This window comes from Ranitomeya imitator, chromosome 2 (genome assembly GCF_032444005.1).
Source record: "Ranitomeya imitator isolate aRanImi1 chromosome 2, aRanImi1.pri, whole genome shotgun sequence".
Classification (NCBI taxonomy): Eukaryota; Metazoa; Chordata; class Amphibia; order Anura; family Dendrobatidae; genus Ranitomeya; species Ranitomeya imitator.
In genome coordinates this window covers 299,153,646-299,221,657 of record NC_091283.1, presented here as the reverse complement: position 1 = coordinate 299,221,657, position 68,012 = coordinate 299,153,646, and the positions used below count along the sequence as shown (strand labels likewise).

The following is a 68,012-nucleotide window of genomic DNA, read 5'->3' as shown; positions in this document are numbered from 1 at the left end:
TTTAGTGTTGCAATATTGCAATTTGATTACTGTTTATTTATGTATATTATTTGCACAATTTCACTTAGTTCATGTGTAGGTGAATATGCACTGTTGTCATTGTATTCACACGTCGGAAACCCTTTATAAGGAAATGACGTATAGTAATCAGTGAACTGGACCCGTTGAAGCACATACCGTGCGAAACGGCCGTCGTCCACACTCCACCTCCGCACTCTCTCGCTGACCTGATGTCCTAATGGATGTTTTATACATTTTTCTCCAATAAAGAGCACGATTTCACAGCTTCATATAATAAGGGTGAGTGCCGCACTGTTTTCTTTTCTTGTTTCATCGTATTTACTCTGGATTGCCTATCGGTGCTGAGCACCATATACCCAGAACATTCGTGCCACCTGCGTATTTCTCGGATGTTCTTTAAGGAGTGTATGTCCATATTGATTTGTGCTTCTCTAGTGCCGTCCATTGCCCATTCTGTGTGAAGAGTGTAGTATTGCTGCAGGCCGCAGGCTGGGATGCGGGGGTGTTCAGATGTGCAGTGCATCGCTGTGGGTGTTCGGCGGTGCGGGGGGCTCTGCTGACATTTTGTGAAAGCCTGGAGCCCCCGCAATTACATGCTTTCCTATGCAGTGGAGATCCCGAAATCTCCAATAGTTATATTAGTTTGCATGTGTACTGGCCCTACTTATATCATTTAACCTGTAATGATCATACCACAAGTGTCCCTGAAGCCAGAAATTGCCATATGTTATCTCTCAGGAGTACTCTAGATGAGTTTGCGAGCTTGATACAATGTTTGCAAAAGACCTACAGTCATCGGAGATGGATTTGAGATCTATGGATTCTCCCAATTATCCCAATATGCATATTTTGGAGTTTGCTTGGATTTGCATGCTCAATAACCTTTTTATTTAAGCTAATGTGTTTTTCCTGTAGGAGCCTAATCTCCTGCGCTCCAGAACATGTGTAACAAGTGCGCATCTCCAGTTCCACCTCTTGGACAATCTACATTTGAACATACTCCAATTCTAAAAATAAAAATCACTGTTGCTGTGAGGCAATCCAAACGCTTATAGTTGGTTAAAGCTTTTAAGTGTTCGATTTCCTACTAACTCAGGTGGGGAACCTCAGGCCCCAGGGCCATTTACGGCCCTCGACCTTTTATCAGGTCCCGAGCAGATTCTCAAGGACCGCATTCTTGGGCAGGGAGATGTATTTTGATTACAACTAGCTCATTAATTTCTTGCTGTTAGCACATACATGCAGTATTTACTACTGAACATTGAAGAGCATGCAATTATTATTATTATTTATTTATATAGCACCATTGATTCCATGGTGCTGTACATGAGAAGGGGTTACATACAAGTTACAGATATCACTTACAGTAAACAAAATAACAATGACAGACTGATGCAGAGGGACGAGGACCCTGCCCTTGCAGGCTTAAATTCTACAGGATTATCGGGAAGGAGACAGTAGGTTGAGGGTTGCAGGAGCTCCGGTGTTGGTGAGGCGGTAGCTTTGGTAGTGATGAGGAGGCATCGGGGTCAGTGCAGGCTGTAGGCTTTCCTGAAGGAGTAGGAATTAAAATGTAACCTTTAATATGTACAAGGTAAAAATGTAGACAAAAACAAAACAAATAATGTCACCCAAAAAATAGTGCCTATAGTGGTATTAAATGATGTAACCTATAAGAAAAAAACATCACTTATGGGCGATACCACAATAGAGAGTCAGTGGGAATGGCCGCAAACGTGCGGCGCATAATATCCCACAACGGCAAGATACCACTTAATAGCAATAATACAGAAATGCAAAAGAATGCTAATCCAAGTGACCTTGTATGTATAGGTATTAGCAGGTATCCAATACTAAAAAAGGCGGGAGGGGGTAAGGCAAGTGAGATGTCATAAGTAATCAACAATTATAAAAAAAGAACGATCTCACCAACTGCCGAAACCCGGTTAGGTGAAGCCCATAGTGCGCTGAGGTGGAAGGATCCAAAGATCAGCAGTATCAGGAGACAATACCCTGTCAAAACCCTGAAGGGCTATCCATAAACCTATATTCCCGAGCTCCCGCCCTTACAAGGGCAGTCCACAGCTACCCCTGAACAACATCATGCCCTGCACTCTCCCTATTGATGTCCCGACGCGTTTCTTCGCAGGCCGTATCATCAGGGGACTGGCCTGCTTGGGAGCTAAAGTGCACGAGTGCTGAGAACAAAAGAACCTGCCACCCTCCAAATAACACTGAGGAGAGTGCACAGGATAACTGGGTCCACTTAAATAGTGTGCTAACGGGCATAATTAGCCTATCACAAACTAGATACTTAGTCATGTGATCAATAAATGAAAGATAATATTTACAATGCGATATGTAGCTAAATCAGTGCGCAAAAACAACCGTGGTCACCACAGGAACTCCAGCATACCATACCCAGAAATACCTGGAAATAATGATCCGGAGTACAAACGCCATGATCTCGGCGCAGAGACACGAGAGATACACTTCCGGTGACGGCGGAAGTACAAGTTGCTAGGAAACTACTGACGCCGCTGCGCGCCACCAGGCGCCGGACCCAGAAGTCATGGAGAACCGGAAGTGATGACTACCGGGATCCGAGTCGCAACACACGTCAAGGCATAAAGGTTCCTAGATACACCGGAAGTATAGTGGCCACCATGACGCTATCCTTACCATGGTGTGGTTGCTAGGAAACCACTAACGCTACTGCGCACCGCTAAGCGCCGATACACAGCAGCTACAAAACTAAAAATAATGGTTACCAAAATACCGAGTCACACTCGCAGGAATGCATCGGGATATGAAAGTTCCCGGATGCACAAAAATATGGCAGTTACTATGACGCTATAGCGTTACTATTACAGCGGAGTAGCCCCTATCAGGAATGCCAGAAGGGCTTAGTTCCCTGTAAGCAATGCTGAGAACACCCAACAAAACCCTGGAGCATCACCGCTGTGCTAGTGTCCCCCCAAGACCAGACCCACAAATCACATGAAACGCACTAATCACGTGACATACCATGGCACAATTTTTGGTTCTGAGGTCGGAACGCTGGCACATAACGTATGGTAGAACGCCACAACTGAGAAGTGACTCAAACGCTAGGCGACCTAATGTAAAACTAGGTGAACTAGGCAACCTTATGTAAAATATAGTGGAGCATAAAGTACAAAAATGCATTCCTATACCATATTACAAAAGCGGCAGGTGATCAAAAGAAGGCGCACCATTGATAACAAATTTACTCGCATAAATAACCCCTAATAAAATTAGATTAACCAAGGGGTAGTTATGATAACAACTAATACTTATACAATTAGTTGAAACAAAGGGCGTAATATGGTATAGGAATGCATTTTTGTACTTTATGCTCCACTATATTTTACATAAGGTTGCCTAGTTCACCTAGTTTTACATTAGGTCGCCTAGCGTTTGAGTCACTTCTCAGTTGTGGCGTTCTACCATACGTTATTATGTGCCAGCGCTCCGACCTCAGAACCAAAAATTGCACCATGGTATGTCACGTGATTAGTGCGTTTCATGTGATTTGTGGGTCTGGTCTTGGGGGCACACTAGCACAGCGGCGACGCTCCAGGGTTTTGTTGGGTGTTCTCAGCATTGCTTACAGGGAACTAAGCCCTTCTGGCATTCCTGATAGGGGCTACTCCGCTGTAATAGTAACGCTATAGTGTCGTAGTAACTGCCATATTTTTGTGCATCCGGGAACTTTCATATCCTGGTGCATTCCTGCGAGTGTGACTCGGTATTTTGGTAACCATTATTTTTAGTTTTGTAGCTGCTGTGTATCGGCGCTTAGCGGTGCGCAGTAGCGTTAGTGGTTTCCTAGCAACCACACCATGGTAAGGATAGCGTCATGTGTTGTGATAGGCAATTCAGTAACACAGTGTACATAGCGATCAGAGCACATACAGTGATCTGACAATAACCCAAAATAATAGAACGAGCTCTGAGACGTGGGAACTCTGCAGACCGCAATTCCTGATCCTCTCCAAACACAACTAGAGGCAGCTGTGGATTGCGCCTAACTCTGCCTATGCAACTCGGCACAGCCTGAGAAACTAACTAGCCTGAAGATAGAAAAATAAGCCTACCTTGCCTCAGAGAAATACCCCAAAGGAAAAGGCAGCCCCCCACATATAATGACTGTGAGTAAGATGAAAAGACAAACGTAGGGATGAAATAGATTCAGCAAAGTGAGGCCCGATATTCTAGACAGAACGAGGATAGGAAAGATAACTTTGCGGTCTACACAAAACCCTAAAGAATACCACGCAAAGGGGGCAAAAAAGACCTTCCGTACCGAACTAACGGCACGGAGGTACACCCTTTGCGTCCCAGAGCTTCCAGCAAAACAAATAGACAAGCTGGACAGAAAAAATAGCAACAAATAGCAAAGAAGCACTTAGCTATGCAGAGCAGCAGGCCACAGGAATGATCCAGAGATACACAAGTCCAACACTGGAACATTGACAGGAAGCATGGATCAAAGCATTAGGTGGAGTTAAGTAGAGAAGCAGCTAACGAGCTCACCAGATCACCTGAGGGAGGAAACTCAGAAGCTGCAGTACCACTTTCCTCCACAAACGGAAGCTCCCAGAGAGAATCAGCCGAAGTACCACTTTTGACCACAGGAGTGAACTCTGCCACAGAATTCACAACAGTCATGGTGGCCACCATACTTCCGGTGTATCTAGGAACCTTTATGCCTTGGCGTGTGTTGCGACTCGGTATCCCGGTAGTCATCACTTCCGGTTCTCCATGGTTTCTGGGTCCGGCGCCTGGTGGCGCGCAGCGGCGTCAGTAGTTTCCTAGCAACTTGTACTTCCGCCGTCACCGGAAGTGTATCTCTCGTGTCTCTGCGCCGAGATCATGGCGTTTGTACTCCGGATCATTATTTCCAGGTATTTCTGGGTATGGTATGCTGGAGTTCCTGTGGAGACCACGGTTGTTTTTGCGCATTGATTTAGCTACATATCGCATTATAAATATTATCTTTCATTTATTGATCACATGACTAAGTATCTAGTTTGTGATAGGCTAATTATGCCCGTTAGCACACTATTTAAGTGGACCCAGTTATCCTGTGCACTCTCCTCAGTGTTATTTGGAGGGTGGCAGGTTCTTTTGTTCTCAGCACTCGTGCACTTTAGCTCCCAAGCAGGCCAGTCCCCTGATGATACGGCCTGCGAAGAAACGCGTCTGGACATCAATAGGGAGAGTGCAGGGCATGATGTTGTTCAGGGGTAGCTGTGGACTGCCCTTGTAAGGGCGGGAGCTCGGGAATATAGGTTTATAGATAGCCCTTCAGGGTTTTGACAGGGTATTGTCTCCTGATGCTGCTGATCTTTGGGTCCTTCCACCTCAGCGCGCTATGGGCTTCACCTATCCGGGTTTCGGCAGTTGGTGAGATCGTTCTTTTTTTATAATTGTTGATTATTTATGACATCTCACTTGCCTTACCCCCTAACGCCGTTTTTAGTATTGGATACCTGCTAATACCTATACATACAAGGTCACTTGGATTAGCATTCTTTTGCATTTCTGTATTATTGCTATTAAGTGGTATCTTGCCGTTGTGGGATATTATGCGCCGCACGTTTGCAGCCATTCCCACTGACTCTCTATTGTGGTATCGCCCATAAGTGATGTTTTTTTCTTATAGGTTACATCATTTAACACCACTATAGGCACTATTTTTTGGGTGACATTATTTGTTTTGTTTTTGTCTACATTTTTACCTTGTACATATTAAAGGATACGTTTTAATTCCTACTATAGCTATGTTCCTCTAAATTTGGTGGGATCCTGTTTGATTTTTCCAAATAGATTATTTTGGATTGGCTTTTTTCACAGGCTTTCCTGAAGAGATGGGTTTTCAGGTTCCGTCTGAAGGATCCGAATGTGGTTGATAGTCGGACGTGTTGGGGCAAAGAATTCCAGAGGATGAAGGATATTCGGGAGAAATCTTCGAGGCGGTTGGTTGAGGAGCGAATAAGTGTGGAGGAGAGAAGGTGGTCTTGCGAGGAACGGAGATTACGTGAGGGAAGATATCGTGAGATTAGTTCAGAGATATATGGAGGAGACAGGTTATGGATGGCTTTGTAGCTCAGTATTAGTAATTTGAACTGGATACACTGAGGGAATGGGAGCCAGTGAAGAGATTTGCAGAGGGAGGAAGCAGAGGAGTAGCGAGGAGAGAGATGAATTAGTCGGGCAGCAGAGTTAAAAATGGACTGGAGATGTGCAAGGGTGTTAGCAGGGAGACCACAGAAAAGGATGTTGCAGTAGTCAAGGCGGGAGATGATGAGGGCATGCACAAGCATTTTAGTAGATTGACGGTTGAGGAAAGGACGGATTCTGGAGATATTTTTGAGCTGGAGGCGACAGGAGGTGGAGAGACCTTGGATGTGCGGTTTGAAGGACAGGGCAGAGTCAAAGGTTACTCCGAGGCAGCGGACTTCCGGTATGGGGGAAAGCATGATGTCATTGATTGCGATAGATAGATAGGTAAGGAAGATCTATGGGATGGAGGAAAGATGATGAGTTCAGATTTGTCCACATTGAGTTTGAGGAAGCAAGAGGAGAAGGAGGAGGATATGGCTGATAGGCACTCTGGGATTCTGGACAGCAGAGCGGTGACGTCTGGGCCAGAGAGGTAGATCTGAGTATCATCAGCATAGAGGTGGTACTGGAATCCATGGGACTTTATGAGTTGTCCCAAGCCAAGTGTATAGATTGAGAAGAGTAGGGGTCCTAGAACAGAGCCTTGGGGGACTCCAACAGAGAGAGGGTGGGATAAGGAGGTAGTGTGGGAGTGGGAGACGCTGAATGTGCGGTTGGAAAGGTACGAGGAGATCCAGGATAGGGCGAGGTCTTTGATGCCAAAGGAGGAGAGGATCTGTAATAGGAGGCAGTGGTCAACTGTGTCGAAAGCAGAGGACAGGTCTAGAAGGAGGAGTACAGAGTATTGTCCATTAGCTTTGGCGGTAAGTAGGTCGTTAGTGATTTTGGTCAGGGCGGTCTCAGTTGAGTGATGGGGCAGAAACCAGATTGTAGATTGTCAAAGCGCAAGTTAGATGAGAGGTGGGAGGAAACTTCAGAGGGGACGTGCTGCTCCAGAAGTTTGGAAGCGAATGGGAGCAGTGATATTGGGCGATAGCTGGACATAGCAGTTGGATCAAGGGTTGGCTTTTTAAGGATAGTCATGATTGTGGTATGTTTGAAAGCAAAAGGGAAGGTGCCAGAAGATAGTGATAGGTTGAAGAGGTGGGTTAGGGATGGGATAAGTGTGGGGGTGAGGTTGGGGAGGAGGTGGGATAGGATGGGGTCGAGCGCAGAGGTGGTGAGGTGCGATTTGGAGAGGAGACAATTAAGCCCCATTCAGTGATGTTGGATAGGGAGGTTATGGGGTTTGGGCATTGGTCAGGTATACAAAGGGGTTGTGGTGGTTGAACAATGAAGACTTGCCTTGTCTGGTCGATCTTGCCAGATGCAGGAGGAGTGAGGGCCCTGCTCGCTAGATACAAGAGGAGTGAGTGCCCTGCTCGCCAGATACAAGAGGAGTGAGGACCCTGCTCGCAAGATACAAGGGGAGTGAGGGCCCTGCTCACAAGATACAAGGGGAATGAGGGCCCTGCTCGCCAAATACAAGAGGAGTGAGGGCCCTGCTCGCCAGATACAAGAGGAGTGAGGGCCCTGCTCGCCAAATACCAAGAGGAGTGAGGACCCTGCTCACCAGATACAAGGAGTGAGGACCCTGCTCACAAGATACAAGGGGAGTGAGGGCCCTGCTCACCAGATACAAGGGGATCGCAAGCTTACAAACTAAGAAGAAAAAGGGAGACACGAGAGGTGGAGGGTAACAATTGCTTTCGTTGTTTGGACCAGCCATAGTTATCGGTTAGTCCATCACTTAATTTGTGAACTAAGGTTTTCTTTAGGTGTTTGTTGTAAATATTTTTTCTAATAAATGTATATATTAAGGCTTGTATGTTCACACCAGCAGTCCCTTATCATTTATACCCTCCTAGCACACAACTATCCCACTCACACAGAAAGCAGCAGTAGTCTGTCCAGCCTGGAGACCGAGTAAGACGGCAACCACCGTGATGGCATGTGAGAACAAGCAGACGGAGGAGTTCCGGCCGAGCGTCCAGCTATTTATCCAGGACCTGAAGGTCATCCTGAAAATCGCCATACATCTACTGGAAAAGGCTATTTTCACACTAGCGTAGTGTGACGGACGTCGCAATGCGTCGTTTTGGAGAAAAAACGCATCCTGCAAAGTTGCCCGCAAGATGCGTTTTTTCTCCATAGACTTGCATTAGCGACGTATTGCCACACGTCGCATCTGTCCTGCGACGGATGCGTCGTGTTTTTGGCGGCCGCGATGCACAAAAAACGTTCACACATGCGTGGCCGAAACTCCGCCCTCTCCTCCTCGGGACTCACAATGGGCAGCAGATGCGTTGTAAAACTGCTTCCGCTGCCCACGTTGTGCTAATCAATCACACTGTCCGTCGGTACGTTGGGCCGATGATTTGCGAAGGCCCGTTCCGACGAACTAGTGTGAAAGTAGCCTAACTTACTACACTCTGACTGACGGAAAACATTCTCTATAAACCCTCTTCTAACCCCTCCCACTCCCAAACAATGGGCTAATCTCAACAGTATTAACTATATAATACCCAGTGTAGTGCAAACTGTGTCCCCATCTATTGTATGGTGTATGGGTCCCCTAGTGGACGGACCTCCCGTATTCCCAGGGACGGCCATAGGCATAGCCTGTAGGAGAACCGAACATAAAATGCCGGCCATAGGGATAAAATTTAACATCACTTTATCACACATATACAGAAAACTCAACAGCATTGTCACAGCCCCCGTTACCACAACAACTTCTACATCCCAGGCTCCCCCTTCAATTGAGTCCTCACCCAGCATGTTTCACAGCTGCTAGACAGCCAGTAACCATGTCGGGACTGCCTGCCATACACAGTAATGCCGTAGGCACTACGCACAAACGCACGGCTCTGCTCCGTACACCTCGTCCACACACGGCTCTACTCCATACACCTCGTACACGCACGGATCTGCTCCATATACCACGTACACGCACGGCTCCGCTCTATACACCTCATACACACGTGGGTCCACTCTGTACACCTCGTACACACACGGCTCTGCTCCGTACACCTCGTACATGCGGCTCTGCTCTGTACACCTTGTAGACACGCGGCTCTGCTCCGTACACCTCGTACAGATGCAGCTCTGCTCCGTACAGACACACAACTCCGCTCCATACACATTGCTCACTCTGCTCCGCTCCGTACACCTCGTACACACACGGCTCCGCTTCGTACACCTCGTACACACACGGCTCCGCTCCGTACACCTCGTACACACACGGCTCCGCTTCGTACACCTCGTACACACACGGCTCCGCTCCGTACACTTCCTACAAACGTGGCTCTGCTCCGTACACCTCATACTGTGTGGCTCTGCTCCGTACACCTCGTACACACACGGCTCTGCTCCGTACACCTCATACACACGTGGGTCTGCTCCGTACACCTCGTACACACACGGCCCTGCTCCGTACACCTCGTACACACACACAGCTCCGCTACATCCACACTGAAACCCCTCCTGACCCCACACATAAACTTCCCCTCATCCAGCACCATGACAACCAGCACAGCAGAGTCCTGCATACACTGAGGCCCCTGATCATGTGACCCCTGACTCCTCCCCTCCTGTGACCTCATCACAGGTCCTGTGCGCACAGAGCAGCTGTAGAAATCTCAGGCCACGGTGGTCTCCCCCAACTTCTGCTCTTTCTCCTTCTTTTCTTGCAGGGGCCGCAGTGGATTTCATCCTGGATCCATAGATCCGAATAGAGGAGCGATGTTCCTTCAGTCTGAGGGTAATTGATGGTGATATTTGTCCAAAGTCCACTTTACCCAGTAAATCCCACCAGGACTGTAGCAGGTAAAGACCCCAATATCCACAGGTGTCCCTTCTAATGGGGGGGAAAGTACCAAAGAAAACCATAATATCCTGAGAAAAAGAAACTACATGGAGACGTTGGTATCTAATATCTCCTGTCTTGGTTCTTACAAAAAAAAAATCTATATATATAATTGTCTAAGGGTCACTTTTGTCTGTCTGTCCTTATGTCACGGTTATTCGTTCGCTGATTGGTCTCGGCAGCTGCCTGTCATGGCTGCCGAGATCAATCAGCGACGGCCACAGTCAGGAAAAAATGGCCGCTCATTACTCCCCGTACTGACTGCCCGGCGCCCGCATACACCCCTCCGCTCACCGCTCACACAGGGTTAATGCCGGTGGTAACGGACCGCGTTATGCCACGGGTAACGCACTCTGTTACCGCTGCTATTAACCCTGTGTGACGAAGTATTTTACTATTAACGCGTCCTATGCAGCGCCAATAGTAAAAACATCTCATGTTAAAAATAATTTTAAAAAAATAAAAAACGATTATATACTCGCCTACGCCGCCTTTCCCGCTCCTCGCGATGCAACTGCCACGTTCCGTTGGCACAGATGGTCTGGCAGAAGGACCTGCCGTGACGTCACGGTCATGTGACCGCGACGTCGACGTCATCACAGGCCCTGCGCGCCTGCGCGAGCAGGCTGGGACCGGAAGCTGCCGCCTGTACCTCGCACAGGCCACAGAACTACAAGTATGGTGAGTATGTTAGAACTACAAGGGGCCCTCGGATCGGAAGGTGACTATGTTTATTTTTTATTTTTTAACCTGTGACATACGTGGCTAGGCAATATACTACGTGGCTCTGTGCTGTATGCTACGAAACTGGGCAACATACTACGTCACTGGCCAATATACTACGTCGCTGGGCAATATACTACGTGTCTGACCAATATACTTCGTGGTCTGTGCAATATACTACGTGGTCTGTGCAATATACTACGTGGACCTGCATATTCTAGAATACCCGATGCGTTAGAATCGGGCCACCATCTAGTCTACTATATAATTGTCTAAGGGTCACTTCCGTCTTTCTGTCTGTCTTTCTGTTATGGATATACATTGGTCGCGGCCTCTGTCTGTCATGGAAATCCAAGTCGCTGATTGGTCGCTGCAAAACAGCCACGACCAATCAGCGATGGGCACAGTTCAGAAAAAAATGGCCGCTCCTTACTCCCCGCAGTCAGTGCCCGGCGCCCGCATGCTCCCTTCCAGTCTCCACTCACACAAGGTTAATGCCGGCTTTAACGGACTGCGTTATGCCGTGGATAACGCACTCCGTAACCGCTGCTATTAACCCTGTGTGTCCCCAACTTTTTACTATTGATGCTGCCTATGCGGCATCAATAGTAAAAAGATCTAATGTTAAAAAAATTAAAAAACCTGCTATTCTTCTCACCCTCCTTCGTCCGACGATGCGCTCGCGCCTGCCTTTCCCGTTCCTCGCGACGCCCCGGTGACCGCTCCATGCATTGCGATCTCGCGAGATGATGACGCTACGTCATCATCTCGCGAGAGTGAGACAAGGAAAAACAAGAGGGCGGCGGGAAAGTGGCGCGAATCCCCACAGGAGCCGAGGCTGTGAGCCTGGGAAGGGGGAAGGTAACGTGGGAGGAGGAGGAGGAGCAGAGCGGCCAAGGTGAGGCGCCTCAGTCCCCATGGCGAGCATGGTGCCCAGTGCTGCCGGCGCTGTACGGCCTGACTGCTGCTGCTGACAGGTGCCGGTCTGTGCGAGACCCCAGCCTGGGAGCCGGCGGGACATGTACATGTAGGAGGGGACGGCGGCTGTTGTGGATTCTGTTTTTGGGCTCCCTCTGGTGGTTACAGATGGTACTGGGTGACTTGTGTTCTCTGCGGTCTCTAGTGTCCACCTGTTCTATCAGGATATGGGAGTTTCCTATTTAACCTGGCTTTCTTGTCATTTCCTCGCCGGCGATCAATGTAATCAGTGTGTCTTGCTACCTCTGCTTTCCGCTTCTGTAATCATCAGGACAAGCTAAGTTTTTGATTTTCCTGTTCCACGTTTTGCTTTATTTTTGTTTTAGTCCAGCTTGCAGTTATGTGATTCCTTGTTGCTGGTTGCTCTAGTGGGCTGATATTACTCCTCATGTTCCATGAGTTGGCACATGAGTTCAGGTAATTTCAGGATGGTTTTTTGTAGGGTTTTTCGCTGACCGCGCAGTTCACTTTTGTATCCTCTGCTATCTAGTTTTAGCGGGCCTCATTTTGCTGAATCTGTTTTCATTACTACGTATGTGCTTTCCTCTCATTTCACCGTCATTACATGTGGGGGGCTGCTATTTCTGTGGGGTGTTTCTCTGGAGGCAAGAGAGGTTTTTGTTTCTTCTAATAGGGGAAGCTAGTCCTTCGGCTGGCGCGAGACGTCTAGAATCATCGTAGGCACGTTCCCCGGCTATTGCTAGTGTTGTGAATTAGGTTCAGGATCGCGGTCAGCTCAGTTTTCATCACCCTAGAGCTTGTTCTGTTTTTTGTGTGCTTGTCCTTTTGTGATCCCCTGCCATTGGGATCATGACAGGCGGCACCATGGTGGAAGAACTCTTCTGTAAAGTTGTCTCCATTATTACACTACGTGGCCTGTGTTATACACTACATGGCCTGTGTTATACACTACGTGGCCTGTGTTATATACTGCGTGCGTAGGCTGTTATATACTACGTGGCTGTGTTATATGCTATGTGGGCTGTTATGCACTCCGTGGGCTGTGCTATATACTACGTGGCTGTGCTATATACTCCGTGGGCTGTGCTATATACTCCGTGGGCTGTGCTATATACTCAGTGGGCTGTGTTATATATTACGTGGCTGTGTTATATACTGCGTGGGCTTTGCTATATACTACGTGGCTTTGCTATATACTCTGTGGACTGTGTTATATACTACGTGGCTGGGCAATATACTACGTGGCTGGACAATATACTACGTGGCTGGGCAATATACTACGTGGCTGGGCAATATACTACGTGGTTCTGCTATATACTACGTGGCTGGGCAATATACTACGTGGCTGTTATATACTACGTGGGCTGTGCTATAAACTGCGTGGCTGTGCTATATACTACGTGGGCTGTGTTATATACTACGTGGGCTGTGTTATACGCTACTTGGCTGTGCATTTTTTTCTGCTGTATCTGTGCATCATGTATCGTGGTATGTATTAAAGAGGAGCGCCCACTGAGACTCTTTCTCCCGGGGCCCTCAAAAACCTGGAGCCGGCCCTGGCTTCACTGATTGTTCGCGGCTGGGTGTGAACAATCAGCGACAGGCGCAATCCTCCCGCAAATTGGTGCTGAGTTTGAACCACGCTTCGCTAATTGGTCGTGGCCGGCCAAATCCTTTGTATCAATTGCATTATTCTGAAAACTTCATAAATAAACTACATACATATTCTAGAATACCCGATGCCTTAGAATCGGGCCACCATATAGTCTCTTATAAAAGTCTCAAACTTCTGTGTGTGAATCAGACCTGAGATCTTACGTGATAGAAGATTACAGTGCGGGGAAGACGGGAAACCTTCATATAGGCGGCCGGTGGGGATGGAGTCAGTGACTAACTCTGGCCAAATCTGTTTCTAGAGCTGTAGTAGATGAAGATGTCGTCCTCATCATGAAGTAGTTATTTCTCCTGTCACGTGTAATGAATATCTCCTGCAGTATTGCTAATGACGATTCCAGTGTCGGTAAATGAGATGAGAATTAGCGTTATGGAAGATGAGTCTATGAGGAACGTATTCAGCTGCCGACTCTGAGGAAGAAACTACTTGTTGTCTGTGACCTAAAATATATAGGTTTTATTAGTAGATGTAAAGAGGAAAACTAAATACTGTAAAATAATAAATCTCCTCATATGTTTCCCTTATTATCTCTTTATGATGTTACATCGGCTCATCTTCTCATTCAGGTTTCTACAATATCGGATCCTCTCAGTGAAGATCTATATGAGAGAATTTTCCTGATTTACCCATCAAAGATGGATATGGACAGAGACAAGATGATAGAGAGGATATTACACCTCACCCTAGAGATCCTCTTCCGTCTTACTGGAGAGGTGAGAGATTCTGATGACGTCACATTACATCATTCTTATCTATGGGAATAACAGATGGACAGAAATAGAGAGGTGAGGACTCTGGAAATATCTGTAGTGAGATTTATTAACGTGTCTCTCCATAACCAGGATTACAAAGTAGTGAAGAAGACCTCTAGTGAGCGCTGTCAGGCCCCTGTGTCTGAGGAATGGAGAAGACCCCCTCAGCCCAGTCATGGGACCTCCACCTCACCCCCTGATACATGAGGACATCAATGACCAGAAGATTCTAGAACTCATCTACAAGATGATTGAGCTGCTGACTGGAGAGGTGACACTGCTGGGAATGCTGGGACATTATACAGTAACGCTATGAAGGGATCGGGGGGATGACGGTATCATTGTATGTGTCAGGTTCCTGTAAGGTGTCAGGATGTCGCTGTCTATTTCTCCATGGAGGAGTGGGAGTATTTAGAAGGACACAAAGATCTGTACAAGGACGTCATTATGGAGGTTCCCCAGCACCTCACATCACCAGGTAATAGACAGGACTAAATATACATGGCCTATAATTATCTGTATGTGAAGAATGAATTCAGTCCCTGTATGTGTTTCCTCCAGATCTATCCAGTAAGAGGACAACACCAGAGCGATGTCCCCATCCTCTTCTTCCACAGGACTGTAAGCAAGAAGATCCCAGTGCTCCTCAGGATCATCAGGTAAATGGAGAGAAGGTGTCTGGAGATCTCTCCTATGATGTGTAGATGGCGGTGAAGGTCTGGTTCTGGATTGTTCCAAGTCAAATGAACCAATGAATATTACCACTAGATTTTTAATTCTTTTGAGAATTTGTTCTTTGGTAATACTGTGTTAGGGGATGGAAAATGTGAGGAAGAAAAAATCTATAAATTGTAGTTTTTTTTAATTAATTTTTAAAGTTGTGGAAAAAATGTGAATTTCTGGGAAAAACACCCTTCAACTTAGAACAGTAGAGGATTCCAACAGATATGTCACGAGCATCTTTGTTAATATTTTACGCTTGCGGAATCAAACGCAAACTTTCAGAACGCAGTTTCAAAAAATCAATATGAAATAAAATGAGCAGAAAACCCACATGTGCCTCCTATGCTCCTGGCCACATCTGGACCAAAATTCAAGTTGGGCTCTCAATGGGACCATACTTAAATTTAAAAAAAACAAAGAATACCTTTATATCAACAGCGTCCATTCAAAAATCTTGAATTCAGATCTGTTTGGCCCGGGATCTAATAGTGTAGGGTCTAGGTTTTCCAAATAAAACTCATGTTTTTTAGACATTAGAAGGGATAGTTCTACTGATCCTTCACACAACGAACAGCTGACTGCACCGTGAGATGAGCTTTATAAGCACGCAAATCTTCCCGCTCAAACTGCTCTCCACCAATCCAGTCACATCTCTCCAATCCCCAGTAACGGGAAGGCTTGCGAGCCACATCCAGCACTCGCAACACTCACAGTAGTGACACCCAGAGCCCCCATTGCTTGCCCACACAAATCACACTGGGGCAGTATAACAAGATGCCGGGGTTCCTACCTTTCCCCCGCTCCGATCTGCACTACTATGAGGGGCTACTCACAAAAGTCTCCATGTGGAGACCCACTCTTCATAGCTGATTGCGAGACCTGGTGCTAATGCACCAAGCTGGGAGACCATTGCGGGCCACACATCATTTTATTTTTTTTTTTTCAAAATTGCGCATCAAAATGTTGAATTTGGCTAATCTTATGATATATCAAATTAAACCCTGCACCGTTCTAAACAAAATGTCCTCTCCAATATCTTTATCTTATTTGTAATACAAGATATGATGAAAAATGTAACATTATACAAGCAACACCAGTATACAGGCAAAGATGCTTACCTGTTCAAGGCCTCCAACAATTGCACTAACCAGGGTGCAGCGGACCCAAGTTAAGATAGCAAATACACAGGTGCAATAATACTGATAATGCAGTCACCCTACAATCAGGAATTGGCCGCTTGGTGCATCTGTATGTGGCGTGTTCACACAGGAATGCAAAGTATATGGCTCGAAGCCTATTAATGACGCCATATAGCGGGCTTACCATAATGCATCCTGTGTGAACAGAGGCTACAGTGTACAGAGCCATCTAGGGCCCAGCCGCACCCTGGAAAAAATATACAGTGCACCAAAAACATACCAATGTATGTAAGGTATTGGTCGATATTATGGCCACAATATTTAAGCTGCCAACCCACGTCAAGGGTCCTTACATATTGGCAGTCCTAATCTAAAAAAAACACCATAAGAGGAAAAACCTCCACTATTCTTTGCCTGTATACTGGTGTTTTTTTGTCTAGATGTTCATGTAACATTATACAAGCCCAAAATTCAGACTTTCTTAAAACTTTAGAAATCTATAAAATTTAATGGACATAAAAATGTAAAACTTTTTTTTCGTAATTCACTAAAATGGCGCTTAAAAAATAAATAAAATAAAAATCTAAAGACAAGAGGTAAAAAAAATATTCAGATTGGTGTCACTTGACATGGAATTACCCTGCTCAGTCTTGTTTTATCCCCCAGTATTATATGTTTTATACTTGTGTAATACTCAAGTTTTGTGACTTTTACAATATTTGTTTCAGGGTGAAGATCTGACCCATATTAATACTACAGAGACAAATGTTAGGGGTGATGAGTGGTGTAAAGAGGAGATTCCTACATGTGACTACCCAGGTGAGTAGAAACCACTAAATGCAGAGAAGTCACAGATTCTTCTCAGTCACCGGCTGTGGCTGTGAGTCGCACGCCAGGGCCTGGAGTACTCGGTACCAGGTACAGTCGCACTTAAATGGTATGTCACAGTGGCTGCGACCCGGTCCGTGGCCCTTGGCACTCAATTAAAGGGGAAAGGTCTTTAAGGGGTATTTTGGAATTAAGTCTATTTGTGACGCCAGCTGTTGTTCTCGGTCAGAGGGGACTGACGTTGCTTAAAGGGGTCCTCTGGGGTGATGTTGCAGAAAGATGGTGGAGCTTCCCACAGGTGAAGCGGGGTCCCCAGGGCTCCCAAGGTGTATGGCAAGGATGGTGGGTTGCCGGTAAATAACTGAGGACACAGGATTGCCGTCTTTACCTGGTTTACTGAAGTAGTATTCAGCCTCAGTCCAGGTTACTGGCAACAGGTGCAGGAGGAGTCCAGGCAGCCTGAAAACAAGTAGAAATCCCCTTGGCACTTCAGGTTGGGAGCTTCCACTATGCTTTGGTTTGCTGGTCTTTTGCTACCTGTAGCTTGCTGGCAAGATACCCCTTCCTCTCTCCTGTCCTGGGACAGTACCTGCACAGTAGGCAACTTGAGCTATTTCCTTGGGGTCTCTGACACGGTAACTCCAGGCTCTAACTGCAGCTGTACCTCAGGTTTAGTATGGGCAATTTACGTATAGTCCTATGCCCTCCAGGTCTACTATGGACCTTGCAGTTATCCACACTCTTAGGCTCCCGCTTCCCGGTTTCTGCGCTCTGGCTCACAGAAGGCCCAATCGCCTTGAGCTCCTAATCACTTCTCTGAGCTCCTTTCTTGTCTTACACAGACTGACTAACTCCTTCAGACCAGGATGGAATTCAGGGAAGTTCCCCTCAAACAGGATTTTGAGCTCCCCCATCTGGCCTGGAGTTAGAATGTGTTGTGTGTAAGATTTACCTGCCAAAGGGATCCCACTTGTCTCCAAGCATGTCACTACCCTCCCCGAGAGGAAGGCAGCACCACTGTGGTACCTGAACTCCTGGGGTGCCACAGCTGCTTTATCGATCTTGTAGTCCGGCCGTATTGCAATCGTGTGATCACCATTTTACCTGTAGACCACAACATTCTCCTCCACCCAAAACTGTTCAAATGGCTTTGGACATTGAAAGCCCTTTTCTATAGAACTTACAACCTGGAGGATCCACCTACCCCCTGGGATTAGATGACACTAACCCTTTCCTGCCGAGATCTGTAAACTACAAAGCCAAATGACAGTGTACGTAGAATGAACTGACAAGTTAGAAAATCACTAAAAGAAAAATATGATGGTCCTCTAAGAGAAAGCGGAGGGTAATGATGCTGTTGGCTTCATAGAACCCTGATATCTTATTGGATGAATCTACCTTCTCCCTCTTCTGTGCTGCTGAATGTGTTCATATGGTCCCTACAAGACCAGGACCAGTCTTTCTGGCCAAACTTCACTTTTATGATTGACAGCATTGAATGTGCAGTGAGGGCCAAGTGTGAATTTCTGAATAATAACATCAGAGATTCCCTTTATCCTGACTTTTCAATTTCTTTTAAAACTGTCTACGCACTTTTTTCCTCCAAAAATGGAGTTTTAAAAAAAAATGAACATTTAACTTTTCTTCACAAAAAATTTACTTCAGCTCCAATTAGTTTTATTTCATCAAGGTTAACAGGAGAAATTGGACCTCAAAAGTTGCTGTACAATTTGTTCTGAGTACGCCGATACCCCATATGTGGGGGTAAACCACTGTTTGGGCGCATGCCAGAGCTCGGAATGGAAGGAGCGCCATTTCACTTTTTCAATGCAAAATTGACTGGAATTGAGATGGGACGCCATGTTGCGTTTGGAAAGCCCTTGATGTGCCTAAACATTGAAACCCCCCACAAGTGACACCATTTTGGAAACTAGACCCCCTAAGGAACTTATCTAGATGTGTGGTGAGCACTTTGACCCACCAAGTGCTTCACAGAAGTTTATAATGTAGAGCCGTAAAAATAAAAAAATCATATTTTTTCACAAAAATGATTTTTCGCCCCCAATTTTTTATTTTCCCAAGGGTAAGAGAAGAAATTGGACCCCAAAAGTTGTTGTGCAATTTGTCCTGAGTACGCTGATACCCCATATGTGGGGGTAAACCACTTTTTGGGCGCATGGCAGAGCTCGGAAGGGAAGGAGCGCCGTTTTCAATGCAAAATTGACTGATATTGAGATGGGACACCATGTTGCGCTTGGAGAGCCCCTGATGTGCCTAAACAGTGGAAACCCCCAATTCTAACTGAAACCCTATACCTTAACCACACTCCTAACCCTGACACACCCCTAACCCTAATCCCAACCGTAAATGTAATCCAAACCCTAGCCCTAACCATAGCTTCAACTCTAACCCTAACCCTAGCCCTAACCCTAATGGGAAAATGGAAATAAATAAAAAAAAATTGAATTTCTCCCTAACTAATGGGGTGATGAAGCGGGTTTTCTAGTGGATTTTTTTGATTGGCAGCCGTCACACACTAAAAGACGCTTTATATTGCAAAAAATATTTTTTGCGTTACCACATTTTGAGACCTATAATTTTTTCCATATTTTGGTCCACAGAGTCACATGAGGTCTTGTTGTTTGCGGGACGAGTTTTTATTGGTAACATTTTCGGGCTCGTGACATTTTTTGATCGCTTTTTATTCCACTTTTTGTTCGGCGCTGATCTGACACTTTGCTGTGCACTGTGTCAGATCAGCGATCTGACGTGCACTCCTGGAGGCCTCCCGGCACCTGCTCTGAGCAGGCGCTGGTAAGCCACCTCCCTGCAGGGATCGGATGCAGCCCCGTGGCCATTTTGGATCCGGGGCCTGCAGGGAGAAGAAGGTAGGAGACCCTCGGAGCAACGCGATCACATCGCGTTGCTCCGAGGGTCTCTGGGAAGCCCGCAGGGAGCCCCCTCCCAGCGGGATGCTTCCCTATACCGCCGGAACGCTGCGATCATGTTTGTTCGCTGTGTGCCGGGGGTTAATGTGCCGGGGGCGGTCCGTGACCGTTCCTGGCACATAGTGCCGGATGTCAGCTGCGATAGTCAGCTGACACCTGGCCGCGATCGGCCGCACTCCCCCCGTGGGTGCGGCCGATCGCTGTGACGTACTATCCTGTCGGTGGGCATACGGGCCCACCCCACCTCGACGGGATAGTACTTCTAATGTCAGAAAGGGGTTAAAAAAGGTCTCCATTGCATCTTCCAAATGCCAAGATCTAATTTTACAGCACCTCAGCTCTCTACTATAAGGCTATGTGCGCACGTTGCGGATTTGCTTGCAGAAATTTATGCAAGGTTTCTGCATCTCTTGGCAGAAAAACGCTGTGTAAAATCCACGCGTTTTCTATGTGGATTTATATGCATTTTGAAAGCTATATAAAGATATATTATTTAAAAAAAAGTGTCATTTCCTTGCTCAACCTCTTATTTTTCATTCTCCATTGAAAACCATAATATCATTAGATACCATGTTCAAATTTATAATATTCATAGACACAAAACAAATATAAGTGAATACTATATTTTCTCTTACCCCTATGACGGCACCACGGAGAGAGAGGGATCCGCCCTCAGGGACAGGAAACCCACAGGTTAAAAAGGCGGGACCTCTCTTCCACCTCAGTTCGGTTTCCTGTCCCTGACGGGGAACCTACAGGTGAACTTACCTGCATCGCGGGATTCCGGGGACCATCTGGTCGGATTCAAGCAGCAGGGGGCCCTGCCGCGGTCTAAGTGGATTTTTGTCCCCGAGGGCACAATCCGGGGTCGGTGGGCCCTGAGTAGGTGCTGGGAAGAGGCAGTGAAGAGGAATCTGGTCTGCCTCTTCCCTCTTATCATGTGACCGGTAATAGGTAGCGGCGGCTACCTGGTAAATTACCGCCGGTCTGGGGCCCTGGGGGATGGTGGCGGCGGCCACCAACAGGAATAGCCGATATGAAGGCAGCGGCGGCACTTCCGATACCCCCAGGCACCGGCGGCCAGCATGGCGTGCAGCAGAAGCTCCAGTGGCGCACGAGACTGGCCACAGGTTAGTGCGCAGGCGCGGCGGGAGTACTTCCGGGTCAGCGCAGAGGCGCCTGGAAACCAGAAGTTAGGCGCTGCGGGCGGGGAATTTAAACAGCTGAGCAGCCTGGAATCACTGCTCAGCTATTTTCACCATGAGTGGATCAGAGCAACCCGCAGAAGAAATTCTGCTACCCCTACCGGAAAAACGGCCGCAACAGAACCCGCAACCATAGCCTACTCAGCGCCACAGCTCTGGATCTCAACGCAGCAGTGGCTTCAGTGGATCCAGAAGGATGGCAACGGTTCAAATTGAGGACGCATCTCCAAGACCTGAACCGGTACCCCCCTCATATCAGGAGGGTAAGTGGACTCCGTGAAAGTACATATTCTAAATAGGGTTTTATTGTGTCCCTGGGAAAAGAAATGTACGGGGAAAACTAAGCGCAAAGTGTGTGCAATCTGCTCTTCAGATTTACCTACCACATGGGTCAAAAAAACTTTGTGCGATTTGCATAGAGAGAACTTTAAGTGAAGAATCCCCAAGATTTGCATCCGGCTTTAAAGAACTAATTAAATCTCAGGTGGAAGATGCATTGAAAAACGCAAAAAGCCTTAAAAGAAAACGCAAATCAAGACGTAAATCCCCGGATCCCAGTTCTAGTGAGGAACACAGTATCCAATATAGTTCTGATAGTTCCCTGTCCTCTTCATCATCCTCGACATCATCAGAGAGTGGTCGTAACTGTTTCCCTATAGAAGAAACAGATGCGCTAATAAAAGCGGTTAGAACAACTATGGGGCTAGCAGACACTCGGTCTAAAAAAACTGCAGAAGACCTTATGTTCAGCGGCTTAGAGCAGAAAAAACGTCGGGTATTTCCATTGAACGAAAAAATACAGACCTTAATAAAAAAAAAGAGTGGAAGAGGCCAGACAAGAAAGTCCTCCTAGCTCCAAAAAGAAAATATCCGTTCGACGACCCTGCATGTTCTTGGTGAAAAGCACCTAAAATATATGTCGCTATTGCGAAGGCCTCTAAGAAATTTGCGTTACCCTTTGAGGATATGGGGACCCTTAAGGACCCTATGGACAAGAAGGCCGAGGTGTTCTTAAAAGGCTCCTGGGAAGCAGCTAGCGGGGGTTTAAAACCAGGAATAGCCGCTACATGCACGGCAAGAGCATTGATGGTGTGGCTGGACCACCTAGAGTCTCAATTGAGGAGCAAAACCTCACGGGAAACAATATTAAATTCCGTGTTGGTAATGAGGGGTGCTGCTGCATATTTGGCGGACACTTCCATAGACTCTGTGAGACTGACGGCAAGGTCAGCTTCATTTTCGAATGCAGCCAGAAGAGCATTATGGCTCAAATGCTGGCCAGGAGACCTACAAACAAAAGCAAAATTATGCTCCATACCATGTGAGGGAGAATTTTTGTTTGGGCCTACCCTAGATGACATCCTCGAGAAAGCCGTAGACAAAAAGAAAGCCTTCCCAGGGTTTCGTAACCAATCTTACCAACGGCCCTTTCGGGGTAGGAAGTTCATGCGTAAATGCCCCCCAAAAACAAAAAGAAGGCTAGGAAGATAAAAGATTTAAAGGCAGTGGCTTCATGTTTAACAAACCAGACAACAAGAAGCAATCCCAATGAAGGTGCGCCCCAGGTGGGGGGAAGACTAACATACTTCCTTCAAGCCTGGGAAAAAATATCAGGGAGCGAGTGGACACTGAGTTTAATAAAGACAAGTCTAAAATTGAAATTCATACAATGCCACGCAACCATTTCGTGATAACACCACAGAGAAAATCAGAGGTCGAACAACTGGCCCTACAAAAGGAAATATACAGTCTCCTCGCAAAGAATGTCCTACAGGAGGTCCCACAACAGGAGAAAGATATGGGATTTTATTCTCCTCTTTTTCTTCGAACAAAACCAGACGGGACATTCAGAACAATAATAAACCTGAAAAAATTGAACAAATATATCTAGTGACCCAAAGTATCAAGATGGGAACAATAAAACCCTGTGTCAGATCCATTCATCTGTCTTGTTTCATGACTGTAGTCGATCTGAAAGACGCATACTATCATGTGCCTATCCATCCCAGTTACCAGAAATACCTCAGAGTGGCGGTGATGATGCAAGGGGAACTGAAACATTATCAGTTCAGAGCTCTCCCATTCGGCCTTGCTATAGCCCCGAGAGTATTTACGAAATTGATGGCTGAAGTGATGGCATATAAGGGAGCAAGACATACTAATAGTCCCATATCTGGTCGATCTCCTGGTAGTGGGCAGATCCTCACACCATTGCAGTCAACAGCTAGACAAGGTGATGACAGCCTTGTCAAATTTGGGTTGCATGTTGAATCTAGAAAAATCCAGAATTATTCCAGTACAAATACAACAGTACTTAGGAATAATGATAGATTTGACAAAACAAGAATGTCGTCTTCCGGGGACGAAAGTTACCAATATGATAACAACTAATAACTCAAATAAGGCTTTCTCCAGTTATCACTTTACTGAAGGCAATGTCTGTGTTAGGGTCAATGACAGCCTGTATGCCAGCAGTCCAATGGGCCCAGTACCACTCAAGAGATTTCCAGTGGGAGATACTAGAAGCACAACTCCGATTTAAAAGGGGATTTAGAAAAGCGCTTTAAAATCTCCTCACGAACAATATGTTCCCTAGGTTGGTGGATAGACCCGACCAACTTAACCAGGGGGGTTCCATGGGTATGGCCAGTTTCGATAACCCTAACCACGGATGCGAGCCCATGGTGTTGGGGGGCTCATTTAAAAGATCAAATTGCCCAAAGCCCTTGGTCAGAAACAGAAAAACTCAGCAGGGTGGTGGTGGCATACCTCAATCACCAGGGGGAAACAAGGTCCCGTTCGTTGATGGAAGTGACAAAATCTATCCTGACATTGGCAGCAACCAATCTATCTTCTCTGTCAGCTCTTCACATCAAAGGGACAGAGAACCAGGCGGCAGATTTTTTTAAGCAGAACACAGTTAAGGCAAGGGGAATGGGAGTTGAACCAGGAGATATTCAACTGCATTGTAGCTTACTGGGGAATACCGGAAATAGATTTGTTCGCATACTATCTAAACCGGAAAACACAGGCATTTTGCTCAATCGACCCACGAGGGAACCCAGTGACCCTAGATGCTTTTCTGATTCCCTGGAACTTCCAACTGGCTTATGCCTTTCCTCCGATAGCATTAATTCCATTAGTTCTGAAGAAAACCTGGGAGGACAGGGCAAGAGTGATTATGATAGCCCCGTTCTGGCCAAAGAGAGCGTGGTTTCCATGGTTACGCTTGATGTCTGTAACAGAGCCATGGGTTCTCCCGGACATCTCAAATCTTCTACGCCAAGGGCCAATAAACCCTCCACAAGTAGAAAACCTACACATGTCAGCATGGAATTTGAGAGGGAACTTTTAGCAAAGAGGGGGTTTTCCTCAAATTTAATTTCAACACTCTTGTCCAGTAGGAAAGCTGTAACTACCAGAGCATATGGCAATGTCTGGAAGAAGTTCCTCTCTAATCCAAATGTCAGTGTGTCGGGGAAAATCCCAATTAAGGAAGTGCTAGAATTCCTTCAGAAAGGATTAGGCTGGGTTCACATTGCGCTAGGTGTGTCCGTCTAACGGACTCGTTTTTAAGTAGTAAAAACGCAATGTAACGCACATACTAACGCGCCCATAGACTTGCATTGTCTAACGCATCGTGACGCATCCCTAAATTGGTATGCGTTTGTCACATAACGTTTTTTTTCTGACGGACCTTCAACGCGGCTTGCAGCGTTCTCGGGTCCGGCCAAGCTAACGCACTACTAACGGAAGCGTTCATTCTGCCATAGAAGGCTATGGCAAGCGCAGCCAGAAGCAAATCATGAAAAATTTCCTAATAGGACCACACGATTTAATAGCGTTTGAGGGTGGTCACATGTGTCATGTGACAGGAAATGTGATTTCGGCCATTAAAGGAGAAATATACCACCCACACATTTACTGCACGTGACAGAGTGTTGCAATAGCTCTCCTGAAATGTAAGTACATTTCTATATATCTCAGTATACATCATGGGAGTCTGTAATGTCCGTCAGATGTGTGTGTACTAAACATGTATTGCTTTGTTGCACACAGATGTCGGATACAGATGGCAGCAGCAGCAACAGCGTGTCTGCGATTTTTTTTCGTCACAGTCGGTAGGCTTGCACTTTAAAAAACCACTATAATGTTGTGTGAAACTCCATTGTATTGAGCTAGGCATAACAATCCTGTTTATTGTTTTATTGTGAATAGGAGTCTTCTGAGCCCGAGGCTGCTAGACCACCCCCGAAAAAACATGCTAAAAGCACAAAGGTACATGGCACACATGTTGAATTTTTCAGGCATAAATTTATTGATCCAATGAATGTTAACATAGTAACATAGTTAGTAAGGCCGAAAAAAGACATTTGTCCATCCAGTTCAGCCTATATTCCATCATAATAAATACCCAGATCTACGTCCTTCTACAGAACCTAATAATTGTATGATACAATATTGTTCTGCTCCAGGAAGACATCCAGGCCTCTCTTGAACCCCTCGACTGAGTTCGCCATCACCACCTCCTCAGGCAAGCAATTCCAGATTCTCACTGCCCTAACAGTAAAGAATCCTCTTCTATGTTGGTGGAAAAACCTTCTCTCCTCCAGACGCAAAGAATGCCCCCTTGTGCCTGTCACCTTCCTTGGTATAAACAGATCCTCAGCGAGATATTTGTATTGTCCCCTTATATACTTATACATGGTTATTAGATCGCCCCTCAGTCGTCTTTTTTCTAGACTAAATAATCCTAATTTCGCTAATCTATCTGGGTATTGTAGTTCTCCCATCCCCTTTATTAATTTTGTTGCCCTCCTTTGTACTCTCTCTAGTTCCATTATATCCTTCCTGAGCACCGGTGCCCAAAACTGGACACAGTACTCCATGTGCGGTCTAACTAGGGATTTGTACAGAGGCAGTATAATGCTCTCATCATGTGTATCCAGACCTCTTTTAATGCACCCCATGATCCTGTTTGCCTTGGCAGATGCTGCCTGGCACTGGCTGCTCCAGGTAAGTTTATCATTAACTAGGATCCCCAAGTCCTTCTCCCTGTCAGATTTACCCAGTGGTTTCCCGTTCAGTGTGTAATGGTGATATTGATTCCCTCTTCCCATGTGTATAACCTTACATTTATCATTGTTAAACCTCATCTGCCACCTTTCAGCCCAAGTTTCCAACTTATCCAGATCCATCTGTAGCAGAATACTATCTTCTCTTGTATTAACTGCTTTACATAGTTTTGTATCATCTGCAAATATCGATATTTTACTGTGTAAACCTTCTACCAGATCATTAATGAATATGTTGAAGAGAACAGGTCCCAATACTGACCCCTGCGGTACCCCACTGGTCACAGCGACCCAGTTAGAGACTATACCATTTATAACCACCCTCTGCTTTCTATCACTAAGCCAGTTACTAACCCATTTACACACATTTTCCCCCAGACCAAGCATTCTCATTTTGTGTACCAACCTCTTGTGCGGCACGGTATCAAACGCTTTGGAAAAATCGAGATATACCACGTCCAATGACTCACCGTGGTCCAGTCTATAGCTTACCTCTTCATAAAAACTGATTAGATTGGTTTGACAGGAGCGATTTCTCATAAACCCATGCTGATATGGAGTTAAACAGTTATTCTCATTGAGATAATCCAGAATAACATCCCTCAGAAACCCTTCAAATATTTTACCAACAATAGAGGTTAGACTTACTGGCCTATAATTTCCAGGTTCACTTTTAGAGCCCTTTTTGAATATTGGCACCACATTTGCTATGCGCCAGTCCTGCGGAACAGACCCTGTCGCTATAGAGTCACTAAAAATAAGAAATAATGGTTTATCTATTACATTACTTAGTTCTCTTAGTACTCGTGGGTGTATGCCATCCGGACCCGGAGATTTATCTATTTTAATCTTATTTAGCCGGTTTCGCACCTCTTCTTGGGTTAGATTGGTGACCCTTAATATAGGGTTTTCATTGTTTCTTGGGATTTCACCTAGCATTTCATTTTCCACCGTGAATACCGTGGAGAAGAAGGTGTTTAATATGTTAGCTTTTTCCTCGTCATCTACAACCATTCTTTCCTCACTATTTTTTAAGGGGCCTACATTTTCAGTTTTTATTCTTTTACTATTGATATAGTTGAAGAACAGTTTGGGATTAGTTTTACTCTCCTTAGCAATGTGCTTCTCTGTTTCCTTTTTGGCAGCTTTAATTAGTTTTTTAGATAAAGTATTTTTCTCCCTATAGTTTTTTAGAGCTTCAATAGTGCCATCCTGCTTTAGTAGTGCAAATGCTTTCTTTTTACTGTTAATTGCCTGTCTTCTTTGTTTAGCCACATTGGGTTTTTCCTATTTCTAGTCCTTTTATTCCCACAAGGTATAAACCGCTTACACTGCCTATTTAGGATGTTCTTAAACATTTCCCATTTATTATCTGTATTCTCATTTCTGAGGATATTGTCCCAGTCTACCAGATTAAGGGCATCTCTAAGCTGTTCAAACTTTGCCTTCCTAAAGTTGAATGTTTTTGTGACTCCCTGACAAGTCCCCCTAGTGAAAGACAGGTGAAACTGTACAATATTGTGGTCGCTATTTCCTAGATGCCCGACCACCTGCAGATTTGTTATTCTGTCAGGTCTATTAGATAGTATTAGGTCTAAAAGTGCTGCTCCTCTGGTTGGATTCTGCACCAATTGTGAAAGATAATTTTTCTTGGTTGTTAGCAGAAACCTGTTGCCTTTATGGGTTTCACAGGTTTCTGTTTCCCAGTTAATATCCGGGTAGTTAAAGTCCCCCATAACCAGGACCTCATTATGGGTTGCAGCTTCATCTATCTGCTTTAGAAGTAGACTTTCCATGGTTTCTGTTATATTTGGGGGTTTGTAACAGACCCCAATGAGAATTTTGTTACCATTTTTCCCTCCATGAATTTCAACCCATATGGACTCGACATCCTCATTCCCTTCGCTAATATCCTCCCTTAAAGTGGACTTTAGACAAGACTTTACATAGAGACAAACCCCTCCTCCTCTCCGATTTTTACGATCCTTTCTAAACAGACTGTAACCCTGTAAGTTAACTGCCCAGTCATAGCTTTCATCTAACCATGTCTCGGTTATTCCCACTATGTCAAAGTTACCTGTAGATATTTCTGCTTCTAGTTCTTCCATCTTGTTTGTCAGGCTTCTGGCGTTTGCGAGAATTTAATATTTTTTAACATTTATTTAATGTTAAAAATTTTTTTTTTACATTTTACATACACAATAGGTTGTGGCACACGGAGGACACAAAAGAAAGAAGGTCCCTAGCCGTCTGTCGTCGCCACAACTGCCAGTGGTAAATATAAAATTAGAAATATTCTATCCAATATTTATCAACAATCTATCTATTCACTTTCTATCTACTATACCTATAAACTATCTATCAACTATCTATCGCTCCATCTATTTGTCTATCTATATCTATGTATCTATCTATCTATATCTATGTATCTATTTATCTATCTATATCTATGTATCTATTTATCTATCAATATCTATGTATCTATATATCTATCTATATCTATTTATATTTATGTATCTATCAATCTATCTATATCTATCCATCTATATTTATGTATCTATCTATGTATCTATCTATATCTATGTATCTATATATCTATATCTATGTATGTATCTATCTATCTATATCTATGTATCTATATATCTATCTATATCTATCTATCTATATCTATGTATCTATATATCTATCTATATCTATCTATCTATGTATCTATCTATCTATATCTATGTATCTATCTATTGCTATATCTATGTATCTATCTATCTCTGTATATATGAATATGGCCATCCAGTGAAATTGACACTATCAACATAACTTTTTGTGTTTACATAGTCCAAGTCAGCGGCCAAAAAAAAAAGGATTGTCGTTGACGAAGAGCCATTGACTATCCACAACGAGACACTGATCAACCTTGTGGAAGCCAACCCCTCCATATGGGACCAGAGCGACAGCTCCCACCATGACATCGTGAAGAACCGGAAGTTGTGGGATCAAATAATCTGTCACTTTGATCCCCGATACATGGAGAAGTCGACAACCTCAAAGAAAAAAAATTGGTAAATATTGGTGACGTAACATCGGAAAATGTTAACCAAAAAAAAAAAAAAAAAATTCTATCCTATCAACCTATCCACTTGTTGTCTATCTCTCAATTATCAACTATCTGTACACTATATATCTATCTATCTATACACTATTTCTAAACTATTTCTTATCTATCTACTATTTATATGTCAACTATCCTAGCAAACTATGAAAAATGTTTCCTATATCTTAAAACTATCTATCTACTATTTTTATATATATATATATTTTTTTTTTTTTAAATTTAAAGCCGATGCTGTCCATACCCGTTGGAAGTCCATCCGCGATCGCTTTGTCCGTGACTACCGGAACAGTCAGAATGCACCAAGCGGATTCAGTGGTAAACGGGTGACCCCGTATGTGCATTACGACCAACTGCTCTTTCTTCAAAAAACATTGTCTCAGCGCTCGGAAGTACAAATAGGTCTGTGTGCGAGACAAAATTGTTTAAAGGAAACTAATTTACTTTTTTTTTTTTTTTTGGGTTACAGCACGATATGCAGTACCGCTGCTCCTAGACCGACAGAGGAACTGGAGCCTTCTCCAGTGGAACCAACGCAACCTGAAGATGTGTCTGGCATCAGCGAGCCACGATCTGCGGATAGAAGCACTGTTGCTGCAGGTGTGAGTGCCCGGTTGCAATCACAGCGTGGACACAAGCGAGCATCACAAAAAAATGAAGCTGATGCAATTATCGTGGATGGACTCCAATGGGTAGAGGACATGTGTCGCAGTGAGCTCAAAGACCTGAGGCGAGAAATTACCGAGCTGCAAGCACGCGAGTCTGTATACTCTGCTAATGAGTGGAAGCTACTTTTCTTATCCTATGTGCCTGTAGCACAAAATATCCCGGCACATAGAAACCTTATGTTTAGACAAAGACTGAACGAGCTTCTAGAGGAATTTGTGGGCCCCCAGGAACCCGCTCCATCAGGAACAAGAAGAATGGACATGCCGGCCGACAACCCTCAATATAGAGGCCGGGGTGAAACGAGCGTGGAACCTCATAGACAATGTAGCAGTCCATCATATAGTTGGGCAGACAATACTCCCGTGCAGTACCAAAGTCTTTAGTACCGTTCACTGTCCCCAGCCAGGTGCAATTACCGCGTTGCAAGTTTTCTTTTTTTTTTTTTTGTTATGTTTTTTGTTGTGAATTTCTATTTTCCTTTTTTTTCATCCCTATGGGATATCATATGTTAAACCTGTGTACCAACAGTTTGTTGGAAAAATCCATAAACATTTAGTAAACTGTTTCAAATTTAAGATTCTTGTATGACTTTAACTTTTAACACAACATAACTTTTTACACAACATAAGGTAACTTTTTACACGACATCAGGTTAAACAACTTTTTACACGACATAAGGTAACTTTTTACACTACGTAACTTTTTACACGACATCAGGTTAAACAACATAACTTTTTACACGACATCAGGAAGACTTTACAATATTTTCATACGTATCTGTCTTGCCATGGAACATGGCCTTCATGTGTGAAATAATGTGCAAATTGATCACGAATCCTCATTATTTGTGCTGTTGACCGAACTGCATTCGATTCAATGCTACTGAGGTTCGACTCGCAATCATCGGGGTCTACCACCTGGGGTTCATGTCTCGCCACAAAATTATGCAGACAGATGCACGCCTTCACAACACGGTCCACATTTTCTGGTTGCAGTTGCATGCAGGTTAGTAAAATCCGCCATTTTAATGTCAAAATCCCAAAGGCACACTCCACATAACGTCTAGCCCGGCTCAAGCGATAATTAAAAATGCGCCTGCTGGAGTCTAGACTACGGCTTGAGTAGGGCTTGAGGAGATTTTGTCCTAGTTGGAAGGCCTCGTCACCAACTAAAACATAGGGCAAACTTGGGCCTTCGGTCCCCGGAAGAGGTCGTGATGAGGGTATGTTTAAACGTTGGCTGTACAAACATCGGCCCATGTTGGAGTCTCTGAATACTCTGGAATCGTTAGTCCGGCCATAAGCACCAATATCCACAGCAACAAAACGGTACCTGGCATCCGCAATCGCCATCAATACTATAGAAAAGTATTTCTTATAGTTATAGTAGAGGGAACCACTATGCGCAGGTTTCTGAATCCGAATGTGCTTTCCGTCCACGGCACCAATACAATTGGGGAAATTAGCCACATCCTCAAACTGTTGGGAAATCGCTAGCCACATTTCTGATGTTGGTGTTGGTAGCACAAGTGGTTGCAAGTTGTTCCAAATGGCATCACAAGTTTCCCGAACCAGTTGACAAATTGTTGACTTCCCAAGTCTAAACTGATAATGCAGTGACGCAAAAGTTTCTCCGGTAGCCAGATATCTGTCGACATTCAAAAACAAAAAGCAAAAAAATTAGGATTTTAATGATCATCTAATGGCTAGTTACAATAGAATATACAATTGCTAAATGAACATTAGGCCACACGATACCGAGATCTAGTCTTTGTCAGTAGAATGATAAAAAAAATGTATAATTACCTCACAGTCACTACTAAACGTTGCTCCGCACTGATGCTTTCACGAAAAGTGCTGCGATGATGATGTATCTCATCCTTCACATGCGAGAGCAGAACATCAAAGGTCTTAATGGACATCTTACATAGTTACATAGTTACATAGTTATTAAGGTTGAAGGAAGACTATATGTCCATCTAGTTCAACCCATAGCCTAACCTAACATGCCCTATGTAATCTGTAGATAGCGTTGGAATTTGAAGGGATGATCCCGAAGCTGCACATACAGGGTGTGAAAGGCACCATATGTACTCCGCAAGAAATTCACTTCGTGGATCCAATATCTCCTTTGCGAACTACGCTTTCTCTGCCGAAGTCGCAACCGCATCAAGCGAAATCTGACGAGCTCAGACACAAACATCTTGCTAGCAGAAGTTCACTCAATGCTTTCAAAATGGAGAATGAGTCTGTGCCCACACCCGACAATGACAAAAGGGGAAAAAAAAAAAAAAAAACAACTTTATTGACAGTGACAAACGCAGACAAACGGATACTTCGTAAACGGACATCAAAATGAAAAAACGCGATCACATGCGTTAACGCTAGCGTTACCGTGACGACGAATTTCACATATTTTTGCTCCTTTTCTGTACATGCGTTTAACGCATCCGTTTAACGCCATGTACTTGACGCAATGCGAACCTAGCCTTAGAAAAAGGGTTAGCAACAAGTACCCTTAAGCCCTTTACCCCCAAGGGTGGTTTGCACGTTAATGACCGGGCCAATTTTTACAATTCTGACCACTGTCCCTTTATCAGGTTATAACTCTGGAACGCTTCAACGGATTGTACTTCATGGTAGTGGTAAAATTTCTTTGATATTACCTGCGTTTATTTGTGAAAAAAACAGAAATTTGGCGAAAATTTTGAAAATTTCACAATTTTCCAACTTTGAATTTTTATGCAATTAAATCACAGAGATGTCACACATAATACTTAATAAGTAACATTTCCTACATGTCTACTTTACATCAGCACAATTTTGGAACCAAAATTTTTTTTTTTGTTAGAATGTTACAAGGGTTAAAAGTTGACCAGCAATTTCTCATTTTTACAACACCATTTTTTTTTAGGGACCACATCTCATTTGAAGTCATTTTGAGGGGTCTATATGATAGAAAATACCCAAGTGTGACACCATTCTAAAAACTGCACCCCTCAAGGTGCTCAAAACCACATTCAAGAAGTTTATTAACCCTTCTGGTGCTTCACAGGAATTTTTGGAATGTTTAAATAAAAATGAACATTTAACTTTTTTTTCACAAAAAATTTACTTCAGACCCAATTTGTTTTATTTTACCAAGGGTAACAGGAGAAAATGGACCCCAAAAGTTGTTGTACAATTTGTCCTGAGTACACCGATACCCCATATGTGGGGGTAAACCACTGTATGGGTGCATGACAGAGCTCGGAAGCGAAGGAGCGCCATTTGACTTTTCAATGCAAAATTGACTGGAATTGAGATGGGACACCATGTTGCGTTTGGAGAGGCCCTGATGTGCCTAAACATTGAAACCCCCCACAAGTGGCACCATTTTGGAAAGTAGACCCCCTAAGGAACTACTTATCTAGAGGTGTGGTGAGAACTTTGATCCACCAAGTGCTTCACAGAAGTTTATAATGCAGAACCGTAAAAATAAAAAATCATATTTTTTCACAAAAATTATCTTTTCGCCCCCAATTTTTTATTTTCCCAAGAGTAAGAAGAAATTGGACCCCAAAAGTTGTACAATTTGTCCTGAGTACGCTGATACCCCATATGTCGGGGTAAACCACTGTTTGGGTGGATGGGAGAGCTCGGAAGGGAAGGAGCGCCGTTTGACTTTTCAATGGAAAATTGGCAGGAATTGAGATGGGACGCCATGTTGCGTTTGGAGAGCCACTGATGTGCCTAAACAGTAGAAACCCCCCACAAGTGACACAATTTTGGAAAGTAGACCCCCTAAGGAACTTATCTAGATGTGTGGTGAGCGCTTTGACCCACCAAGGGCTTCACAGAAGTTTATAATGCAGATTTTTTCCCACAAAAATTATTTTTTAGCCCAGTTTTGTATTTTCCCGAGGGGAACAGGAGAAATTGGACCTCAAAATTTGTTGTTCAATTTGTCCTGAGTGCGCTGATACCCCATATGTGGGGGGGAACCACTGTTTGGGCGCATAGAAGGGCTCGGAAGGGAAGGAGCGCCATTTGGAATGCAGACTTAGATGGAATGGTCTGCAGGCATCACATTGCGTTTGCAGAGCCCCTAATGTACCTAAACAGTAGAAACCTTCCACAAGTGACCCCATATTGGAAACTAGACCCTCCAAGGAACTTATCTAGATGTGTTGTGAGAACTTTGAGCCCCCAAGTGTTTCACTACAGTTTATAACGCAGAGCCTTGAAAATAAAAAATCTTTTTTTCCCACAAAAATTATTTTTTAGCCCCCAGTTTTGTATTTTCCCAAGGGTAACAGGAGAAATTGGACCCCAAAAGTTGTTGTCCAATTTGTCCTGAGTACGCTGATACCCCATATGTTGGGGTAAACCCCTGTTTGGGCACACGGGAGAGCTCGGAAGGGAAGGAGCACTGTTTTACTTTTTCAACGCAGAATTGGCTGGAATTGAAATCGGACGCCATGTCGCATTTGGAGAGCCCCAGATGTGCCTAAACAGTGGAAACCCCCCAAATTATAACTGAAACCCTAATCCAAACACACCCCTAACCCTAATCCCAACAGTAACCCTAACCACACCTCTAACCCTGACACACCCCTAATCCCAACCCTATTCCCAACCGTAAATGTAATCTAAACCCTAACCGTAACTTTAGCCCCAACCCTAACTGTAGCCCTAGCCCTAGCCCTAACCCTAGCCCTAACCCTAGCTCTAGCCCTAACCCTAGCACTAACCCTAGCCCTAACCCTAACCGGAAAATGGAAATAAATAAATTTTTTTAATTTTTCCCTAACTAAGGGGGTAATGAAGGGGGGTTTGATTTACTTTTATAGCGGGTTTTATAGCGGATTTTTATGATTGGCAGCCGTCACACACTGAAAGACGCTTTTTATTGCAAAAAATATTTTTTGCGTTACCACATTTTGAGACCTATAATTTTTCCATATTTTGGTCCACAGAGTCATGTGAGGTCTTGTTTTTTGCGGGACGAGTTGACGTTTTTATTGGTAACATTTTCGGGCACGTGACATTTTTTGATCGCTTTTTATTCCGATTTTTGTGAGGCAGAATGACCAAAAACCAGCTATTCATGAATTTCTTTTGGGGGAGGCGTTTATACCGTTCCGCGTTTGGTAAAATTGATGAAGCAGTTTTATTCTTCGGGTCAGTACGATTACAGCGATACCTCATTTATATCATTTTTTTATGTTTTGGCGCTTTTATACGATAAAAACTATTTTATAGAAAAAATAATAATTTTTGCATCGCTTTATTCTCAGGACTATAACTTTTTTTTATTTTTTTGCTGATGATGCTGTATGGTGGCTCGTTTCTTGCGGGACAAGATGACGTTTTCAGCGGTACCATGGTTATTTATATCCGTCTTTTTGATCGCGTGTTATTCCACTTTTTGTTTGGTGGTATGATAATAAAGCGTTTTTAGCCTCGTTTTTTTTTTTTTCTTACGGTGTTTACTGAAGGGGTTAACTAGTGGGACAGTTTTATAGGTCGGGCCGTTACGGACGCGGCGATACTAAATATGTGTACTTTTATTGTTTTTTTTTTTTTATTATTTAGATAAAGAAATGGATTTATTTGAATAATATTTGTTTTTTTTTTCATTATTTGGGAATATTTTTTTTTTTTTACACATGTGGAAATTTTTTTTTTTTACTTCTTTACTTTGTCCCAGGGGGGGACATCAGAGATCGGTGATCTGACAGTTTGCACAGCACTCTGTCAGATCACCGATCTGAGAGCAGTGCAGGCTGCTTCACAGTGCCTGCTCTGAGCAGGCTCTGTGAAGCCACCTCCCTCCCTGCAGGACCCGGATGCCGCGGCCATCTTGGATCCGGGCCTGCAAGGAGAAGGAGGAGGTAAGAGACCCTCGCAGCAACGCGATCACATCGCGTTGCTGCGGGGGGCTCAGGGAAGCCCGCAGGGAGCCTCCTCCCTGCGGGAAGCTTCCCTATACCGCCGGCACATCGCGATCATGTTTGATCGCGGTGTGCCGGGGGTTAATGTGCCGGGAGCGGTCCGTGACCGCTCCTGGCACATAGTGCCGGATGTCAGCTGCAATAGGCAGCTGACACCCGGCCGCGATCGGCCGCGCTCCCCCCGTGAGCGCGGCCGATCGCGCTGGACGTACTATCCCGTCGGTGGTCATAGGGGCCCACCCCACCTTGACGGGATAGTACGTCCAATGTCAGAAAGGGGTTAAGGTTCAAATTGCAGCATTAGGTGCCTTATACAACTGTGACCTAGCATGGAATCACTTCATAAAAAGGTTTGTAAAAGCCTCAATTAGGTCTAAACCAGTCATGCACCACACTTCGCCTCCCTGGGACCTAAACCTGGTACTTTCTGCACTCACGAAAGCGCCTTTTGAACCCTTATCTCAAGCTTCCTTAAAGATAATCTCCCTGAAAACCTCTCTCCTGGTAGCATTAACCTCAGGCTGCAGAATTAGTGACTTGCAGGCTCTCTCAGCTTACCCGCCTCTAACCCAGATACTAGAGGATAGAGAAGTCCTTAGGACTGACCCGTCTTACCGGCCCAAGGTAGCATCACGTTTTCATAGAGCTCAGCAAATATCCTTACCATCGTTTTGCCCAAATCCCAAAAACGAAAAACACATCCTACACACACTAGATCTTAAGAGATGCTTGACACAATACATAACAGCCGCAAGGGAGTGTAGGAAAGGCAGGTCTCTGTTTGTTTTCAGGGTCCAAATAAAGGGCACAAAGCGTCAAAAGCAACATTGGTGAGATGGGTAAGGGAGGCCATCACTCTAGCATGCGCCTCGTCCAATGAAGTCGCTCCAGAAGGGATTAAAGCTCATTCAACCAGATCGGTGTCAACCTCTTGGGCAGAACGGGCAGGAGCATCGATTGACCAGATATGTAGAGCAGGCACTTGGTCTTCTCCCTCTACATTTTTCAAACACTACCAACTGGACCTATCCTGCTCTTCAGACCTAACCTTTGGTAGGAGGGTTCTGGAGGCAGTAATCCCACCCTGATATACATTCTATGAAATTCTCTCCGTGGTGCCGTCATGGGGGTAAGAGAATATCGTAGTTACTCACCGATAAAGGTATTTCTCTGATCCCATGACGGCACCAGTATATTCCCTCCCTTTCACGTGTGGGTGTGCACACTACTAATGTTTAGTCATGAGGTGTCGCAAAAAAAAAAAGGAAAAAATGTAATTATTTTGTTGTTTAATAACCATTTAAGTTACAGCTAAAGTCCTGTCAAGGCTCTATAAACCAAACTGAGGTGGAAGAGAGGTCCCGTCTTTTTAACCTGTGGGTTTCCTGTCCCTGAGGGTGGATCACTCTCTCTCCGTGGTGCCGTCATGGGATCAGAGAAATACCGTTATCGGTGAGTAGCTACGGTATTTCGGATTATAAGACACACCATATACCCTACTGGCCCGGTGGAGCAGGATCGCTGCTGGAGGAGGCAAGAGTGGAGCGTTGCTGCAGGCTGGGGTGAGGGAGATTTCCTATGTGCGCCTCTGTGGGTAAAAATGACTGTGGTGCAAGCCCCCCCCCCCCCCCAGTACATCCATTAATGCGATGTGGTTGCCTGTGGGGGAAAATGGCCGCCGGGGGCAGAGCATGTACAGATTGAGCACTACCGCTGTGTGAGAACTTTCCCATGCAGCGGTGCCGTAAGATAGAGCACCGGAGTTGATCAGCTGATGAACTCCAGGGAACTCTCACGGGGGCTCAGTGATACACAGCGGGAGCGATTATCTCCTGTTAGTATACCGCTGGAGGCCGGATAGAGTGGTCACATCTCCCGATGTGACTGTTCTACACGTGAGATCGCCGTGGGACACTCTGTTAAATGGACTACGGCGGACAGGGAGTATTTGTTGGTTTATTATTTTTGATAGCAGGAGATGCGGGTGTCGGGATTAGGGGTTCGGTGTATGTATTTTGGATGTGAATATGTAAATGTTTTGATCTACAATTTGATCTACAGGCGTCGGATGATGAGACTATTCTTCCATCATCGGCTCATGCTGCCTCTGTTATATGTGACAAAAGATGTAGCCGGATGAGAGTAGTAGTCCCATCAGATGACGCCTGAGTTCACACGTCACATGGGTACACACACACACAGACACACACATATTCTCCACCCACACACACAGACACGCACACAAGCTCCGTCCACACACTCTTTCTCCTTCTGACATAGTAACATAGTTAGCAAGGCCGAAAAAAGACATTTGTCCACGTAGTTCAGCCTATATTCCGTCAGAATAAATCCCCAGATCTACGTTCTTCTAAAGAACCTAATAACTGTAAGATACAATATTGTTACCCTCCAGGAAGACATCCAGGCCTCTCTTAAACCCCTCAACTGAGTTTGCCATCACCACCTCCTCAGGCAAGGAATTCCAGATTCTCACTGCCCTAACAGTAAAGAATCCTCTTCTATGTTGGTGGAAAAACCTCTCCTCCAGACGCAGAGACTGCCCCCTTGTGACCGTCACCTTCCTTGGCATAAACTGATCCTCGGAGAGATATTTGTATTGTCCCCTTACAGTGGGTATGAAAAGTATTCAGACCACTTAACATTTTTCACTCTTTGTGTCATAGAAGCCATTTGGTAAATTCCAAAAAGTTATTTTTTTTCTCATTAATGTACACACTGCACCCCATCTTGACTGAAAAAAAACAGAAATGTGGAAATTTTTGCATATTAATTAAAAAAGAAAATCTGAAATATCACATGGTCATAAACATTCAGACCCTTTGCTCAGACACTCATATTTAAGTCAGATGCTGTCCATTTCTTGTGATCCTCCTGGAGATGGTTCTACTCCTTCATTGGAGTCCAGCTGTGTTTAATTAAACTGATAGGACTTGATTTCGAAAGGCACACACCTGTCGATACAAGTCCTCATAGCTCACAGTGCATGTCAGACCAAATGAGAATCATGAGGTCAAAGGAACTGGCCAAGGAGCTCAAAGAAAGAATTGTGGCAAGGCACAGATCTGGCCAACGTTAAAAAAGAATTTCTGCAGTACTCAAGGTTCCTAAGAGCACAGTGGCTTTCATAGTCCTTAAATGGAAGAAGTTTGGGACCATCAGATGTCTTCCCCGACCTAGCCGTCCAGCCAAACTGAGCAATCGTGGGAGAAGAGCCTTTCTGAGAGAGATAAAGAGGAACCACAAGATCACTGTGGCTTAGCTCCAGAGATGCAGTAGGGAGATGGGAGAAAGTTACACAAAGTCAACTATCACTGCAGCCCTCCACCAATCGGGCCTTTATGGCAGAGTGGCCCGACGGAAGCCTCTCCTCAGTTCAAGACATATGAAAGCTTGCATAGAGTTTGCTAAAAAACACATGAAGGACTCCCTGACTATGAGAAATAAGATTCTTTGGTCTGATGAGATGAAGATAGACCTTTCTGGAGAAAACCAGGCACTGCTTATCATCTGCCCAATGTGCAATCCCAACAGTGGAGCATCATGCTATGGGGATGTTTTTCAGTTGCAAGGACAGGATGACTGCCATTGAAGGAAACATAAATGCGGTAAAGTATAGAGATATCTTGGATGAAAACCTTTTCCCTTGTTCTCTGGACCTCAGACGTGGCTGAAGGTCCACCTTCCAACAAGACAATGGCCCTAAGCACACAGCTAAAATAACAAAGGAGTGGCTTCAGAACAACTCTGTGACCATTCTTGACTGGCCCAGCCAGAGCCATGACGTAAACCCCAATTGAGCATCTCTGGAGGGACCTGAAAATAGCTGTCCACCAATGTTCACCATCCAACCTGACGGAACTGGAAGGATCTGCAAGGAAGAATGGCAGAGGATCCCCAAATTCAGGTGTGAAAAACTTGCATCATTCCCAAGATGACTCATGGCTGCACTAGCTCAAAAAGGTGCTTCTACTCAATACTGAGCAAAGGTTCTGAATACTTATGACCATGTGATATTTCAGTTTTTGTTTTTTAATACATTTTCAAAAATTTCTACATGTTTTTTTTTTCAGCTAACATGGGGTGCAGAGTGTACATTAATGAGAAAAAAAATAACTTTTTTAATTTACCAGATGGCTGCAATGAAACAAAGAGTGGAAAATTTAAAGGAGTCCGAATACTTTCCGTACCCACTGTATATCCTTATACATGGCTGTTAGATCGCCAATCAGTCTTCTTTTTTCTAGACTAAATAATCCTAATTTTGATAATCTCTCTGGGTATTGTAGTTCCCCCATCATTAATTTTGTTGCCCTCCTTTGTACTCGCTCTAGTTCCATTATATCCTTCCTGAGCACCGGCGCCCAAAACTGTACGCAGTACTCATGTGCAGTCTAACCAGGGATTTGTACAGTGGCAGTATAATGCCCTCATCATGTGTATCAGACGTCTTTTAAAGGGAACCTGTCACTGCCCTCAGGCATTTGAAACTAAAAGAGCCACCTTGTGCAGCACAAATGCTGCATTCTGACAAGGTGGCTCTTTTAGTTTTGATGCCTGCACACGCTGAAATAATCACTTATAAAATGTGCCCCCTCTTACCCTGAAATGTTCCTGGAGACAGACGCAGCACAGCCGTCACTCGGGCCTGTGCGCGCCGGGCACCGCCTCCTCAGCACTGTTTTCAAATGAGCCGGCGCCTGCGCTCTTTTCTCATGCCTTGGGCATGCGCAGTGAGCGCTGTCCGTCCTCTGTCCTCATTTGCAGTCTGGCTGACTGCACCTGTGCGGCCGCCCTGCCAGACATCCCGCCCCGTAGTGTCTTCTGATTTATTCACACTGCGATGTGTCTTCTGATTTATTTGCTGCCAATTTGACTGACTCAATGGAAGTCAATGGGTGCAGAAAAGCTGCAGATCCGCAAAAAGAATTGACATGCTGCAGAAAATAAAAGGGTGCAAATAAGCATGGAAATTTCTGGATCATGTGCACAACACTTCAGGAATGTAATTGATTAACATTGCTTACGTAATCCATTTCGTTTTTGGAGCATTTCAGCGCGGAAAAAAAACGCAGAAACTCTACAAATCCGCATCGTGTGTACATAGCCTAATAAATAGTTATCATGTGATATAAAATATTGTCCCTTACGATAGTTTACAGTAGATTGCCAAGAGCCACAGAGCCTCAGACTCAAATTACCTCAGAGAGGTTTCACCATTAGTTACTCAATTTTTTTTATACCTAAGAAGGCTATTCATCTTGGTTAGATGTGTTATTGTCTATAGTAAAAGTTTTGCCCATCACTCTTTAACTTCTTTAACCCCTCTACATCTGGACTTGCACAGAGACCTCTAGGTTGGACCATGGTGTTACTTGCTTTTCTGTAGTGTAAGATAGTAAGAAGAATAGTATGGTAGTCAGGTCACGACCATGAAGTCAGAGAAAATACAAAATCAAAAGACACAAGAATAGTCAGTAAACGGGCCGGGGTCATAGCAGGAAACAAATACACCGTGTACCAAATTATTACGCAAATTATATTTTTCTCTGATTTTCCTAAATGGTCGGTGCAAAGACAGTCCGTCTAAGAAAAGTCATCACTCTTTAGATTATACAACAAATTTTATTGAAGAAACCTCCCAATGATAACAGTAAAATCTCCAAAATGAATAAAAACTAAAAATGCACTGTTCCAAATTATTAGGCACAGTAGAATTTCTATACATTTTATATGTTTTAAAGAACTGAAAATTCTCATTTGTGGAATTTGCAGCATTAGGAGGTCACATTCACTGAACAAAAAAGCTATTTAACTCCATAACATCCTAACAGGTCAAGTTACATGTTAACATAGGACCCCTTCTTTGACATCACCTTCACAATTCTTGCATCCATTGAACTTGTGAGTTTTTGGAGAGTTTCTACTTGTACGTCTTTGCATGAAGTTAGAATAGTCTCCCAGAGCTGCTGTTTTGATTTGAACTGCCTCCCAACTTCATAGATCTTTTGCTTGATGATACTCCAAAGGTTCTCTATGGGGATGAGATCAGGGGAAGATGTTGGCCGCACCATAAGTTTATCTCCTTTTATGCCCATAGCAGCCAATGACTCAGAGGTATCCTTTGCAGCATGAGATGGTGCATTGTCCTACATGAAGATGATTTTGCTCCTGAAGGCACGTTTCTGCTTCTTATACCATGGAAGAAAGTTGTCAGTCAAAAACTCTATATACTTTGCAGAGGTCATTTTCACACCTTCAGGAACCTTAAAGGGCCCTACCAGCTGTTTCCCCATGATTCCGGCCAAAAACATGACTCCTCCACTTCCTTGCTGATGTCACAGCCTTTTTGGGACATGGTAGCCATCCACCAGCCATCCACTACTACATCTATCTGGACCATCCAGGATTGCTTGACACTCATCAGTAAACAAGACTGTTTGAAAATTAGTCTTCATGTATGTCTGGGCCCACTGCAGCCGTTTCTGCTTGTGAACACTCTTTAGGGGTGGCCGAATCGTAGTTTTATGCACCACAGCAAGCCTTTGAAGGATCCTACACCTTGAGGTTTGAGGGACTCCAGAGGCACCAGCAGATTCAAATATCTGTTTGCTGCTTAGTAATGGTATTTTGGCAGCTGCTCTCTTAATTCAATGAATTTGTCTGCAGAAACCTTCCTCATTATACCTTTATCTGCATGAAATCTGTGCTCTTTCGGTCTCAAATCTCTTCACAGTATGATGATCACTCTTAAGTTTTTGTGAAATATCTAATGTTTTCATACCTTGTCCAAGGCATTGCACTATTTGATGCTTTTCGGCAGCAGAGAGATCCTTTTTCCTTCCCATATTAAGGTACCTTCACACTGAACGATATCGCTAGCGATCCGTGATGTTGCAGCGTCCTGGCTAGCAATTTCGTTCAGTTTGACAGGCAGCAGCGATCAGGATCCTGCTGTGCTGTCGTTGGTCGGAGCTAGAATGCCAGAACTTTCTTTCGTCGCTGGATCTCCCGTAGACATCGCTGAATCGGCGTGTGTGACGCCGATTCAGCGATGTCTTCGCTGGTAACCAGGGTAAACATCGGGTTACTAAGCGCAGGGCCGCGCTTAGTAACCCGATGTTTACCCTGGTTACCAGCGTAAAAGTAAAAAAAACAAACAGTACATACTTACCTTCCACTGTCTGTCCCTGGCGCTGTGCTTTCCTGCACTGGCTGTGAGCGCCAGCCAGCTGGAAAGCACAGCGGTGACGTCACCGCTGTGCTTTTCGGCTGGCCGGCGCTCACAGCCAGTGCAGGAAAGCACCGCGCCGGGGACAGACAGCGGAAGGTAAGTATGTACTGTTTGTTTTTTTTACTTTTACGCTGGTAACCAGGGTAAACATCGGGTTACTAAGTGCGGCCCTGTGCTTAGTAACCCGATGTTTACCCTGGTTACCAGCATCGTTGGTCGCTGGAGAGCTGTCTGTGTGACAGCTCTCCAGCGACCAAACAGCGACGCTGCAGCAATCCGGATCGTTGTCCTGATCGCTGCAGCGTCGTTTAGTGTGAAGGTACCTTTACTTGAAAACTGTGGCCTGCTTAATAATGTCATCATTTTTAAGTAGTTTTCCTTTAATTAGAGTCACCTGGAAAACTAATTATCACATGTGTTTAAGATTGATTTCAGTGATCCATTGAGCCCTGAGACACAATACCATCCTTGAGTTTATTTGAAAAACAAAACAATTAAATCTTTATGACACTTAATGCCAATTTGCATAATAATTTGGAACACGGTGTAAACAAGTCAGGAGCTGAACACAGAGGACTGAACCAGAGAACAAGGCTGTATCTGGCAGTTTCTGGCAATATGTTTCGGGCTTTAGTAGTTAGTTTGGTACTTTCCAATTGGGTGAAGCAGGGAAGAGATTACTTCAGCTGAATAACACACACTCATAGTGCCAGACTGGATGGTACTACGTGTCCCAGGTACCCTAACCTTAGTGGCTGGACAGAATCGGTGCTACTCATAGCTTCTGGTTCTGATATCTCCTCCATTACCAGCGCCGCCTGCAGAATGAATAAGGCAGCGCCTGTTGACAGAAACAGACATCTTAATAGCAGGTTCCAGAGGAGATAGGACACACCATTTGCTCTAAAATGACAATGTCAGAAAGCCAGAGCAGTAAAAATCCTCCAAAAGTGACTAAATTTTGGACAGTGTAACCCTAAATGAATTGGTCTATAGGAGTAGTAACCATTTTGAGTCCACAGGCACTTCCAGGTGATTAGCACTCGATGGATGTTAGAGAGTAAAAATTGCAAATACAGTTAGGTCCATATATATTTGGACAGAGACAATATTTTTCTAATTTTGGTTATAGACATTACCACGATGAAGTTTAAACAAAACAATTCAGATGCAGTTGAAGTTCAGATTTTCAGCTTTCATTTGAGGGTATTAACATTAAAATTGGATGAAGGGTTTAGGAGTTTCAGGTCCTTAACATGTGCCACCCTGTTTTTAACCCCTCTGTGACCTTAGACGTACTATCCCGTCGAGGTGCCCTGGGCTTATCTGACCCTGGACGGGATAGTACGTCATAGCCGATCGGCTGCGCTCACGGGGGGAGCGCGGCCGATCGCGGCCGGGTGTCAGCTGCTTATCGCAGCTGACATCCGGCACTATGTGCCAGGAGCGGTCACGGACCGCCCCCGGCACATTAACCCCTGGCACACCGCGATCAAAGATGATCGCGATGTGCCGGCGGTGCAGGGAAGCACCGCGCAGGGAGGGGGCTCCCTGCGGGCTTCCCTGAGACCCCCGGAGCAACGCGATGTGATCGCGTTGCTGCGAGGGTCTCACCTCCCTCCCTGCTCCCTCCAGCCCCGGATCCAAGATGGCCGCGGATCCGGGTCCTGCAGGGAGGGAGGTGGCTTCACAGAGCCTGCTCAGAGCAGGCACTGTGAAGCCTGCAGCGCTGCATATCAGATCAGTGATCCGACAGAGTGCTGTGCAAACTGTCAGATCACTGATCTGTGATGTCCCCCCCTGGGACAAAGTAAAAAAGTAAAAAAAAAAATTTTCCAAATGTGTGAAAAAAATAAAAAAAAATATTCCAAAATAATGAAAAAAAAATATATATATTATTCCCATAAATACATTTCTTCATCTAAATAAAAAAAAAAACCAATAAAAGTACACATATTTAGTATCGCCGCGTCCGTAACGACCCGACCTATAAAACTGTCCCACTAGTTAACCCCTTCAGTAAACACCGTAAGAAAAAAAAAAAAAACGAGGCAAAAAACGCTTTATCATACCGCCGAACAAAAAGTGGAATAACACGCGATCAAAAGGACAGATATAAATAACCATGGTACCGATGAAAGCGTCATATTGTCCCGCAAAAAACGAGCCGCCATACAGCATCATCAGCAAAAAAATAAAAAAGTTATAGTCCTGAGAATAAAGCGATGCAAAAATAATTATTTTTTCTGTAAAATAGTTTTTATCGTATAAAAGCGCCAAACCATAAAAAAATCATATAAATGAGGTATCGCTGTAATCGTACTGACCCGAAGAATAAAACTGATTTATCAATTTTACCAAACGCGGAACGGTATAAACGCCTCCCCCAATAGAAATTCATGAATAGCTGGCTTTTGGTCATTCTTCCTCACAAAAATCGGAATAAAAAGCGATCAAAAAATGTCACGTGCCCAAAAATGTTTTCAATAAAAACGTCAACTCGTCCCGCAAAAAACAAGATCTCACATGACTCTGTGGACTCAAATATGGAAAAATTATAGCTCTCAAAATGTGGTAACGCAAAAAATATTTTTTGCAATAAAAAGGGTCTTTCAGTGTGTGACGGCTGCCAATCATAAAAATCCGCTAAAAAACTCGCTATAAAAGTAAATCAAACCCCCCTTCATCACCCGCTTAGTTAGGGAAAAATAAAAAAAAATGTATTTATTTCCATTTTCCCATTAGGGTTAGGGCTAGGGCTAGGGCTAGGGTTAGGGCTAGAGTTAGGGTTAGGGCTAGGGTTAGGGTTGGGGCTACAGTTAGGGTTGGGGCTAAAGTTAGGGTTAGGGTTTGGATTACATTTACAGTTGGGAATAGGGTTGGGATTAGGGTTAGGGGTGTGTCAGGGTTAGAGGTGTGGTTAGGGTTACCGTTGGAATTAGGGTTAGGGGTGTGTTTAGATTAGGGTTTCAGTTATAATTGGGGGGTTTCCACTGTTTCGGCACATCAGGGGCTCTCCAAACACGACATGGCGTCCGATCTCAATTCCAGCCAATTCTGCGTTGAAAAAGTAAAACAGTGCTCCTTCCCTTCCGAGCTCTCCTGTGTGCCCAAACAGGGGTTTACCCTCACATATGGGGTATCAGCATACTCAGGACAAATTGGACAACAACTTTTGTGGACCAATTTCTCCTGTTACCCTTGGGAAAATACAAAACTGGGGGCTAAAAAATAATTTTTGTGGGAAAACAAAAAGATTTTTTATTTTCACGGCTCTGCGTTATAAACTGTAGTGAAACACTTGGGGGTTCAAAGTTCTCACAACACATCTAGATAAGTTCATTGAGGGGTCTAGTTTCCAATATGGGGTCACTTGTGGGGGGTTTCTACTGTTTAGGTACATTAGGGGCTCTGCAAACGCAATGTGACGCCTGCAGACCAATCCATCTAAGTCTGCATTCCAAATGATGCTCCTTCCCTTCCGAGCCCTCCCATGCGCCCAAACGGTGGTTCCCCCCCACATATTGGGTATCAGCGTACTCAGGACAAATTGGACAACAACATTTAGGGTCCAATTTCTCCTGCTAACCTTGGAAAAATACAAAACTGGGGGCTAAAATATAATTTTTGTGGAAAAAAAATATTTTTTATTTGCATGGCTCTGCATTATAAACTGTAGTGAAATACTTGGGGGTTCAAAGCTCTCACAACACATCAAGATGAGTTCCTCAGGGGGTCTACTTTCCAAAATGGTGTCACTTGTGGGGGGTTTCTACTGTTTAGGTACATTAGGGGCTCTGCAAACGCAATGTGACGCCTGCAGACCATTCCATCTAAGTCTGCATTCCAAATGGCGCTCCTTCCCTTCCGAGCCCTCCCATGCGCCCAAACGGTGGTTCCCCCCCACATATGGGGTATCAACGTACTCAGGACAAATTGGACAACAACTTTTGGGGTCCAATTTCTCCTGTTACCCTAGGGAAAATACAAAACTGGGGGCTAAAAAATAATTTTTGTGGGAAAAAAATTTTGTTTTATTTTTATGGCTCTGCATTATAAACTTCTGTGAAGCCCTTGGTGGGTCAAAGTGCTCACCACACATCCAGATAAGTTCCTTAGGGGGTCTACTTTCCAAAATGGTGTCACTTGTGGGGGGTTTCAATGTTTAGGCACATCAGTGGCTCTCCAAACGCAACATGGCGTCCCATCTCAATTCCTGTCAATTTTGCATTGAAAAGTCAAACGGCGCTCCTTCCCTTCCGAGCTCTCCCATGCGCCCAAACAGTGGTTTACTGCCACATATGGGGTATCAGCGTACTCAGGACAAATTGGACAACAACTTTTGGGGTCCATTTTCTCCTGTTACCCTTGGTAAAATAAAACAAATTGGAGCTGAAGTAAATTTTTTGTGTAAAAAAGTTAAATGTTCATTTTTATTTAAACATTCCAAAAATTCCTATTAAACACCTGAAGGGTTAATAAACTTCTTGAATGTGGTTTTGAGCACCTTGAGGGGTGCAGTTTTTAGAATGGTGTCACACTTGGGCATTTTCTATCATATAGACCCCTCAAAATGACTTCAAATGAGACGTGGTCCCTAAAAAAAAATGGTGTTGTAAAAATGAGAAATTGCTGGTCAACTTTTAACCCTTATAACTCCCTAACAAAAAAAAAATTGGTTCCAAAATTATGCTGATGTAAAGGAGACATGTGGGAAATGTTACTTATTAAGTATTTTGTGTGACATATCTCTGTGATTTAATTGCATAAAAATTCAAAGTTTGAAAATTGCGAAATTTTCAAAATTTTCGCCAAATTTCCGTTTTTTTCACAAATAAACGCAGGTACTATCAAAGAAATTTTACCACTATCATGAAGTACAATATGTCACGAGAAAACAATGTCAGAATCACCGGGATCCGTTGAAGCGTTTCGGAGTTATAACCTCATAAAGGGACAGTGGTCAGAATTGTAAAAATTGGCCTGGTCATTGACGTGCAAACCACCCTTGGGGGTAAAGGGGTTAAAGGGACCAAAAGTAATTGGACAATTGACTCCAAGGCTATTTCATGGACAGGGGTGGGCAATCCCTTTGTTATGTCATTCTCAATAAAGCAGATAAAAGGCCTGGAGTTGATTTCAGGAGTGGTGCTTGCATTTGGAAGGGTTTGCTCTGAAGTAAACATGCGGTCAAAGGAGCTCTCCATGCAGGTGAAACAAGCCATCTTTAAGCTGCGAAAACAGAAAAAACCCATCCGAGAAATTGCTACAGTATTAGGAGTGGCAAAATCTACAGTTTGGTACATCCTGAGAAAGAAAGAAAGCACTGGTGAACTCATCAATGCAAAAAGACCTGGGCGCCCATGGAAGACAACAGTGGTGGATGATCGCAGAATAATCTCCATGGTGAAGAGAAACCCTTTCACAACAGCCAACCAAGTAAACAACCCTCTCCAGGAGGTCGGCGTATCAATATCCAAATCTACCATAAAGAGAAGACTGCATGAAAGTAAATACAGAGGGTTCACTGCACGGTGCAAGCCACTCATAAGCATCAAGAATAAAAAGGCTAGACTGGACTTTGCTAAAAAACATCTAAAAAAGCCAGCACAGTTCTGGAAGAACATTCTTTGGACAGATGAAACCAAGATCAACCTCTACCAGAATGATGGAAAGAGAAAAGTATGGCGAAGGCATGGTACAGCTCATGATCCAAAGGAAACCACATCATCTGTAAAACACAGCGGAGGCAGTATGATGGCTTGGACATGCATGGCTGCCAGTGGCACTGGGTCACTAGTGTTTATTGATGGCGTGACACAGGACAGAAGCAGCTGAATGAATTCTGAGGTATTCAGAGACATACTGTGTGCTCAGATCCAGCCAAATGCAGCAAAACTGATTGGTCATCGTTTCATACTACAGATGGACAATGACCCAAGACATAAAGCCAAAGCAACCCAGAAGTTTATTAAAGCAAAGAAGTGGAATACTCTTGAATGGCCAAGTCAGTCACCTGATCTCAACCCAATTGAGCATGCATTTCACTTGTTAAAGACTAAACTTCAGACTGAAAGGCCCACAAACAAACAGCAACTGAAAACCTCCGCAGTGAAGGCCTGTCAGAGCATCAAAAAGGAGGAAACACAGCATCTGGTGATGTCCATGAGTTCAAGACTTCAGGCAGTCATTGTCAACAAAGGGTTTTCAATCAACTACTAAAAATGAACATTTTATATAAAATTATTGAATCTGTCCAATTACTTTGGGTCCCTTTAAAAACAGGGTGGCACATGTTAAGGAGCTGAAACTCCTAAACCCTTCATCCAATTTTAATGTGGATACCCTCAAATGAAAGCTGAAAGTCTGAACTTCAACTGCATCTGAATTGTTTTGTTTAAAATTAATTGTGGTAATGTCTATAACCAAAATTAGAAAAATGTTGTCTCTGTCCAAATATATATGGACCTAACTGTATGCAATTTTATTACTCGGCACGTAGTGCCCAGATTGTGCTTCAGGACACACACCGTAAATTAAGTGGGTTCTTGTCACTGCAGCAATGCCAAATACATAGATGCTAAATATGGTTTGTGTCCACTACAAGGCTCAAAAGTGAGGAGGAAATCTGACTTTGGGAGAGCGTATATTGCTGGATTGGTTTATGGAAGCAATGTTTCTTTTCAAGAGCCTTTGAGCCACTAAATAATGTGGAAACCTCTTTTTTTTCCATTGACAAGTGATGGACCTGAGTGGGGACTTTTATTTTGTAAGATGAGTGGAATTTTGGTACTTTTTTCACCTTCATAACATTTTTGTGGCTTTTTATTCCATATTTGTCAACAGCAGGAAAGTATTTGGCACCACTGCGTCGCCTTTACCTCAAAGAGATGAAATGAGGTTACCTACACTAAATCATGAACGCCAGATAACCTCCAAAAACACTGCTGTAGGTGCTCAATCCATATGGGGGAAAAAACATGCAGGGAATCCACAATAAACAAAGAAAATAATGGATGGCACTCACCAATGTGGTTATTTTTTGCTTTATTAGATGCTGGGCGGCTGAGGCATGGGAGACATGTGCAAGGTACGGACTACAGCTGTTTCGCGCTCTAGTCCGTACCTTGCACATGTCTCCTGTGCCTGAGCCACACAGCGTCTAATAAAGCAAGAAATAACCGTATTGGTGCGTGCCATCCATTATTTTCTTCGTTTATTGTGTATTGCATATTTGTGAGTCAGAATGAACAAACAGTTGAACACCATGCTTCTTTTGTTCATGCTGTTTTCTATTAGACTGTGAACTGTCATTGTCTTGGTGAATAATTCACATTTTTTACAGAACTTGCCATTTTTCCTGACAGTTTAAGTAGAAATGTTAAAAAAATATAAAATTTGAGGATATCTTCTAAAATAATAATTGTTTTTTTTTTTTTGTTGGTAGATGACTGTACCAAGAAATCAGAGGGACAGCTGACATCTTCAATTTTTAAATCAGATGATCTTGAGATCCAACAGGATACAATTAGAGTGAATGCCATTCTTCCAGATATACCATCATCCCTTCACTGCAAAGATCTGTCATTTGATCCTTTGAAACAGGTCTTGTCTTCTGATTCATTACCAACTACTAAAGCAAATCATAGTCGCAAAATAAACATTAAAAAGCAAACTACTTATAAATCAAAGAATCCATTATCATGTTCAGAATACGGAAATGGTTTTCCCTTCGAAAAGACTTTTCTTAAACATAAAAAAATTCACACAGCAGAGAATAGATTTTCTTGTTCCAAGTGTGGGAAATGTTTTAACTGGATATCAGTTTTTGTTAAGCACCAGAGAACTCACACAGGGGAGAAGCCTTTTTCCTGTTCAGAATGTGGGAAATATTTTAACCAGAAATCAGATTTGGTTAAGCACCAGAGAAGTCACACAGGAGAGAAGCCTTTTTCCTGTTCAGAATGTGGGAAATGTTTTACCCGAAAAGCGCATCTTGATCACCACCAGAGAACTCACCCAGAGAAGGCTTTTTCAGGTCCTTAATCTGGGAAATGTTTTAAACGGAATTCAACTCTTAAAAAACATCAGAGAAGTCGAGCAGGGGAGAAGCCTTTTTCATGTTCAGAATGTTGGAAATGTTTTAACTGAAGATTGTATTTTCTTAAAGGGGTTGTGCACTACTATGGCAATCCTTTGTCATTCATCATGTATGGCTTTGTTAAAATAAAAAAAATTCATACTTGCCTTCCGTGCCTATGCTGTTCCAGTGGTGTCGGCACTCGTGTTCCCAGGGCTCATATGAGGTTGTTGCATTACACAAGCCCTGCGCCCAATCAGCTCCGGCTTTACTTTCTCCGCCTTCGGACGTGTTGGAACATCAACAGGAAGCCTGGGCTGCGACTCCCCTTTGATTAAGTCTTGTTGTTCAATTTGTCCAAAGGTGAGAACAGTGACGCCTGTGCTAATTGGACGCAGAGTTCATATGACATAACTACCGTATTTTTCAGATTATAAGACAAACTTTTTCCCCCAAAATTTCTGGGGAAAATGGGGGTGTGTTTTATAATGCAGACGTACCTTACCGGCCGCGGTGGAGCAGGGTCCCTGGGTCGCTGCTGGAGGAGGCAAGAGTGTAGTATTGCTGCAGGCCGCAGGCTGGGATGAGGGGGTGTTAAGATGTGCGGTGCATCGCTGCAGGGGGCTCTGCTGACATTTTGTGAAAGCCTGGAGCCCCTGCAATTACATGCTTTCCTATGCGGTGGAGATCCCGAGATCTCCAATAGTTATATTAGTTTGCATGTGTACTGGCCCTACTTATATCATTTAACCTGTAATGATCATACCACAAGTTTCCTGAAGCCAGAAATTGCCATATGTTCTCTCTCAGGAATACTGTAGATGAGTTTGCGAGCTTGATACAATGTTTGCAAAACAAGGAAAGAGAAAAAAGACGCTGCTACAAAATGCACACCACCCAGTATATGAACATACAAAACAAACACTTTATTGGCATAAACAATAAAAACAATTAAAATCACTACGCCACTGCGGACCACCTGGATACATAACATACATATATATAAACAAGCAATTTATACAGCCTGTCAATATGTCCGTGGAAAATATGAAGACGTATATAGTAATAACATCCTACCTAGCGGCTCATGGGGAATCTAAGGGCAAACATATATACGATGACCCACAGAACCCGGAAAAAGGAATAGGCCAAATAACCGAAAAACCACCCATATATAATAAGACATAAGCCTGAATCATAAGAGCATAATACCCACAGTAAAAACACAGACCAATTTATAAATTGACAAGCTGAAGTATCCAGGGGGCCGGGTGGACCATAGCCCCATGCGTATCGCCTCCCAAATGAGGCTTCGTCAGGGGAAGTGCATGGACTACCAATGTGCAAGTGTATATATGCACACATAATCACTGTTTTAAGCACCTACCGGTGTGTGGTCGAGTCCTATCATGAAAACGGGGCTGATGCGTCACCCCGGACCGGAAGTGACATGCCCCAGAAAACTAAAGAGTAAGGCACATAGAGCGCCTGCGCCCGTGCAGTAAAACAAACTAGCACAGGGGGCGCGTGTGCGCAGTGACGTCCAGAGGAGCGCAGTCAGGGATAAGAATAAAGAATAAGGCACGTAAAGCGCTTGCACCCGTGCAGGAAAATAAACCTGAACAGGGAGCGCGCGTGCGCAGTAATATCCGGGAAAGCATAGGCAAAGATAAAGCAGCGCCCGCATGAATACCAGCGCCCATAAGAATTTATAAGCTGCCGTATTAATAATTGCACATGTATGGGGCAATACAGCAGAGCACAGCCAGAATGGAGTCATGCCACTGGAATAAATAAACTGATCCAAATGGCCACAATAAAGTAAAAAGAAAAAAACAATATAAATTGGTTAGCGCGCGTCCGCGACTATACCATGAAGATGTCATTAACCCATATAAGCCCGTATCTGGGTCAAATAGGTCACCCCACTGCGCGTGCTCGGGAATAATTCCCGAGCAGGCGCAGATAGGGGGCCAGACTAGAAGGGCCCTTGAACAAGGCTCCAAGATGGTGCCAAAGGACCAATATGAGTATATAAAATCATGCAAAAATGAAATAATAAGGCCCATATAAATGAAAAATTAATAATAATAAGTCAAGTTGTAAGGCCAAAAGGATGGATGTATTAATGCATTAATACCAGGGACCATGGACGTGTGTGGAACAACCAGACCTAGAGGGCATAAATATACCCACACCATAATCCATACCTACATACAATGGACACACATACCCCCAGAAAAAAACACATGCATAAAATCCACGTACGGTCACAACCACACACATACAACGAGACCCACATGCAATGCACGTATGAAACATATACCCCCAATACCTCATATACGGCATGTATGCAGGGCAAGAACTCTCATATCCCCCCAAAAAAGGAGAGATCAATCACTCATCATCCACGAGTCGCCAACTCATATATAGTTAAGTAAATAAGGCAGCACACTTTTTATGCCCTCCCTAAAGTTCATAAGGGCCTCTCTCCCCTGAAGGGATGCCCTATAGTTTCAGGTGTTGGCTCACTGAGTCAGAATGTTGGCATTTACATAGATTACATCTTACGTCCGTTTGTAACATCATTGCCCTCATATGTGCGGGACACATCAAACCTACTCCAAAAGATAGACGGCGTTGTTGTAGAACAGGGGACCATGTTAGGTTCAATCGATGTTGAGGCTTTATACAGCAGCATTCCCCACACCATGGGCCTTAAGGCATTAGAATACTATCTAAGGACGAGAGCCGTCTTCTTTGAGAAATACAGTAAATTTGTGGTGGAGTTGATGGTTTGTTTTAACCCACAACTACTTTCTTTTTGACGGTAAGTACTTCCACCAGCTCAGGGGGACCGCGATGGGTTGCTCTTGTGCACCCTCGTATGCAAATATCCTCCTGGGCTGGTGGGAGGAAACCGCAGTGTTCTCTGGGGTAGAGGAATGGTGGACCAATAAAATATCGGCGTGGTACCGATATATAGATGGTCATATGGAGTGGTACAGAAACGGAGTTCAACAGCTTTGTACAAGGGTTAAACAATAACGAGTTTGGTCTGAGATTCACGTCAGAGAGTGACATGTGTGAACTGGCCTTTCTGGAGGTAAAAATCACCATCAATGCTAATGGCATGCTAGATACAAGACTGTTTCGTAAGCCAACAGCCACTAATGCTCTTCTTCGGTGGGAGTGTCACCATCCGGCTCCCCTGAAGAGGGGCATTCCTCGGGGCCAATACCTAAGGGCAAGGTGAAATTGCTCCAGTCCTGCCACCTTTAGGGCACAAGCATATGATCTGAGAGAGAGATTCCGGGATCGGGGATATCCGGATGAGGTCCTGGATCCAGCCTTTAGAAATGCTATGGGTAGAGAGAGACAGACTCTCCTACAGACCAATAGAAAACCAGAAGTTGAAAATATCCCGAGGATCATTGGAACTTATGATAACCAGGTCAATCGGGTTTTCAGTGTCCTCAAAACACATTGGGGTATTCTACAGATGGACGAGACTTTGGTAGATATCATCCCAGGTAGACCCCAGATCACCTTCCATAGGGGACATTCTTTGAAAGATCGGCTTGTACACAGCCATTATAAAAGACCTAAACATGAAGGAACCTGGCTTGATAGACGGATTAATGGTACGTTCAGGTGTGGAAATTGTTCATTTTGTGATTATATAGTACCATGCAAGAGCTTTATTAGTGCATCCAATGGAAGACACTTTTTTTGCAGGGACTTTGCTAATTGTAAGACCACTGGGGTGGTCTATATGGCTACGTGTACATGTCCGAAAAACTATATAGGGAAGACCAAAAGAGAATTGAGAAGGAGGATCGTGGAACACCTGGGAGATATCAAGAATGGTAGAGACACCCCTGTTGTGAATTCTGTGGCAGAGTTCACTCCTGTGGTCACAAGTGGTACTTCGGCTGATTCTCTCTGGGAACTTCCGTTTGTGGAGGAAAGTGGTACTGCGGCTTCTGAGTTTCCTCCCTCAGGTGATCTGGTGAGGTCGTTAGGTGCTTCTCTACTTAACTCCACCTAATGCTTTGATCCATGCTTCCTGTCAATGTTCCAGTGTTGGACTTGTTTTTCCCTGGATCATTCCTGTGGCCTGCTGCTCTGCATAGCTAAGTGCTTCTTTGCTATTTGTTTGCTATTTTTTCTGTCCAGCTTGTCTAATTGTTTTGCTGGAAGCTCTGGGACGCAAAGGGTGTACCTCCGTGCCGTTAGTTCGGTACGGAGGGTCTTTTTGCCCCCTTTGCGTGGTTTTCTTTAGGGTTTTGTGTAGACCGCAAAGTTATCTTTCCTATCCTCGCTCTGTTAAGAAAGTCGGGCCTCACTTTGCTGAATCTATTTCATCCCTACGTTTGTCTTTTCATCTTAACTCACAGTCATTATATGTGGGGGGCTGCCTTTTCCTTTGGGGTATTTCTCTGAGGCAAGGTAGGCTTATTTTTCTATCTTCAGGCTAGTTAGTTTCTCAGGCTGTGCCGAGTTGCATAGGCAGAGTTAGGCGCAATCCACGGCTGCCTCTAGTGTTGTTTGGAGAGGATTAGGGATTGCGGTCTGCAGAGTTCCCACGTCTCAGAGCTCGTTCTATTATTTTGGGTTATTGTCAGATCACTGTATTTTCTCTGACCGCTATGTCCATTGTGATACTGAATTGCCTATCATAACAGTACAGGAAGCCAAAAGTGCTAATGATTCTCAATAGAGGGGAAAAAAAGTTCTGAGACCATTTTTTTTCTTTGCACTGTGTTTTGCCTTTTTTTTTCCCCTAGACATTTGGGTGGTTCAGGACACAGGTGTAGCAATGGACATTAAAGGTCTGTCTTCATGTGTGGATCAGCTCACGGCAAGAGTTCAAAAGAATTCTTTGTTAGAACCGAGAATTCCTATTCCAGATTTGTTTTTTGGAGATAGAACTAAATTTCTGAGTTTCAAAAATAATTGTAAACTGTTTCTGGCTTTGAAACCTCGCTCCTCTGGTGACCCAGTTCAACAGGTTAGGATCGTCATTTCTTTTTTGCGTGGCCACCCTCAGGACTGGGCATTTTCTCTTGCGTCAGGAGATCCTGCATTAACTAATATCGATGCGTTTTTCCTGGCGCTTGGATTGCTGTACGATGAGCCTAATTCAGTAGATCAGGCAGAAAAAAATTTGCTGGCTCTTTGTCAGGCTCAGGATGAGATAGAGGTTTATTGCCAGAAATTTAGAAAATGGTCCGTGCTCACTCAATGGAATGAATCTGCGCTTGCAGCTATATTCAGAAAGGGTCTCTCTGAAGCCCTTAAGGATGTCATGGTGGGATTTCCTATGCCTGCTGGTTTGAATGAGTCTATGTCTTTGGCCATTCAGATCGGTCGACGCTTGTGTGAGCGTAAATCTGTGCACCATTTGGCGGTATTACCTGAGATTAAACCTGAGCCTATGCAGTGCGATAGGACTATGACCAGAGTTGAACGGCAAGAACACAGACGTCTGAATGGGCTGTGTTTCTACTGTGGTGATTCCACTCATGCTATCTCTGATTGTCCTAAGCGCACTAAGCGGTTTGCTAGGTCTGCCACCATTGGTACAGTACAGTCAAAATTTCTTCTGTCCGTTAACTTGATCTGCTCTTTGTCATCGTATTCTGTCATGGCGTTTGTGGATTCAGGCACTGCCCTGAATTTGATGGACTTGGAATATGCTAAGCGTTGTGGGTTTTTCTTGGAGCCCTTGCAGTGTCCTATTCCATTGAGAGGAATTGATGCTACGCCTTTGGCCAACAATAAGCCTCAATACTGGACCCAGCTGACCATGTGCATGGCTCCTGCACATCAGGAGGTTATTCGCTTTCTGGTGTTGCATAATCTGCATGATGTAGTCGTGTTGGGGTTGCCATGGCTACAAGCCCATAATCCAGTATTGGATTGGAAATCCATGTCGGTGTCCAGTTGGGGTTGTCAGGGGGTACATGGTGATGTTCCATTTCTGTCAATTTCGTCATCCACCCCTTCTGAGGTTCCAGAGTTCTTGTCTGATTACCGGGATGTATTTGATGAGCCCAAGTCCGATGCCCTACCTCCGCATAGAGATTGTGATTGTGCTATCAATTTGATTCCTGGTAGTAAATTCCCAAAAGGTCGACTGTTTAATTTATCTGTGCCTGAGCACACCGCTATGCGCAGTTATGTGAAGGAATCCCTGGAGAAGGGGCATATTCGCCTGTCATCGTCGCCATTAGGAGCAGGGTTCTTTTTTGTAGCCAAGAAGGATGGTTCGCTGAGACCTTGTATAGATTACCGCCTTCTTAATAAGATCACTGTTAAATTTCAGTACCCCTTGCCATTGTTATCTGATTTGTTTGCTCGGATTAAGGGGGCTAGTTGGTTCACTAAGATAGATCTTCGTGGTGCGTATAATCTGGTGAGAATCAGGCGAGGCGATGAATGGAAAACTGCATTTAATACGCCCGAGGGTCATTTTGAGTATCTAGTGATGCCATTCGGACTTGCCAATGCTCCATCAGTGTTTCAGTCCTTTATGCATGACATCTTCCGAGAGTACCTGGATAAATTCCTGATTGTGTACTTGGATGACATTTTGATCTTCTCGGATGATTGGGAGTCTCATGTGAAGCAGGTCAGAACGGTTTTTCAGGTCCTGCGTGCTAATTCTTTGTTTGTGAAGGGATCAAAGTGTCTCTTTGGTGTGCAGAAGGTTTCATTTTTGGGGTTCATCTTTTCCCCTTCTACTATCGAGATGGATCCTGTTAAGGTCCAAGCCATCCATGATTGGACTCAGCCGACATCTCTGAAAAGTCTGCAAAAGTTCCTGGGCTTTGCTAATTTTTATCGTCGCTTCATCTGCAATTTTTCTAGTATTGCCAAACCATTGACCGATTTGACCAAGAAGGGTGCTGATTTGGTCAATTGGTCTTCTGCTGCTGTGGAAGCTTTTCAAGAGTTGAAGCGTCGTTTTTCTTCTGCCCCTGTGTTGGGTCAACCAGATGTTTCTCTTCCGTTCCAGGTCGAGGTTGATGCTTCTGAGATTGGAGCAGGGGCTGTTTTGTCGCAGAGAGGTTCTGATTGCTCAGTGATGAAACCATGCGCTTTTTTTCCAGGAAGTTTTCGCCTGCTGAGCGAAATTATGATGTGGGCAACCAAGAGTTGCTGGCCATGATGTGGGCATTCGAGGAGTGGCGTCATTGGCTTGAAGGAGCTAAGCATCGCGTGGTGGTATTGACTGATCATAAGAACTTGACTTATCTCGAGTCTGCTAAGCGTTTGAATCCTAGACAGGCTCGTTGGTCGCTGTTTTTTGCCCGTTTTGACTTTGTGATTTCGTACCTTCCGGGCTCTAAAAATGTGAAGGCGGATGCTCTGTCTAGGAGTTTTGTGCCCGACTCTCCGGGTTTATCTGAGCCAGCGGGTATCCTCAAGGAAGGAGTTATTGTGTCTGCCATCTCCCCTGATTTGCGGCGGGTGCTGCAAAAATTTCAGGCTAATAAACCTGATCGTTGCCCAGCGGAGAAACTGTTTGTCCCTGATAGGTGGACGAATAAAGTTATCTCTGAGGTTCATTGTTCGGTGTTGGCTGGTCATCCTGGAATCTTTGGTACCAGAGAGTTAGTGGCTAGATCCTTTTGGTGGCCATCTCTGTCGCGGGATGTGCGTACTTTTGTGCAGTCCTGTGGGATTTGTGCTCGGGCTAAGCCCTGCTGTTCTCGTGCCAGTGGGTTGCTTTTGCCCTTGCCGGTCCCGAAGAGGCCTTGGACACATATCTCTATGGATTTTATTTCAGATCTTCCCGTCTCTCAAAAGATGTCAGTCATTTGGGTGGTCTGTGATCGCTTTTCTAAGATGGTCCATCTGGTACCCTTGTCTAAATTGACTTCCTCCTCTGATTTGGTGCCATTGTTCTTCCAGCATGTGGTTCGTTTGCATGGCATTCCAGAGAATATCGTTTCTGACAGAGGTTCCCAGTTTGTTTCGAGGTTTTGGCGAGCCTTTTGTGGTAGGATGGGCATTGACTTGTCTTTTTCCTCGGCTTTCCATCCTCAGACTAATGGCCAGACCGAATGAACCAATCAGACCTTGGAAACCTATTTGAGATGCTTTGTTTCTGCCGATCAGGATGACTGGGCGTCCTTTTTGCCTTTGGCTGAGTTCGCCCTTAATAATCGGGCCAGCTCGGCTACCTTGGTTTTGCCATTTTTCTGCAATTCTGGGTTCCATCCTCGTTTCTCTTCAGGACAGGTTGAGTCTTCGGACTGTCCTGGTGTGGATACTGTGGTGGACAGGTTGCAGCAGATTTGGACTCATGTAGTGGACAATTTGACCTTGTCCCAGGAGAAGGCTCAACGTTTCGCTAATCGCAGACGCCGTGTGGGTCCCCGACTTCGTGTTGGGGATCTGGTTTGGTTATCTTCTCGTCATATTCCTATGAAGGTTTCCTCTCCTAAGTTTAAACCTCGTTTCATTGGTCCGTATGGGATTTCTGAGGTTCTTAATCCTGTGTCTTTTCGTCTGACCCTCCCAGATTCTTTTTCCATACATAACGTATTCCATAGGTCATTGTTGCGGAGATACGTGGCACCTATGGTTCCATCTGTTGACCCTCCTGCCCCGGTTTTGGTGGAGGGGGAATTGGAGTATATTGTGGAGAAGATTTTGGATTCTCGTGTTTCAAGACGGAAACTCCAGTATCTGGTTAAATGGAAAGGTTATGCTCAGGAAGATAATTCCTGGGTTTTTGCTTCTGATGTCCATGCTTCCGATCTTGTTCGTGCCTTTCATGTGGCTCATCCTGGTCGGCCTGGGGGCTCTGGTGAGGGTTCGGTGACCCCTCCTCAAGGGGGGGGGGGTACTGTTGTGAATTCTGTGGCAGAGTTCACTCCTGTGGTCACAAGTGGTACTTCGGCTGATTCTCTCTGGGAACTTCCGTTTGTGGAGGAAAGTGGTACTGCGGCTTCTGAGTTTCCTCCCTCAGGTGATCTGGTGAGGTCGTTAGGTGCTTCTCTACTTAACTCCACCTAATGCTTTGATCCATGCTTCCTGTCAATGTTCCAGTGTTGGACTTGTTTTTCCCTGGATCATTCCTGTGGCCTGCTGCTCTGCATAGCTAAGTGCTTCTTTGCTATTTGTTTGCTATTTTTTTTGTCCAGCTTGTCTAATTGTTTTGCTGGAAGCTCTGGGACGCAAAGGGTGTACCTCCGTGCCGTTAGTTCGGTACGGAGGGTCTTTTTGCCCCCTTTGCATGGTTTTCTTTAGGGTTTTGTGTAGACCGCAAAGTTATCTTTCCTATCCTCGCTCTGTTAAGAAAGTCGGGCCTCACTTTGCTGAATCTATTTCATCCCTACGTTTGTCTTTTCATCTTAACTCACAGTCATTATATGTGGGGGGCTGCCTTTTCCTTTGGGGTATTTCTCTGAGGCAAGGTAGGCTTATTTTTCTATCTTCAGGCTAGTTAGTTTCTCAGGCTGTGCCGAGTTGCATAGGCAGAGTTAGGCGCAATCCACGGCTGCCTCTAGTGTTGTTTGGAGAGGATTAGGGATTGCGGTCTGCAGAGTTCCCATGTCTCAGAGCTCGTTCTATTATTTTGGGTTATTGTCAGATCACTGTATTTTCTCTGACCGCTATGTCCATTGTGATACTGAATTGCCTATCATAACACACCCCCATAGCACGTCACATCTGGGAGATACACCGGGGTGACAATAAGGCACTCTCTTTCTGTGTCCTGGAGGTGAGAAAACAAAATGGAAGGAAAGGGGACTGGGATAGGGTTATCCTGCAAAAGGAAACCCAGTGGATATTTAGGATGGAGTCAGTGGTCCCGGGAGGACTAAATGAGCGGCTAACCTATGGTTGCTTTGTGTGAATTGTTTTCGTCGGTTCCGTCTTTGCTCCCCTGCTCCCCTGGTATGAATAGGACAGCGGTGCAGACCTAGTAGACGGCTTGGAGCAAGTAATATAAGGATATAGGAGTTTGTTGTTAATTTTGTATGGGTACTCCAGGTTATCATTATATAATGGTCTTAGGATAAGATGATTGTGGGTTGGGGATTTACTGACTGACACCGTATGTTACTGCATACTTACCATTTGTGCGCATGATTGTGGAGTGCCCCCAGACGCAGGGCCGCGGGTTACTCAGTACCGGTCCTCTTTGGCTCAGTTCTGGGGATGTCACGGTGGCTGGATCCGGTCCGTGACCCTGCTAAGGAGCGTCCAATAAAAGGGATGATGAAAGTCAGCTAAGGTTTCGTGACGCCACCTGTGGTATTCAGTCAGGGTGACCGACGCTGCTTGGGGTCCACTGGGGTGATGTGATGGCAGCTAGATGATATACCTTCCCACAGGTGAAGTATGTCCCCAGGGCTTCCCAGTAGTGTAGGTGGCGATGGTCTGAGGTGCAGTCAATAACGAGGACACAGGGTTGCAGTCTCTTTACCTCTTTACTGAAGACTTCAGGATCCGCAATCCAGAGCACTGTTAACAGGGCTGTCTGAGACCGGCCGGTCCGAAGGCACATCCAGAGTTCTCTTTGCAGGTGGAAATCAGTGCCTACCACTAGCGCCTGTGTGTTGTAGTTCTTCCCTGCTGAGCATTCGGGATAGTCCTCACAACTTCTGTTCTCGTTCTTTCTAGTTCTTTCTCATTCTTTCTATTCTCCGTCCCCCAAGTTTGTTATGGCTAGGACGCACCCGTTTGACGGGAAGGCTCGGAGCTATTCTGGGACCCTAGAGATGCTCCATCTCCACGGTTGCCCCCTATGTCTGCTTAGGTGATGTAAGGTAGACAGCCAACCTGTAATTAACTGTCCTGCGGTATTTGAAGTAAGGCATAAAGTCAGTTACTTCCTTGGTGTTCCGGTCACCGGCTACGCGCCTCATTAGGATGTTGCCGTTCTCGGGGCATGACTCCTACTGGCTCTCCTTTATGCTTGATCTCGTTTCTCACTGTCCACAATATCCTTCGCTTTGTGTCCTTTCTTTAGATGCCGCCGCAAGGTAGTGCAGGCGCGGCTCTGTAACGATCTGTCCTTGTCGCTAAGTCTCTGCCAGGTTCCCACGCCTGACAGGGACCCCTCTGAATCTTCCCCGCAACACCCCCTGCACGGATGTTGCCTGGGCAAAACCCAGCCAGCTTCTAACTAACTTCCTATCCAACCCCTAGTTTTACCAGTGTGAGGAGTGGCCTAATAAATAAGACCTTTTGCTCCCCCTAGTGGCCGGAGTGTGAAGTGTAATGTGTGCTGGTGATACCTGGTCAGATGAACTCCTTTAGCGCCATCAGACGTACCATCACTCCCCTTAGTGGCAGAGCGACATTACTGCAACAATCAGGTCTCTGGGGCGCTGCACTCCCCCCCCCCCCCCCCCCCCCGGTTAAATCCAGTACTCCTGGACTGGGAAGAAGAACAACAATACATGTTAGCAAAAGACAGGCAAATTTTTGAACTGCAAAGAAAAAATATCACAATGCTTCCCTTTATGGGAGGTGATGACACTTGAACGTTACAAATGAAAACAAGGTTAAATATTTTAAATAACACTCTGACTATAAATATCTTCTAGTACCCTGCCGGGTATTCTACTAAGTGCAAATTCTGAACAATAATTTAACTTCTCCTTTTAGGGCGTATAGGCTGAACCCACTAAAGGCTTACGATAAAGTACTATAATGCAAACTCAACTTTTTCTTTATTTTTCTAACTTCACAAATGCAGGACCGCCTAGCTCCTTGTCTGGGCCTACTGCCATTGTTGCAATCAACCATCTTTCTATGATTCTCAGGAGGACTCTCTAACCCCTACGGGTTCACTGTGTTGAAATTCGGCTTCCAACTTTTCCTGTCCTCAATCTCTAGTAACATTATTAACATTTCCTAAGTCACAACATTATTACAATTTAACTTTCTTAAGGCAACATTATACTTAAGTGCAATACGTGAACATTCCCCTTAAGAGGGAACCAAGTCTCTCTGAGGTAGGGCAGATTCTCTCTATCTGCAAGTCCGTTGGAAAGCAAGAACTTCTGTGCTGTATTCAAAAACAGTCTCTTCACAAAGCCTTCTTTCTTTGTAAAACCAGTAGAGGGCACCTTTAAGAAGGTGCAAACTATTTATAAAACAGTTTGTGAACCATTCACCGTCCATGATTCGGCAATCCTTGAAAACAATGATAACTTGTGCAAAATGAAACAATAGGGATCCCGGGTAAACAAAGGGACCCCTTTAAGGATTAACCCAAGATGGGTTTAAGCAGCAAAAGGAGCAGGAAACAGTTAATTAACTATATACATTTGTCAGGTTTTCGAGGTTTATTTCTATAGCAGGTGACAGGACATCAACCGGTAGTGACCACTTCCTGACCGGGGAAGGTCTGGCTCCATGCTCTCATCCAATACTGTCCTGACATCTGTGAATTGTCTCTCAGGCATACTCAAGTCATGAATGGTCTGGGTACGGACGGCAGTGCCAGTGGCAGACTCCACAAGCAGGATGCTATACGCAGGGGTGGTAGTACTGGGTCCCGCAGGTTCGGGAATCGGTGAGCCACCGTCACTAGTCTCGGTAGTGACAGTAGACGGCGCTACCACAGGCTCACATCGTCTGACCCTCTTGGCATACCATCCCCGCTCACTCCAGTGGCGAGTGTAGGTCACATGGTCCCCTCTGTACAAGTTTCGAGTAGGAGGTACACTGTGGGACTGGGGTTCTACATTACAACTAGTCACAAAGACTTCAGTCGGCAGCCCTGGCTCCAGTATAAAGCCACAACCCCTTCTCTGGTGGAAGGCCAGCATTATCCCATGTTTCACTGCACTCTCAGGGCAGCAGTGACAGAGGGGTGTTTGTACCTCTGGTCAGGCAGTCTGTTCTGTTCGTTCTCGGTCTTTCCACTGTGAAATCAAGCTTCGTCTATACTGCTCCCAGGTGAGCCCAACGACGTAAGAGCCCTCCTGTCTGGACCCGTCTGGTTGGATCCTTGGCGCATCCCATTCAAAGATCACCCCCTCGTGACTCACGTCTAACGGTTCGCCCATAGATGTCGGTAGCGGGGGCAGTATCCCCTTCATGGCGTAAAGGGCTGCCACCACAATCTCGGCAGCGGAAGACCGGTCATAAATGGGATGGGGAGCGGTCGCTGGAGCTGGACCGGTTGGTGTGGCAGGGTCGCTTTTGGTACCCGCGTCTGATGTGGTTCAACCGATGTCGATCGGCTCCACTGATGAGGACACTGGAATCTGCTGCGGCTCTGACCACGGCTCTCCCTGTGCAATCTTCCGGCACAGCTCCGACTTCCATTTCTTCGCCGTCGCCGACCCCACGTCTGGAGTCGGGTGGTCTGATGCCTCCTCCAGTGGCTCCAAGAAGTCCGGATCCCCCTGTGGCGGCAAGCCCTGGTTCGGCTCCGCTGGGTTGCAGTGGTCCTGGGTCACTTCGTTGTCGTTCAGGTACCCACTGGTCGTCATCTCTGCTCCTTGATCTGCGGTGGCACACACACGAGGCTCCTCCATTCTCTGTGGTCTGAGCTCCTGCACTCCTGAGCTCATCATCTTGCAGCCGTAGTTGGAGGAGGCGGTTGCTACTTTTGGCGCCGCTTTCGCGATCTCCTCCCATGGCACGCCCTCCTTCTTCTCTTGCGCTCCTCGTGGCGCAGCAATGGCGGCGGTTTGGGCGGGAATCTTGCGGCAATTAGCAATACATAGTCCTTGCAATAAATCACGGTTCAAGCACAATTCAATCACAGTTCTAAGGCACACATGACCTGCTTCTCAGGCTTAAAGGGACACTGTCACCTGGATTTGGAGGGAACAATCTTCAGCCATGGAGGCGGGATTTTGGGGTTTTTGATTTACCCTTTCCTTACCCGCTGGCTGCATGCTGGCTGCAATATTGGATTGAAGTTCATTCTCTGTCCTCCATAGTACACACCTGCGCAAGGCAAGATTGCCTTGTGCAGGCATGTACTACGGAGGACAGAGAATGAACTTCAATCCAATATTGCAGCCAGCATGCAGCCAGCGGGTAAGGAAAGGGTGAATCAAAAACCCCAAAACCCCGCCTCCATGGCTGAAGATTGTTCCCTCCAAATCCAGGTGACAGTGTCCCTTTAAGTAGATCCTGTTCGTGACGCCAAGTTGGAGCGCCCCCAGACACAGGGCCGCAGGTTACTCGGTACCGGTCCTCTTTGGCTCAGTTCTAGGGATGTCACGGTGGCTGGACCCGAACCGTGACCCTGCTAAGGGGCGTCCAATAAAAGGGATGATGAAAATCGGCTAAGGTTTCGTGACGCCACCTGTGGTATTCAGTCAGGGTAACCGACGCTGCTTGGGGTCCACTGGGGTGATGTGATGGCAGCTAGATGATATACCTTCCCACAGGTGAAGTATGTCCCCAGGGCTTCCCAGTAGTGTAGGTGGCGATGGTGTGAGGTGCAGTCAACAACGAGGACACAGGGTTGCAGTCTCTTTACCTCTTTACTGAAGACTTCGGGATCTGCAATCCAGAGCACTGTTAACAGGGCTGTCTGAGACCGGCCGGTCCGAAGGCACATCCAGAGTTCCCTTTGCAGGTGGAAATCAGTGCCTACCACTAGCGCCTGTGTGTTGTAGTTCTTCCCTGCTGAGCATTCGGGATAGTCCTCACAACTTCTGTTCTCGTTCTTTCTAGTTCTTTCTCATTCTTTCTATTCTCCGTCCCCCAAGTTTGTTATGGCTAGGATGCACCTGTTTGACGGGAAGGCTCGGAGCTATTCTGGGACCCTAGAGACGCCCCTCTCCACGGTTGCCCCCTATGTCTGCTTAGGTGATGTAAGGTAGACAGCCAACCTGTAATTAACTGTCCTGCGGTATTTGAAGTAAGGCATAAAGTCCGTTACTTCCTCGGTGTTCCGGTCACCGGCTACGCGCCTCAGGATATTGCCATTCTCGGGGCACGACTCCTACTGGCTCTCCTTTATGCTTGATCTCGTTTCTCACTGTCCACAATATCCTTCGCTTCGTGTCCTTTCTTTAGATGCCGCCGCAAGTGTTATGAACTGGTGATTTAGAACCACAATGGACCTGGTGGTTAAGAGCACACAAAGTGACCTGAGAGTTACTAATAACATAGGACGAGCTCTGAGACGTGGGAACTCTGCTGACCGCAATGCCTAATCCTATCACACCACACTAGAGGTAGCCGTGGAGCGCTCCTGACCAGACCTAGGCGCCTCGGCACAGCCTGAGGAACTAGCTAGCCCTGAAGATAGAAAAATAAGCCTACCTTGCCTCAGAGAAATTCCCCAAAGGAAAAGGCAGCCCCCCACATATAATGACTGTGAGTAAAGATGAAAATACAAACACAGAGATGAAAGAGATTTTAGCAAAGTGAGGCCCGACTTACTGAATAGACCGAGGATAGGAAAGATAGCTTTGCGGTCAGCACAAAAACCTACAAACAACCACGCAGAGGGCGCAAAAAGACCCTCCGCACCGACTAACGGTACGGAGGTGCTCCCTCTGCGTCCCATAGCTTCCAGCAAGCAAGACAAACCAATATAGCAAGCTGGACAGAAAAAATAGCAAACAAAAGTAACACAAGCAGAACTTAGCTTATGCAGGGCAGACAGGTCACAAGAATGATCCAGGAGAGAGCAAGACCAATACTGGAACATTGACTGGAGGCCAGGAACAAAGAACTAGGTGGAGTTAAATAGAGCAGCACCTAACGACTTAACCTCGTCACCTGAGGAAGGAAACTCAGAAGCCGCAGCCCCACTCACTTCCACCAGAGGAAGCTCATAGACAGAACCAGCCGAAGTACCACTCATGACCACAGGAGGGAGCTTGACCACAGAATTCACAACAGTACCCCCCTTTTGAGGAGGGGTCACCGAACCCTCACCAGAGCCCCCAGGCCGACCAGGATGAGCCAAATGAAAGGCACGAACCAGATCGGCAGCATGAACATCAGAGGCAAAGACCCAGGAATTATCTTCCTGACCATTACCCTTCCACTTAACCAGGTACTGGAGTTTCCGTCTCGAAATACGAGAATCCAAAATCTTCTCCACTATATACTCCAACTCCCCCTCAACCAAAACCGGGGCAGGAGGATCAACGGATGGAACTACAGGTGCCACGTATCTCCGCAACAATGACCTATGGAATACATTATGGATGGAGAAAGAAGCTGGAAGGGTCAAACGAAAAGACACAGGATTAAGAACCTCAGAAATCCTATACGGACCAATGAAACGAGGCTTAAACTTAGGAGAGGAAACTTTCATAGGAATATAACGAGACGACAACCAAACCAAATCCCCAACACGAAGTCGGGGACCCACACAGCGCCTGTGGTTAGCGAAATGTTGAGCCTTCTCCTGGGACAATGTCAAATTGTCCACTACATGAGTCCAAATCTGCTGCAACCTATCCACCACAGTATCCACACCAGGACAGTCTGAAGACTCAACCTGCCCTGAAGAGAAACGAGGATGGAAACCAGAATTGCAGAAAAACGGCGAAACCAAAGTAGCCGAGCTGGCCCGATTATTAAGGGCGAACTCAGCCAAAGGCAAAAAGGACACCCAATCATCCTGATCAGCAGAAACAAAACATCTCAGATATGTTTCCAAGGTCTGATTGGTTCGTTCAGTTTGGCCATTTGTCTGAGGATGGAAAGCCGAGGAAAAAGACAAATCAATGCCCATCCTAGCACAAAAGGCTCGCCAAAACCTCGAAACAAACTGGGAACCTCTGTCAGAAACGATGTTCTCCGGAATGCCATGTAAACGAACCACATGCTGAAAAAACAATGGCACCAAATCAGAGGAGGAAAGCAATTTAGACAAGGGTACCAAATGGACCATCTTAGAGAAGCGATCACAAACCAC

General features: G+C 45.0%; 1 protein-coding gene and 1 long non-coding RNA gene across 4 annotated transcripts; both read left to right on the top strand.

Annotated features, from left to right (window-relative positions):
• Nucleotides 1-9,822: 9,822 nt before the first annotated feature.
• LOC138663337 (oocyte zinc finger protein XlCOF8.4-like) lies at nucleotides 9,823-51,298 on the top strand. Of its 2 annotated transcripts, none has more exons than XM_069749512.1 (7): nucleotides 9,823-10,041; nucleotides 13,985-14,131; nucleotides 14,261-14,441; nucleotides 14,525-14,648; nucleotides 14,732-14,829; nucleotides 16,761-16,851; nucleotides 50,498-51,298. In XM_069749512.1, the coding sequence occupies exons 3-7, from the start codon at nucleotides 14,346-14,348 to the stop codon at nucleotides 51,094-51,096; spliced, it is 1,008 nt and encodes a 335-aa protein (XP_069605613.1). In that variant the 5' UTR covers nucleotides 9,823-10,041; nucleotides 13,985-14,131; nucleotides 14,261-14,345; the 3' UTR covers nucleotides 51,097-51,298. The 2 variants fall into 2 exon arrangements, with proteins under 2 accessions (XP_069605613.1, XP_069605615.1); XM_069749514.1 differs by having other exon boundaries at nucleotides 9,844-9,976; nucleotides 50,498-51,291.
• Nucleotides 28,258-30,446, top strand: LOC138663340 (uncharacterized). Of its 2 annotated transcripts, XR_011318166.1 has the most exons (4): nucleotides 28,258-28,362; nucleotides 28,921-29,144; nucleotides 29,423-29,528; nucleotides 29,664-30,446. It is a non-coding gene; the product is annotated as an uncharacterized lncRNA (long non-coding RNA). The 2 variants fall into 2 exon arrangements; XR_011318165.1 differs by having other exon boundaries at nucleotides 29,423-30,286.
• Nucleotides 51,299-68,012: the final 16,714 nt, after the last annotated feature.

Bases quoted from the DNA above. Each gene is read 5' to 3' on its own strand.
- LOC138663337 (XM_069749512.1), top strand. From the start codon at position 14,346: ATGGGACCTCCACCTCACCCCCTGATACATGAGGACATCAATGACCAG. The intron at 14,442-14,524 runs GTGACACTGCTG...TGTATGTGTCAG, and splicing joins TTGAGCTGCTGACTGGAGAG to GTTCCTGTAAGGTGTCAGGA. The intron at 14,649-14,731 runs GTAATAGACAGG...TGTTTCCTCCAG, and splicing joins CCAGCACCTCACATCACCAG to ATCTATCCAGTAAGAGGACA.